This window comes from Labeo rohita, chromosome 25, assembly GCF_022985175.1.
Source record: "Labeo rohita strain BAU-BD-2019 chromosome 25, IGBB_LRoh.1.0, whole genome shotgun sequence".
Taxonomy (NCBI): Eukaryota; Metazoa; Chordata; class Actinopteri; order Cypriniformes; family Cyprinidae; genus Labeo; species Labeo rohita.
Genome location: NC_066893.1, coordinates 7,229,226 through 7,301,314, shown reverse-complemented (window position 1 = coordinate 7,301,314; position 72,089 = coordinate 7,229,226). Strand labels below are relative to the sequence as shown.

Below are 72,089 nucleotides of genomic sequence, written 5' to 3'. Positions count from 1 at the left end.
GTTGTTTTGTTGTGTGCTTTTTTGTTTTAGGGCCTTTTTGGTTTTAGTTTTGTGCTTTTTTGTTTTAGTTTTAGTGCCTTTTTGTTTTGTGCTTTTGTTTTAGTGCATTTTTGTTTAGTGGTTTTTAAATTTCTTTATTGCCTTTTTGTTTTGTTGTGCTTTTGTTTTACTGCCTTTTCTGTTTTATGCTTTTTGATTTATTTTTTAAACTAAATAACTATTTTGTTTTGTGTTTAGTTTTTTTTTAGTGGCTTTTTGTTTTGTTTTGTGCTTTTTTGTTTTAGTTTTAGTGCCTTTTTGATTTTTTTTTTTTTTTTGCTTTTCTAGTTTTAGTACCTTTGTTTTGTGATTTTTTTTTGCTTTAGTGCCTTTTGTTTTGTTTTGTGCTTTTTTGTTTGCTTTAGTGCCTTTTGTGTTGTGCTTTCTTGTTTTAGTGCCTTTTTGTTTTTGTGCATTTTTGTTTAGTGCTTTTTTGTTTTTCTTTTTTTGTGCTTTTGTCTTGTCTTTTGTGCTTTTGTGCATTTTTGGGGTGGAGGGGGTGCTCTTTTTTGTTTTTGATGCCTTTTCGTTTTGTGCTTTTTGTGGTTTCTATTATAGTGCCTTTTCATTTTGTTTTGTGTTTTAGTTTTAGGGACTTTTTGTTTTGTTTTGTGCGTTTTTCTTTTAGTGAGTTTCGTTTTGTTGTGTGCTTTGGTGTTTTAGTTCGGTGCCTTTTTGTTTTGTGCTTTTGATTTAGTGCATTTTTGTTTAGTGCTTTTTGTTTTACTCCCTTTTCTGTTTTATGCTTTTTTTAATTTAGTTTTAGGGCTATTTTGTTTTATGCTTTGTTTATTTTAGTACCTTTTTTTTTGTTTTGTGCTTTTTGTTTTACTGCCTTTTTGTTTTATTCCTTTTGTTTTATTTTAGTGCCTTTTTGTTTTGTTTTATGCTTTTGTTATTTTAGTGCCTTTTGTTTTGTTTTTTTTTCGTTTGTTTTAGTGCCCATTCGTTTTGTTTTGTGCTTTTTGTTTTAATTTTAGTGCCAGTGCTTTTTATGTTTTTTTGTTTGTTTTTGTTTTAGTGCTTTTTTGTTTTCTTTTGAGTTTTTATGTTTTAGTGCCTTTTTGTTTTCTTTTGTGCTTTTTTTTAGTGCCTTTTTGCTTCGTTTTGTTTTGTGCTTTTTTGTTTTAGTTTTAAAGGCATTTTATCTTCCAAACAGAATTTTTGATTGGTATCAGTGTTTTGCCAGATATTTGCTAGGGTGGTTGCCAGGGTGCTATTGTATGGTTGCTTGATGGTTGTTTATTAGCCCAAGTCAAAAGAGTTCACACTATGCTCACTCCTTTTTTTTTTTTTTTTTTTTTTTTTTTTTTTTTTTGCCTATTTTGTTGTTCACCCGTCAAACATCATAGCCTTAATCTCTTAGAAAGCCAAATATGTCTGACAATCTGGATTCTCTAAATACAATGAGCCATGGTATTCATATAGGAAATATAGGTTCAAATCCATCTCTTATCTTTCTTGTTAAATAAGTGATAAAAGCCCAGTATATATGTGCATGGCAGTCAACTTGCCTTTATTTATTTTCTTTATACACTAGAAATTGTTTCAAAGCAGCTTCACAGTATTAAACAGTGAAGTATCACAATCAGTGATACCAAATGGGAGCAGTAGCACATATGTGTTTTGGTCCTTATATTGACTCTTTCTGTTTGCTGTACGATTGAGCTAGACTGAACACATACTGCCACACTCTCTCTCCATCTATAGGCGACAACTCTCACTCTAACCCCACTTTCATATAGTGGTCTTTTCTTTGACATGCCTCACTGCACTGTCAAGGTCATGAATAACAGCCTCTGCAATCCGCCACCCCTGGATTTCAACAGCTTATTCCAACCTGTAGACCTCCACAGCAGGCATGTACACCGATCCGCCGGCCTTGACAGACAAAGGCAGAGTCGGGATTGGATGGCGTATCGTTTATGTAGGCGGCGTGTGGGTAGATACTTGAGATAGGCAATCACCGCAACGATGTTCTGCGAATTCAGCCGCCCAAGGCCGTTTTCCCTGACAACAGGTGCTTTCAAGCATTCAAGGCTGCGTTTTTTTGTTAATTCATAGCATTTGAATAGAATGCTAATGTGAAGTCAACACGATTGTTGTCTCTTGAGCATTAGTTGCATGTAAAAACATTTGTGTCCCTCACAAGGTCATGTTTTTGGCTCGTCATGCTTGTATTTGGACCTGCATACAGAATATGAACTGTGACGGTCTCAATTTCTGCAGACCGAGACAGCTTCATTAGCACCTGGGCTATCAGCGGTTATTTACTGAGCTCTACGGACTCAACCACGCTCCTGCTGAGCTCTGATAAGAGACTCCAGTGGCTCGCTGAGGAGAAGAGAAGGACGGAAAGGAGGGAGGCGTTTTGTGTAAACAGGCTCTGCCGGGCCACTTTGAACACTGGAGACGGAGCTGTATCTGTTTACAGCAGTTCAGTGCATGAGAGAGAGCGATACGGCAGACAGGGAGAGGAAAGAGTGAAAAAGAAGTTTGGTTCCTCATTGAACCAATGTGAATCCTTCAAAGATTTTCAGAAATGATAGAGAAATAATAAATTCTCTTTTGTTCTGGATTCTTTTATTCTCTTGTTGTTTTGTGAGTTGTCGCATGCCGTTCCAAACTCGCTTTTTTCATTTTAGTGACTTTTTCTTTTGTTTTGTGCTTTTTAACTTTTGTTTTAGTGCCTTTTCCTTCTTGCTTTGTTTTGTGCTGTTTTGTTTTAGTGCCTTTTTGTTTCATTTTGTTTTAGTGCCTTTTTGTTTAGTGCTTTTTTGTTTTAGTATTAGTGCCTTTTTGTTTCGCTTTTGTGGTGTTTTTTTATTGCCTTTTGTTTTGTTTTGTGCCTATTTGTTTCGCTTTGTTTTGTGATGTTTTGTTTTAGTGATGTTTTGTTTTAGTGCCTTTTTTGTTTTGTTTTGTGCTGTTTTGTTTTAGTGCCTCTTTGTTTTGTTTTGTGCCTTTTTGTTTCTTTGTTTTTTATTTTAGTTTTTTGTTTTAGTGCTTTTTTTTTTTTTTGTGCCTTTTTTGCCTTTTGTTTTGTTTTGTGCTTTTTTGTTTTAGTGCCTTTTTTGTTTTGTTTTGTGCCTTTTTGTTTTAGTGCCTTTTTTGTTTTGTTTTGTGATGTTTTGTTTTAGTGCCTTTTTTGTTTTGTTTTGTGCTTTTTTGTTTTAGTGCCTTTTTTGTTTAGTTTTGTGCCTTTTTTGTTTTAGTGCCTTTTTTGTTTTGTTTTAGTGATTTTTTGTTTTAGTGCATTTTTGTTTCGCTTTGTTTTGTGATGTTTTGTTTTAGTGATTTTTTGTTTTAGTGCATTTTTTGTTTTGTGCTTTTTGTCCTTTTGTCCATTTTGTTTTGTGTTTTTGTTGTATTGCCTTGTTGTTTTGTGTGGGGTTTTTTTGTGCCTTTTAGTTTTGTTTAGTGCTTTTTTTGTGTTAGTATTAGTGCCTTTTTGTTTCGCTTTGTTTTGTGGTGTTTAGTTTTATTGCCTTTTTGTTTTGGTGGGGTTTTTTTTTGTTTGTTTGTTTCTGTTTTAGTGCCTTTTTGTTTTGTTTTCCTTTGTGTTGTGCTTTTTTGTTTCATTTTGTTTTGTGCTTTTTTTGGTTTTGTTTTATTGCCTTTTGTTTTGTGTCTCTTTTTTGTTTCTGTTTTAGTTCCCTTTGGTTTCTTTTGTGCTTTTTATGTTTTTATTTTAGTGCCTTTGTGTTTTGTTTTGTCTTTAGAACACAAATTAAGATATTTTTGATGAAATACAAGAGCTTTCTGACCCAATGAAGCTGACATGTTCAAGATGAAGAAATTGCTGAATAGTCATTATTTTTCTTTTCTTTGTGCACAAAAAGTATTCTTGTCGCTTTCTAACATTACGACTGAACTACTGATGTCACATGGACTATTTTATTGATGTTCTTACTACTTTTCTGAGGCTTAAAGCTGTCAGTTGCGTTGCTGTCTATGCAGGGAAAGCTTTTGGATTTCATCAGAAATATCTCAATTTGTGTTCAGAAGATGAACAAAGGTCTTGCGGGTTTGGAACAACATTAAAGTGAGTAATTAATGACAGAATTTACATTTTTGTGTGAACTGTCCCTTTACATTCTTCTGTGATGACTCTGTTTTTTCATTGTCTCTGTGTGCTCACTAATGGCCCTGTCTATCTCCCCCAACCTTAAAGACCTTACATTGAGCTGTCATTATATAAATCACGGGGTTGAACACGGGCTGAATAATAGCGGGGTGAGAGGTCACCCGCTTCCCTCCTACAATGATCTTTTTTTAATCTGCATTCTGCTCCATCCGTTTTATGCTACCAGGGGTGCATTTTGTCACTTTCAACCCCGAAAATTCAATTTCTGTTCATGGACTCCATGTCTGCTGTCTCAGATAGAGATGCTGGCAGCAGTTTGATTGTAATCACTTACTCAACTGAATGTATACACCGTTCTGTGTAGAATTTAGATGCATATCTGTATGTAAACGGCTGAGGAAGCACTACAGCACAATGCAGCATTGATTCAGACATGTTGGACAGTGTGGTATAGAGTCAGTAAAAAGAAGCAATCAGGGTAATGAACTCCTGCACAGTAATTCATTTTAAACCAATTCTAGTAAGTGTGAGCGTGCTGGTAGGTTTCGCTAACCTCACATGACCACTAAAGAGACAGGCAGATTGGACTACAAATATGCAAAATAATTTCAGACTCTGCAGCAGGATGTCATATTCCAGGGCTGTTTATGCAATGTAAATAATTGAATAAAACCTCTGGAAAAAATAGCAATTAGTAAAGTTGTGTGATATATGATGATTCAGTGAATCTTGTTTTTGAACAAATTGATTGAGTGAACAATACCATGGCTTGTTCATAAAAAGTCACTTGTTTCATTCCTGAAACAATTAATGTTTCTGAGCAAACCTGTTAATTAAACGATTCAGTGATTCTGATATATATACAGTTGTTTCAATCCTGAATCAATCAATATTTTTGAAAAATTAGTTAAGTGTGTTTGATGAGTCTGTCATAAATACATTTGTTTGTTTTATTAAATGAATGAATCTGTTTTTATTAATGAATCAGTTGAATGATTCATTTTAATGATTCATTTATGAAGAGTTGTTTTGTTTCTGAATTAGTTTTTTTTAATGATTTGGATTGATTAAATTATTTAATAACTCTCTAATAAAGACAATGATTTGTTTAATTCTGTTGTTTAGGAATGAATCAGTTGAGTGAAATATTTAATTACTCACTCATTAAGATAATAACAGTTTTGTTCCTGAATGAATTAGTGGTTTAAATGAATTGGTTAAGTGAATGATATCATGACACATTTATATAATAATAATAATAATAATAATACAAATAATAAAGAGTCACCTGTTTCATTCCTTAATGAATCAATGTTTTTGAACAAATCTGTTAAGTGGATGATTCAGTGAATCAATGATATATCAGATGAGTAAAAAATTTAGTGACTCACTCATAAAGACTATTACTGCTTTGCTCCAGAATGAATCAGTGTTTTAAATGAATCAGAAGAACAGTCCCTTATTTTGTTTCTTAGTGTTTATGAATGAATCAGATGAGGCAATAATTCAGTGACTCACTCATAAAGATAATCACTTGTTTTCTTACTGAATAAATCTGTTTATGAATGAGTTAGTTGACTGAATAATTCAATAACCCACTTTTTAAGACATTCCTTTGTTTTGTTCCTTATTTAGTGTTTTTGAATGAATCAGTTGAGTCAATGATTCAGTGACTCACTCATAACAACAATCACTTGTTTACTTACTGAAAAAAAAGACATCGTTCATGAATGAATTGGTTGAATTAATGATTCAGTGGCTCACTCAGAAAAACAGTCGCTTATTTTGTTTCTTAATTAGTGTTTATTAATGAATCAGATGATTCAGCGATTCAGTGACTCACTTATAAAGACAATCACTTGTTTCATACTGAATAAATCAGTGTTTATATATGAATTGGTTGAATGAATAATTCAGTAACCCACTTTTTAAGACATTCCTTTGTTTGGTTTCTTATTTAGTGTTTATGAACGAATCAGTTGAATGAATGATTCAGTGACTCACTCATAACAACAATCACTTGTTTTCTTACTGAAAAACACAGCATTCATGAATAAATTGGTTGAATGAATGATTCAGTGACTCACTCAGAAAAACAGTCCCTTATTTTGTTTCTTAATTAGTGTTTATAAATGAATCAGATGAGTCAGCGATTCAGTGACTCACTCATAAAGACAATCACTTGTTTCATACTGAATAAATCAGTGTTTATGAATGAATTGGTTGAATGACAATTCAATAAAAACAGTCTCTAATTTTGTTCCTTAATTAGTGTTAATGAACGAATCTGTTGTGGCAATGATTCAATGAGTCACTCATAAAGAGAGTCTTTTTTTTGTTTCATTCCTGAATGAATCTGCTTATGAACAAATAATTTAATCAGAAATTGATATTAGAGGACCAACTGTTGTATAATCAATAACAATGAATTAAATATTGTAAAATTCAATATTATATGCATTTTCTATTCACATCCTAATAAATAGAAATGAAATCTCACAAACAATTGCACTAATGCATGACTTCATTCAGCCATAGTACATTGAAATTATGACATCTGATTTGATTTTTGCACGACTCTGACATGACCGTCTATCCAGTCAGCATCAGTTATCTTCAGACAGCATTGATAGTGAATGATGGGATATCTGCTGCTTTAATGGAGATGCCCGCTAATGCATTTTCTAATAAAGACGTGTATCATTACAGCCACAGGCTTTGAGAGAGCTCTGATCTGAATCCGATACCCGGCCGCAGACCTGCCAAACTATCAAACATGAATCACATCAGACTTTCACCTTCCCATCAATCTCCCAGACTCCCGGGCGCCTCCTTTTTGGCTTCACCCCAGGTGTCAATCTTACTTTATGTGCTAGACTACACTGACTTACTGATCTAGATATATGTCTCGATCAGTTTTTCATCTCAAATGTACAAAAAATATAGGCTCACAACCAGTTTGGGGTTGGTTCAACAAGATTGATATCTAGATTTATGCATTTACTGAAATGAAAAGTTTACTCTAAAAAGCACCATTTCAAAGCAGTTCTCTGATCGAAAACCTTTGCCCATTGGGCATCAAAACCATTAGCTTTTCTCAGCAGTCAGACGTGTGTAAATGTCAGATTTGCTGTACGGCATTAAGTGCTGCATGTTTTGCGCTGTGGAAAGGTCACTGGAGCCGTGTGGGAAATGCAGACTGCAACAGTTGCCTTTAAACATGGCAAAGTGTGGCTTGTTGGGGATTTTGAGAGATTTCCATTGGATTCTAGGTAGTTAGTGTTTTGAATGTGTACAAAAGTGTGTATTACAGTCCTTGACACACACACACACACACATTTCACTCTCTGCATTCTCTCTTTGCTGACGAGGCATTACTGAGATCATGCCCAGCCCGTCCAGCCCACTTGGGAATGAATTGATTTAATTCATGTAGTGCTGTATGCCGTATCCCGGGCAAACAATGGAATGTAGATGATTTAAGCAGTGATAATGACATTTTAGAGTATTAGATATGAATTAGGATCAGTCAGTGAAGCTCATATGTGGACGATCACGTGTAATAAACGTGATTTCACCAAACAAACAGGATTATCAGCACTTCAATATTAAATTATTGGAGACAGGTCTTGGCTTATAGCTAAAATTACTTTTATATTTTGTGTAGTATTTATTTATATATTAAAATGTACATACATAGATTATAGAATGAAATATCAAACCAAGAGGCATTTATATTCTGTTTGTCAAACGCAACTATACTATTATATATATATAATTGTATATATTTATATATAATCAGATATTTTATATGAAAGTCGTAAATCCTTGGCTCAGGCCGGACAAAATGCATGCCTCAGATTTGGTCGTGAGTTTGGCGTAAAATTTTCAGGTATTTCGCATTTTTTCAGTTGCGAACGAGTCGTAGGTTTTTCACCCAATTGGAACCAAATTAGCGCCTAAACTTTTTTTTAGGGCCACTTTTAGTTAAAAGCCTATAACTCCTAAACAGAATGAGATATTGTCACCAAACTTAGAACACTTATGTAAGAGCTCAATCTGAGGCCACAGGACAAAATCGTGGAGCTTGGCCACTTGGTGGCGCTATAAGAGTAAAAAATATACAAATGGCTATAACTGCGCAACCATTTGTCCTATGAACATCAAAATCGGTGTGCACGGTCTTGGTCCAAAGTGCCACAAGTGTCTACAAGGACATTTGCATATCTTGTATGTGTATTTGATTGTACGTCACACGGTTTTTCGCACATATACATGATATTCATATCATCAACTCCTCATTCCGGACAATTTTGCTTCTAGAACCACTGCTGTCAATCAAATTGTTTGTTAAATGTTTGAGAAAATGTAAAAACCTACTTTTGCGAACTAGTCCTAGGTTTTTCACCTGATTGGAACCAAAGTGGTGCCAAAATGTTCGAAAGGGACAGGGCCACTTTTAGTAAAAGGCCTATAACTCCTGAACATAATGAGATATCTTCAGCAAATTCAGAACATGTATGTAAGAGCTCAATCTGAGGTCACAGGGAAAAAAATTACAGAGCTTGGCAACTTGGTGGTGTTATAAGAGGGAAAGAAACATAAAAATATAACTGTGCATCCATTTGTCCTAACAACATGAAAATCAGTGTGCACAGTCTTGGTACAAAGTGCCACAAGTGTCTACAAGGACATTTGCACATCTCAAAAAACATGGCCGCCATTGGCTGATGAATTTTGAGCACCTGTTAGACAAGGTAAACAGAGGCCAATCAGAACGAAACTCGGTGGGCCTTTTTGACTCACAGCCTCAAAGGTCTGAGAGAAATTTAAAAGAAATCCTCCACTGGGGGCGATATCACATTTTTCAAGGGCGTAAACGATAGCACATTGCATGTTTTTTCGCAAATATGCGTGATATTCATATCATATGACAACTCCTCATTCCAGACAACTTTGCTCTAGAACCACTGCTGTCAATCAAATCGTTCGTTAAATGTTTGAGAAGATGTACGAAACCTACTTTTGCAAACCAGTCCTAGGTTTTTTGCCCGATTGGAACCAAACTGGCGCCAAATAATTCGAAAGGGACAGGGCCACTTTTAGTAAAAGGCCTATAACTCCTGAACAGAATGAGATATCTTTGCCAATTTCAGAACATGTATGTAAGAGCTTAAATCAAGGTCACAGGAAAAAAATTGCAGAGCTTGCACTCTATGGTGCTATAAGGGGAAAAAAAACATTAAAATGGCTATGACTGCACAACCATTTGTCCTAACAACATGAAAATTAGTGTGCATGGTCTTGGTCCAAAGTGCCACAAGTGTCTACAAGGACATTTGCGTATCTCAAAAAATATTACCGCCATTGACCGGTGAATTTTGAGCACCTGTTAGACAAGGTTAACAGAGGCCAATCGGAACGATAATCGGTGGGCCTTTGTGAATCACAGCCCCAAAGGTCTGAGAGAAATATGAAAGAAATAGGGGGGCGTAAACAACTGTACGTTGCATGGTTTTTTCACTCATATGCACAATATTTGTATCATATGATAGAACTCCTCATTCCAGACAACTTTGCTTCTAAAACCGCTGCTGTCAATCAAATCGTTTGTTAAATTTTTGAGAGGATGTAAAAAAAAAAACTACTTTTGTGAACTAGTTCTAGGTTTTTTGCCTGATATGGCACCAAATTGGTACCAAAATGTTTGAAAGCGGCAGGGCCACTTTTAGTAAAATGTCTATGAGATATCTTTGCCAAACTCAGAACACGTATGTAAGAGCTCGATCTGAGGTCACAAGAGAAAATCACAGAGCTTGGCCACTTGGTGGCACTATAAGAGGAAAAAAACATATAAATGGGTATAACTGTGCAACCATTTGTCCTAAAAACGTGAAAATTGGTGTGCACGGTCTTGGTCCAAAGTGCCACAAGTGTCTACAAGGACATTTGCGTATCTGAAAAAACATGGCCGCCACTGGCCGACGAACTTTGAGAACCTGTTAGACAAGGTAAACAGAAGCTGATTAGAATGAAACTCGGATGGGCCTGTTTGACTCACGGCCCCAAAGGCCTGACCAAATTTACCCAAAATCCTATAAAGCCTAAAGGAAAACTCAAAACTTCATGAAACCTGGTGAGCACATGTGACAGGTGATTCTATACAAGCACGCAACGTTTTAAAGGGATCGGACCACAGCTAGCACTATAATAATCATAAGCATTAAAAAACAATATTTCTATGGTAAATTACCTGGATTTGCCAAAAATGCCTTTTTAATTGATTTAGATGGTTACAGGCATGCTAAACAATGTCTTTTTTCCCGGTAATCGCTGCTTGCGGCTATATCCATAATATAAATTATAAATTGTAATTGTCAATTATATAATAAATTGTTGTAAAAATTAAGATGCTCTCTCTCTCTCTCTACACACACACACATTTTACCATTTCTAAATAAGCAAGGAGATGAACTTTACAAGCAGTATAAATGAAAGAAGTTGATCTCTGCTTCCTGTTGAAGGAAGAGGATGTGGATCTGACCGATGCATTAAAAATTCATCTGGCTTTCAGACTGTACACACAGAGAGAGAGAGAGAGAGAGAGAGAGAAAGAGAGAGAGAGAGAGAGAGAAGAAAAACACGCTAGCGTTCGGCTGTTTTAGACCCTCATCTGAATCTCCTGGCAGGGGGTGTGATTCCTTATATTGAACATTAATATGAATGAGACACTTTGGAACAGATTGCTTTTTCACTGAGTCTCATTTCCGTGTGCTCGCATGGACATTGATGGGACTTTTATTTATGCATGCAAATAAATGTGTTTATTTGTTGTTTCGTTTCAGCATAACACCCTCCCCTAGTTGACTTGAGCGTAATGATAGTTCCCTGTATGTCGTCAAGTTTTGTGAGGTGGAACAATGAAATTTCAGTCTGTTCCTCGCACAAAGCTATCATATGTCTGCAGAAGGATATATTTTTTATGATACTTTTCCTTTAAGAAACTCACAGACAGCAGGTGTATGAATCCATCCTTTCATTTCTCTTCACACACACTTGCCTTTGTGTCATACGCACACACACGCACTCACCCGTACCTCCATTAACACATCCAGCCGTCTGTCACTAGGAGGGCGAGAGTCGACAGGAAAAGTGTGAGAGAGAAAAAACTGCAGGGCTTTTTAAAATCAAAAGGTCGTCCAGTCCAGACTGAAAGAGAGAGAATGGATGGGTGAAAGAAACCTAATTCAACTGAATCAGATTTGTAGAATTTTATATTATTTATAGAGATAAATGCATATGATATATACATATATGATTTCCGCAATAAGAAAAAGCTGGGGGATCTAGTCATAAAAAGACAAGTTACTGTATAATACAGAATTTCACAGAATTTGGATGAATAATGCAAAAACAGGGCTGTAGACTTAAAGGGATAGTTCACCCAAAATCACATTTACCCCACGATTTACTCATCCTCAAGCCATCTTAGGTGGAGTTATGTTAAAAAAAAAAATATCCTGGTTCTTCCAAGCTATAATGGCAATAAATGGTTGCTGAGGTTTTGAAGCCCAAAAAGTGCATCCATCCATCATAAAAAGTGCTCCACACAGCTCCAGGGAGTTAATAAAGCTAGCATGTTTCTAGCATGTTCTAATATGTTGTTAACATGATTAGCATGTTACTAGCATGTTGTTAGCATGATTTGCATGTTTCTAGCATGATTAGCATGTTGTTAGCATGATTAGCAAGTTACTAGCATATTGTTAGCAAGTTACTAGCAGGTTGCTAGCATGATTAGGAATAACAAAATATTACATGCAGATGTTTTAATTAAAACTGTAAACCTCTGTTGTGCAGCATTATTTTTGCCAAAAAACAATGAAAGGAAATTGTTCAAATTTTGTTTGATTACAAAATTATTAAACATTTCATAAATAAGTGTTATTGCCACATTTTTTTTACGATGTCAAAAAAAAAAAGAAAAAAAAAAACTGGAAATAAAATAAAATAAAATTAAAATTAAATAAACAAAAATTAATTAAATAAAAAATAAATAAATAAAGTTACATATGGAACTATTATTAATAAAACTTTGATAAATTATTAAATAGTTAAAGTTTTATGAATTCAGCTGATTACACATCCTTTCTGATTTTAATTAAACCAATATTTTTTTACATAAATGTTATCCAGAATATTTCAAATGAATTTATACAACTAATTAAAAGTGAATAAGAGAAACAGAATTTGGGGAAAAATAAAATGAATTTGGGAAAGGTAAACATAAGGACAACTAAGAATGAAAAACACTTCTTAGGGCCCTATATTTATTACTTTACAGGATTTTGAATATGTATTTGCATTTGCAATTTGAAGAAATTCTGACAGAAATATATACTATTGTACAATAATATTAATAATAATACAGTTTGTTAGATTTATTAATACAGTTTATTAGGAATAACAAAAAATATATCACATTTTTTTGCCCATGCTTTAAATTAAACTAAATTTCTGTTGGGGGGCACTATTTTTGCCAAAAAAAAAAAAAAAAAAAAAAAAAGGAAGAAAGGAATTTGTTACTTTACAGGATTTTGAACATGTATTTGCATTTGGTTTAATTTGAAGAAATTATGACAAATATATACTATTGTACAATAATAATAATACAGTTTATTGGATTTATTATTATGGTTTATTTTTTGTCCATGTTTTAATTTAAACTGTAAACCTCTGTTGTGCAGCACTATTTTTGCCAAAAAAAAAAGAAAAGAAAAGAAAAGAAAAGAAATTGTTCAAATTTTGTTTGTTGACAAGATTATTTAAAATTTTATGAATTATAAATTTAATTTTATTACCACATTTATTTTATATATAAAAAAGAAAATAAAAAGACAACAGAATCCAGAACAGACAAAATAGAATTTCATAAAATAAAATAAAATAAAATAAAATAAAATAAAATAAAATAAAATAAAATAAAATAAAAGGGCACAATTATTGTTAAAACATTAATAAATTATTAAAGTTTTATAAATTTAGCTGATTACACATCCTTTCTGATTTTAATTTAATAATTTTTACATAATTAAATGTAATTAAAACCAAATTAATTAATACAATTTATTTAAAATAAATAAGTTCATTTACATTTACATTTACATTAATACATTTTTACACACAAAACACATTTCTTAGTGCCCCTTAGGGTTACTTGGTTACTTGAAGACATTAGCCAGTCATAAAAGAGATTATTTTCAGATGTAACTCTTAAAGGTACAGCATCAAAATCTGGTTTAAATCTGAAGAACAGTACTGTAAAGTAAAATTAGCATGAGAAACACTGACGACAATATTCAAATTCAAACAAAATAAGCATTTTAAAATCTTAAAAAGTCTAGTATGTCATTTTCTGGCTCGACCAATGAACATGAGTTTAGGGCGGGACTATATTTTTGTTCAACCAGTGATATACAGGTAAACCTGTTTGGAAACAACAGTTATTTTTTCCAGTTAGATTTAATATCATATTTTAGCATAATTTAGATTGTACTGTGTTATGTTCTCACTATACATGTTTTAAAGGTATTATTATTAATTATTAATTCAAAGAATGAGACATATTTTAAAAATAGGAAAAGTGCACCAAAAGGGATACAGGAAAGGACAAATGAAGCGAAGGAGACAGAGAGAGCGTGTCGGTGAAGAAGACTCCAGAGACGTCGCCCCGTTCTGAGGGTAATTGAGCTCCGTGTGGCAGCAGACTCAGTCCTGTCAGTCTTCTGAAGCCCCATTTGCTGTGTTTAGTAGGTTGTGTGCTGAATACTGATGCCGGGATAAAAAAGACAGTGCAAAGCGTACGGCACACCGCAATCAGCGGCCAATCTGGAGTCACAGCCCTCTCACCCCGTCTGTCAGTCTCTCACTCCCCTCACATCTCTGTCCCGATCCGCCCCGGACTGATGGAAAGGGATCAGATCTGGGCTGAGCCTCAGGTAGAGACACTTCTGCTGGTCTGAATGTGAAATGAAGGTTTCTGAACTGCCGGATGCAGTCGTCGTCTCTCAGAGCTCATAGCTGCAAGGACAGAGTGAATAATTCATTAGGAATTAAAGCAGTCGCTTTGGAGGAGTAATATTTACTTTATTAGATCTTGCTTATGATGTTTAATATTTTAAGCCTCAGGAAAAAGTCTGAGGTCTAAAATACATCCAAATATGTTCCACAAATTGAAAATATACCAGACGTGTCATTAGTTGTATTAATTAAAAAGAAATAAGGCTTATCTTTGGATTAGTTTTGTTGCATATGGTCTGTTTTTTTTTTTCCGTCTGACTGGCAGCAGTTTTCACACGGTTGAGTGTTTGTGTGGTTAAGGAATTATTCTCCACAGCGCTCTTGATGCGCTTTGGCCTGCCGTGTTGCCATAGCAATACAAGTTAGAGACCAATCATTTTGATGAATTCGTTTTTTTTTAATGGAAAGTAATTTAAAAATATGATAAATCTGAACAATAGAAATCATTGCCTTGAAAATGGTCTTTTTTCCAAACAAAGCTGTTTTGGTGGTAAACTAATTGCTTATTGTTATTGGACTCAGCACGTCTGGTTGCTGCAGTATTGCGTTTTGTCTCGTGAGAGTGATGTGTCTCTAGCGCTGATAAACACACTCATTTAGACGTGATTGACAGACACACATGCTCACACAGCCTTGAGGTAAAATCATTGATTGTATTTATTTAATGTCAGTATTTGACTTTTTTTGATAAATGTTATATTTTTTATATTTTATATACACTGACCAAAATTATAAATGCAACACTTTTGTTTTTGCCCTCATTTTTCATGAGCTGAACTCAAAGATCTAAGACTTTTTCTATGTAACCAAAAGGCCTGTTTCTCTCAAATATTTTTCACAAATCTGTCTAAATCTGTGTTAGTGAGCACTTCTTTGCTGAGATAATACATCCACCTCACAGGTGTGGCCTATGAAGATGCTGATTAGACAGCATGATTATTGCACAGGTGTGACTTAGGCTGGCCACAATAAAAGGCCACTCTAAAATGTGCGGTTTTATCACAGAGCACAGCGCCACAGTTTTGAGAGAGCGTGCAATTGGCATGCTGACTGCAGGAATGTCCACCAGAGCTGTTGCCCGTGAACTGAATGTTCATTTCTCTATCATAAGCCATTCTCCAAAGGCGTTTCAGAGAATTTGACAGTATATCCAACCGGCCTCACAACCGCAGACCACGTGTAACCACACCAGCCCAGGACCTTCACATCCAGCATCTTCACCGTTCGTCTTAGAAGATCGTCTTAGACCAGCCACCCAGACAGCTGCTGCAACAACTGGTTTGCATCAGGGAAACTCATCTGCATGCTCGTATATATATATATATATATATATATATGTATATATGTATATATGAAAAATAATGTTAATATATAAAATAATATTTAAAATGAATCATACCAGTAGTTCAACTTTTAAAATTAATTTTCCAAAATATGCAAACATAACACAGCTTTTTTCACAGGAATAAATTGTATTATTATTATTATTATTATTATTATTATTATTATTATTATTATTATTATATATACTACAAATAGATATTAATTGATTAATTAAAAAAAATCTTTAATAATTAATAATTTATTTTTTTTATTAAAAATTGTAACTAAATGGTAAATGGAATTTTACATGACTAAACATTTAAAAGAAATAATAATATTCCAGAATATGAAGACATAACTGCTTTGTATCACAGGAATAAAATTACATTTTATATTTTATATTTATATATCATTTATTTATATAACACTATAAATAGATAATAATTGTAATGTGTTTAATTAATTAAAATATTTTATTTATTTATTTTTACATAGTAACCCAGAATTTTTTAATTATTACTTTTCCCTCTCTTTATTTTACCTTTTTAAGAAATTACTTTTTTTCAGTGATGATTTACTGCATTGATCAAAAGTGACAGTAAACACACTTATAATGTAAAAATATTTCTACTTCAAATAAATGCTGTCTATTTAAACTTAAAAGAATTCTATTGTCCCCAAAAATATTGAGCAGCACAACTGTTTTCAATATTGGTAATAATAAAAAAATTTGGTAATGTGGTCTTTTTTTTTTTTTCTCGTCTGAAAATGAAAAATAAGTGTTTTATGTCATAATTAATTTCTATAACAAATAAATAAATATAAAAGTGACAGTAATAAAAAAGTGAAAAATATAATAATTAATTTATATAATAAAAATAAAATTTATAAACATAACATATAACATATATACTGTATATACATACACACACTGTCTTTATTTATTTATTAAAAATGGTAACTCAATTTCAAAGTCACTCTAATTTTTACACGACTAATTAAACATTTAAAATAAATAGTATTTTTCCAAAATATGAAAACATAGTAGTTTTGTATCACAGGACTAAAATTACATTTTAAAATATTTTCACCTATTTTTCTTCTTTTTTTTTTTTTGTTTTATGGTAACCCAGAATTTTAACGTGACCTTTTTAAGAAATAATTATTTTTTCGCCCCAGCAAGGATGCATTGCATTGATCAAAAGTAACAGTAAACACCTTTTTAATGTTACAAATATTTCTATTTCAAATAAATGCTGTTCATTTAAACTTCAAAGAATTCTGGTTTCCCCAAAAATATTGAGCAGCACAACTGTTTTGTTTTTTTTTCAGTATTGGTAATAATAAAAAATGTAGTAATAAGAAATTGTTGTTGTTTTTTTCCTCATACATAAAAATGGTTTTATGTAATAATTAATTTATGTAATGAAAATAATATAAAATAAAAAATGAAATAAATGTGTGTGTGTATGTATATATATATATATGACACACAACAAAACATAAAAACAAAATATTTTTATTTATATAATACTATAAATAGATAACAATTGTGTTTACAAAAATGTTTACAAAAAAATATATTTCCCCGTCCCATTTTCACTACCTTTAGGAACCTTTAAAACCTCTATATGTATATAAAAAAAAAAAAAAAAAATAAAAAATACTATGTTATGTTTGGCTAACCATGCAGTATGTTAATTTCCTCATGGTTCTGACATCATATCCAGATTTCCTTATTTCCATTATGCCCTTTTAAGCAAAACAATATTCTGAGTTCAGTGGTGTCAGATGATTGCCTAATGATTCATGGTGCTGCTTAATGAATATTAATATGCAGTAACCTTTGGCATGGGGAGAGGAACACATTGTATTTGGAGGCGTACAGGTGTCATGCTGAGCCAACAGCCACTCGCAGAATAAGGAACAAGCTCCTCACAGCATGAGCACAAACCATTAGCACTCGCTGCTCATCAATCTCCAGACTAGACCAGAGCCAGTGCATCGATTTTCCATGGCCTTTCAGGAAACAGGATGGTGCTCATTGAGGACAAAACATCAAGAAAGAAAATTTAAATTCAAACATATACACATGCATTACATAACTTTATTTACTACTATAGAGTGTATCTGTAAGAACTTGATTAACCTCTCTATTGTGCTCTCTGTTTAGCAGCTATAAAGTTGCCAGGCAGGATTTGTGTTGTGGAAACCCAAGGTTGGGTTGCTAACATAGTCAGAGCTGTCAGTTCATCCAGCCATTCATTCAGCTGTTTAATATTCCTGTCAAGAGCTCTGAACTGTCTAGCCTCATGCAGAACCCAGAGAAACCTCCGAATGAACCTGCTGGTGCACAGGTAACCTGCAAACTACTGACCAATTGCTGTTATTACTGACCATGCTAGCAACCATATTGTTAAATTGGTCTGATATACAGTTGTTGCTACTGCTTTTCTCAGGATCCGTTATTAAGCACAGTTTGTTTGTCTGTCAGATGGAAAGCGATTCTTATGATTTGCCGTCACATGATGCTGTCTCTAAGATCCTGTCGGAGTATCTTCACCTCCTCAAAAAGCCTAAAACTCAGAGCAGGACAGAATTTGTACCACAGAAGAAGTCAAAGTCTCAGCTCAACCAAACGTTTGATGTTTATTCACCACTCAAAAGGTATATGTGTATCACCTAATGTTTACTAGAGTTAAAGGGGTCCTATTATGCTCTTTTACAAAGTCTTGATTTTGTTTTGGGGATGTACTAGGACATGCTCTCATGCTTGGTGGATCGAAAAATGCATTATTTTTCATATAATTTACATTATTACAATACATTTCTCCCAGCCTGGCACAAATGGCTCAATTAGTTCCACGTTTAATGAAGACCCGCCTTCTAAAAAACAAACTGTGTTGTGATTGGTTAGCTGTTCTAGTGTTTAGTGATTGGCGAACAGCTTAGACTGTTTTAGTACTGCCACGCCCCTAGCCAAAGCAGCTCTGTGCAACTGTTAGCGTAAGCTAGATTAAAGTTTTAAAATATGGATATTTTTCTTACAAAAACGCATCGATTCGCTACAGGAGGCCTTTATTGACCCATGGATGGATGCACATTATTGGACTTATTTTGGACTGATGAGGAGAAACACCCGTCTATGTTGTTCTAAGGCTTGGGAGTGCCAGGATAAATTTTAATATACCTCCGATTGCATTTGTCTGAAAGAAAGAAGTTATATAAACCTAGGATGCATGGAGGGTGAGTAAATAATACCCTACAGTAATGTTGGGTCCTATCCTAGCCTGATCACGATGCATGATATTATCGTGCTAATTTATTTAATTATTTACATAGTTAGTTTCATTGCCCGAAACCAGCTCCAGCGTAAGGCTAAAAGCAGCCTAATATGACTTAATTTGTATTTAACATGACAACAAAATGGTTATATTTCCGTAGTTATTCAAAAAGAAGCTACAGAAAATGAGCAAAGAATCACTGATTAGCCTAGCCTAGTCTAGTGCAAGTTTATGCATTTTAAAAAACACTCGCGTTATAAATGAAGCTATCTACACTGTATGATGAACAAAACTTTTACCACACACTGCACCAGCTACAGCGTGGCTCCGACACTACCACCGGAGATGAACATGGTCACTCCAGTCAATGCTTGTGTTTATATCCCAGAAGTGGCTCTCCACACTGTATCGCTAAAGTTAGGCCAATCCCCCACCTCGTCCCACCCACCCTCCAACCATTTGAATTTCAGTAGGCGGGATTTATTTGAATGATATTCTAATGGACCGCGTTGTGACATCATAACATCGGGAAAACAAACGTTGTAGTCCAAAGGAGCCATTCTTGTAGTTCTTGAAAAGGGATTTTTTAAAAACTAAATATCTCCTTTTGGAGTGGACTTTGAGATTTGTAACTTGTAGATATTTTCTATGCCCTCTATGCCAAAAACTGAAAAAGCATAATAGGACCCCTATTAAAGGAGAAGTCCACTTCCAAAACAAAAATTTACAGATAATGTACTCACCCCCTTGTCATCCAAAATGTTCATGTCTTTCTTTCTTCAGTTGTAAAGAAATTATGCTTTTTGAATAAAACATTGCAATCTCCATATAGTGGACTTCTATGGTGCTCCCAAGTTTGAACTTCCAAAGTGCAGTTTAAAAGCAGCTTTAAGTAAAAATCGTCCTACATCACTGCGGTGTTTACAAAGTAAACATGCAAAGAAAAAAGGTAAAACAGCGAAGTAAGAAGATTTTGAAGTTGAAGAAGAAAAGAAGATGGGAGTTTTTTGACATACCCTAACTGTATTAACACAGAGTACACATGCACATCGCAGAGCTAGACAAGATGAGCATTTGGAGTTAAAAAGTATATAAATAATAACCAATCGTTTCGCAAGACCCTTCTTCCTCAGCTGGGATCATTTAGAGCCCTTTGAAGCTGCATTTAAACTACGTTTTGGAGAGAAATCCTGAAATGTTTTCCTCAAGAAACATAATTTCTTTACGACTGAAGAAAGAAAGACATGAACATCTTGGATGACAAGGGGGTGAGTACATTATCTGTACATTTTTGTTATGGAAGTGAACTTCTCCAACAGTTTTTGGATTTGGTTTGAACCTATAGTTACGTTTATTTGTTGCTGTAAATATTTTCTTTTCAGTCCACCAGTGCCTGAATTTGAAGATGACCCTCATGCAGGTGAAGTCACTGAACATCAGGTTAAAGTGAGTTACAAAACAGTAGATTTCTATTACAATATGTGTGTTACTGCTATAGAAGTTTCCCAGAAGTTCTTCAAAAAGACTTTCCAGACTTTTAACTACTGACATAAATTCTGGTCCACTTTTTTTACGTCACTTGCTCACCAATGGAACCTCTGCAGTGAATGTGAGTCCAAACGGCTGATAAAAACATCACAGTAATCCACAAGTAATCCACACCACTCCAGTCCATCAGTTAACATCTTGTGAAGTGAAAAGCTGAGTGTTTGTTAGAAACAAATCCATTATCAAGATGTTTTAACTTAAAAGTCCATAATCCAAAATAAAGCTTCCTCCAGTGAAAAACTCCATATCCTGTTGTCATCTAACACCAAAATCCACCAACAAAAATGTTTATAACCGTTTCGGAATGTTATTGTTGGTAAACGGTGCTTGATCTGTGCAAATTTTTTTCCTGGTTCAGACAAGACTTTTTCAGTGGAGAAAGCAAGATTATGGATAGAGAACTCATATTTTAGCCAGTTAAAAATATATTAATTATGCATTTGTCTCTAACAAACACTCTTTTAACAAACACGCTTTTTGCTTTACAAGATGTTTACTGATGCACTGGATTCATGTGAATTACTTGTGGATTACTGTTTTTATCAGCTGTTTAAACTCTCATTCTGACGGCACCCATTCACTGCAGAGGATCCATTGGTAAGCAAGTGATGCAATGCTTCATTTCTTCAAATCTGTTTCAGTGAAGAAACAAACTCATTAGCTGCGTTTCCATTACCCTTCAAATTGCACAAACTAAAATTTCCATTTTATGTTTTTCCCAAATTCTGTTTTTTTTTTTTTCCAAATTCTGTTCCAATTTTTTCTAGACTTTTTTTGTAGAAATAGTTAAATTAGAGAATATTAATCACAAACCATGTCTAATTACTGTAGCTGAAGTCATTAAACCTACACAATTTAACAGCAATTTATTTGAAGGCCCTATATGTTTTATTTTTTTCTCAAATGCAGTTTTATTTCTTCCAAATTTAGTTTTTCTTTTTTTTAATTTTTTTGGATTACGTTTATCTTTTTTTTTTTACATTTTAATTTTTCTAAACTCTGTTTAGATATATATAAAAAATTATATATAAAATATATAAATTAGAAAGCATGTCTAATTAATTGAAATCATGAAATGTACACAACTGTTTTTTAATAAAAGTTTAACAACAATTCTATTTTTAAGGCCCTATGAAATACATTTTATTTTTTCTCAAATGCAGTTTTATTTTTTTTTTGCCAAGATCTGTTTGTTCTGTTTTCATTTTCTTTTTTTCTTTCAATTTCAATTTCTAGATTCTGTTTTAACAGTTAAATTTAAAAAGTATAAATTAGAAACCATGTCTAATTAATTGAAATCATGAAATGTACATAATTTAACAGCAGTTTTTTAAAGGTTTAACAAAAATTAAATTTTAAGGCCCTATATGAAATACGTTGTCTTTTTCTCAAATGCAGTTTTTTTTAACCAAATTCTGTGTTTTCCATTAAGTTTCAGGATTACATTTTAATGGTTTCATTAAATTTTAATAATCAAAAGCATCAATAATTATCATATTTTTGTTTTTAAAAAATAATAATTTATTCTTCTTCTTCTTCTTTTTTTTTCAGAAATACTGTGTTGTGTATTTACATATTTTTTAAATAATTTCTTAATAATAATTGTAGTAGTAGTTTCATTACATTAAATAATATATTTCTGTCACAGTTTGTTCAAGTTAAACCGAACTTTTGTTTTGACAAATTCCTTGACAATCAGCGTCATACAGTAAATTCCATTTTTACGACTGGATTCTGTGATTCCGTCCACGTTTTCTGCAATGCAGAAATCGTAGGTCCCTAGGTCTTTTGACTGCAAAACAGTGGGCCACAAGTGCTAATGACGATATTTATGTCATATCCCAGCGTACACATAAAAACAAAGCATATTTTGTTATTCTTTATGAATATTCACACCACAGAAATTCAAATAAAATCCTTCGAGACCATCTCAAGGTGACCTTTATATGTCTGCAGTGTTTATGGAAGGTTTGATGAAATGGAAAGACTGTATTGGCTTTTCTTTTCTCATCATGACTGAATCATTGCAAAGCATCCCGCAGAGAAACAAAGAGAGAGGCTGGCCGGCCCTTTTATAATGTGATTGTTTGGAGCAACAGTACAGACTACAGAGGGTCTGCGGGGACCAATCTCTCTCTCCATTCACTCGTTCATTGGGTCAAGATGATTCCCTCCGTCTCGTCCCCTCCGCGGGCCCCATCTCATCACCGATCATCATTCTCACCTTGCATGTGTGCCCTTTCAATTAAGCGCTCAATTTCTTTCAGACGACTCCAGGGAGCCACAAGCACACTGGCCCAGATTGGAATCGTCTAATCGGTCCTTCTCCCGCCCCTCCCATTTATGCGCAGTCGACCCCCTGTGTGACTCTCCAGAGGACCCCTTTCATGCACACAGTGACCCCGAGTGAAAAGCAGATGACTCGTGGCATGTTACATGACGTGCGACATACGACTAACACAATGGCACAAAAGGATGCCTGGAAATACGGCACATCCCACAATGCCCCTGGTCGGCTGTGTGTTTAGTACAATGCTAATGTCTGAATGCTATTGTTCAATGCTATAGAATGAGCTATTCAAAATAAAGACAGGTTGACAAATGCTCTGAGTGAAATATGGATAAACTCAGCGATTGGGTTATTTAAATGTTTAACCCAGTCTTCCTGGTAGTTTTATTTAATTTAATTATTGCTTAAAAATGATCCAAAATAGGTTGGAAATTATATATTTTTTTAATATGTTCAATAAATAAACTTTTATTAAATAGTTGAATAAATAATAATTAAATTATTAGATGAGTAAAGCTTGTAGACGAACTTAGTTTCTGAAAGTTTGAAATAACTTTGAATAGCTTAAAGTTTGAATTTAATTGTTGAAATTGAAGGAACACACCTTTCTAGCATGAATCAGCATGATTTAGGATGGCTTAGCCATCCTGCTAGCATTATTTAGCATTTTGCTAACATGATTTAACATAAATTAACATGTCGCATGATTTAACATGAATTAGCATGTCGCTAGTATGATTTAGCATGTCGTTAGCATGTTGTTAGCATGATTCTAGCATAATTAACAAGTTACTAGCATGTTTTTAACATGATTAGCATGTTACTAGTATCTTGCTAGCATGTTACTAGCATGTTGTTAACATTATTAGCAAGTTACTAGGATGTTACTAACATGATTCTAGCATGATTAGCATGTTACTAACATGTTGTTAACATTATTAACAAGTTAGTAGTATGATTTTTGATAAGAAAGAGTTACTACAATGCTGCTAACATGTTTCTAGCATGATTACCATATTGTTAGCATAATTAGAAAGCAGTTACTAGCATGATTCTAACATGATTAGCAAGTTACAATCATGTTGTTAGTGTTTCTAGCACGATTAGCATGATTCTAACATGGTTAACAAGTTACAGTAATGTTGTTACTGTTTTTAGCATGATTAGCCTGTTGTTAGCATGTTGTTAACATGATTAAAAAGTTACTACCATGTTGTTAGCATGTTTCTAGCATGATTAGAATGTTACTAGCATATTGTTACCATGATAAGCAAGTTACCAGCATGTTTCAAGCATGATTAGCATGTTATTAGCATGTTGCTAACATGACTAAAAAGTTACTACCATGTTGTTAGCATGTTTCTAGCATGATTAGAATGTTACTAGCATATTGTTACCATGATAAGCAAGTTACCAGCATGTTTCAAGCATGATTAGCATGTTATTAGCATGTTGCTAACATGACTAAAAAGTTACTACCATGTTGTTAGCATGTTTCTAACATGATTAGAATGTTACTAGCATACTGTTACCATGATAAGCAAGTTACTAGCATGTAGTTAGCATTTCTATAATCCAATTAAAAACCAGCTAAAACCAGTTGATTCAGTAAAAAAAAAAAACTTGCCTATTATTTCATTGAAAATATTATATTATCCAACTTATTCTTCTTAAAACCAGCTTGCTAGCATGATTAGCATGTTATTAGCATGATTAGCAAGTTACTAGCATGATTTTAGCATGATTAGCAAATGACTAACATGTTGTTAGCACGTTTCTAGCATGATTAGCAAATGACTAACATGTTGTTAGCACGTTTCTAGCATGATTAGCAAGTTACTAGCATCATTTTGGCATGATTAGAAAGTTACTACCATGTTGTTAACATGTTTCCAGCATGATTAGCATGTTACTATGATGTTGTTAACAGGATTAGCAAGTTACTATCATGTTGTTAGTATGATTAGAAAGTTACTAGCATGATTCTAACATAATTAGCAAGTTACTAGCATGTTGTTAGTGTTTCTAGCATGATTAGCATGTAGCTAACATGATTAGAAAGTTACTAGCATGATTTTAGCATGATTAGCAAATTACTAACGTGTTTCTAGCATTATTAGCATGTTATCAGCATGTTGTTAACATGATTAGAAAGCTGCTACCAGGTTGTTAGCGTGTGATTAGCATTATCATGTTACTAGCACGTTGTTAGCATGATTAGCAAGTTACTAGCCTGTTGTTAGTATGTTTCTATGCTAATTCAGTTAAAACCAGCTAAAACCAGTTGATTCAGTAAAAAAAATAAAAATAAAAAACTTGCCTAATATAATATTATCCACCTTATTCTTCAAAGTCTATGGGCGAGACTTCCGGTTCATTAGCTGCTATAGGGAAATAACGGGAAGAATGACAACATGCAGTAAACTGTAAAACTGTTTGCACTACAAACCAGTGTGTTTATAAATAAAGTAACACATTAAAATAATATGCTAAGACACTAATGCAATATCAAGCCGCAAAACGAGCTGTTTTGTACAGCTAAAAATATCTGGACACAGATGAAACCGGAAGCCACACCCATAAAATGTACAAATGGCCACACCCACTCCTAGCCCGTTGTTAGCATGTTGTTAACGTGATTAAAAAGTTACTACCATGTTGTTAGCATGTTTCTAGCATGATTAGAATGTTACTAGCATATTGTTACTATAATATTAATATAATATTATCCATCTTATTCTTCAAAGTCTATGGGTGAGACTTCTGGTTCATTAGCCGCTATAGGGAAATAACGGGAAGAATAACAACATGCAGTAAACTGTAAAACTGTTTGCACCACAAACCAGTGCGTTTATAAGTAAAGTAACACATTAAAATAACATGCTAAGACACTAATGCAATATCAAGCCGCAAAACGAGCTGTTTTGTACAGCTAAAAATATCTGGACATAGATGAAACCGGAAGCCACACCCATAAAATGTACAAATGGCCACACCCACTCCTAGCAGGGAAAATAAGGTGGATATGCAAGTACAATTTTTTAAAAATATACTTTTACAATACATTTACAAATTTTTCACAAGGGTACATTACTGTGACGATCTAGCTCTGTCTAGCTTTATATTAGGTGATACTGTCTGTTTGCACGGTTTGATCAATGTCCAGCAGTTTCAGAAAAGGGACTGTACGAAAAATTACCTTTCACTTGGTGGATTTCATCCTAATCCCTGTTTATATCTTCTGTGTGCCCAGTTCTCACTCGGGTTTCAGTGTCTGCCAGAAACTACAGCCCGAGGATTGATTGCTTACTTACTAGCGCTATACTGAAGCCTTTTCTGACTGACTGATTGTATGTACAACGGCTGTTTTAACCCAAACACACTTTAAAAGTGACGGTTTATCTTTCCCGCCTTTTAAATTGATTAAATGTTTTAAGCAAAGCATTAAAATCAGTGTTGATTAGGCAGGTAGTCGAGTTCAGACAAATGTCGCATACAAACAGACTGATGTTAATCCTGCTGTGGCGCGGTGAACCGACTGAACATGTGACTTTGATTCCACCTAGTGGCGGGAAACTGCAACCGTCACTCGTTGCACAGACCTGAGTCAGGGTAGTGACGTATTTATTTTTTATTTAATTTTCGACAGGAATGAAAACGAGGCTGTGAGGGACTAAAGTACAGTGTTTTAAATGGATTGCAGTGTTGTTTAACAACATACCGATTGTTCAGCTGAAGAAATCGGTCTTATAAAAAAATAAAAATAAGTGGACAAGACAGTTAAAAGTTGTAAATTGTGAAAATCACTTGATCTAGGACCTGTTAGTCTATCCCTAAAAGACTCATCCGCGATAAATATGGCGTATAACCCGACTGACGAAAACCATGGTTTTATTAGAGTAAAAGTGGCGTTTTGATTACCATTTGTATAACCACAGTTTTACTACAAATACCATGGATAAACTATGGTTAGTGTAGCAAAACTATGGTTAATTTGTGTTGACCATAGTTTAACTATAACTATGTTTTTCTCTTTTTTTCACTTTTTATTTATTTATTTTTATTTTTTGGTATTTGTACCCCGAACACCATTTGTGGCCCTTCATTAATAAATCTTGAGTATAAAAGCTTTCAAACATTGTCAATATGAATTAATAATTGATGCTAAAAAATCTATTGTTCTAATCTCTTTAAAATCAATGTTAAGCCTGTACAATGTTACATGATAGTATTCTTTGATCCATCTTGGAATACAAAACGAAAAAAACACAAACAAACAAACAAACAAAAAACTGTGTATATACCAAAATACCATGGTATCTCCATCTGATACCATCATATGTGGCCATGGACCACAAAACCAGTCATAAGGGTCAATTTTTTTAAACTGAAAGCTGAATACAGCTTTCCATTGATGTATGGTTTGTTAGAATAGGACAATATTTGGCTGAGATACAACTATTTGAAAATCAGGAATCTGAGGGTGCAAAAAAATCTAAATACTGAGAAAATCACCTTTAAAGTCCAAATGAAGATCTTACTAATCAAACATTAAGTTTTGATATATTTACAGTAGGAAATGTACAAAATATTTTCATGGAACATGATCTTTAATTAATTTCCTAATGATTTTTTCCATAAAAGAAAAATCGATGTGACTGAAAGTGATTGAAACTTTGTGCAGGTTGTATTGTATGTACAAATCCATTTTTATTTCTGCTGCAGGAGTTGGAAAACTATCGTGCGGCGATGCATAAGATGGCGGATGACATCCTGGCCTTGCGCTCTCAGGTGAGCGTGCTAGAGTCTGAGAACAGTCAGCTGCGACAGGACCTCTCTCTGCATCAAGACCTGGGCCGCACCCTGCTGGACGACACCGACATTGACGTCATGACCAAGGCTGAGATTGCTGACCGGATCGGTATAATTCCTCCCACTATAATCCCAATTAAGCATACAAAGATAAGTCAAGGCATTGTTCTAATGCGTCTACACCTCAGCAGTTAACCTTAGCTGATTACCAGCTACAGTTAATGCTGCTATCTCTTCAGCCCTTCTAGTAAACAGTTACCACCACCAATATTAACTAGCTGGTAACCAGTCAAAAATTTTGGCATAATCATTCCCGTTTTCTTACATGATATTCTCATTCTGACAAAATGTGATTTTTAAAATTTCAGAACTTGCTGCCACAATGCCAATATGAAAATTGTTTTTTACTAGAAATAAAACCAAAAAACCATGGTTACTATAGTTAAACCACAGTAACTATGAATTATAGCTTACCATACCGTAGTTTAAACATGATATTTGTAGTAAAACTGTGGTTATACAAATGGTAAAAGAAAAAAAAAAGCATGGTTTAATGTTTTCATGCTTGCACTATAATAAAGCCATGGTTAATTTTCGTAAGGGTGGTAGCAAGTGGCACAAAAATATAAACCAAAAAAAAATTATACTTAATAAATGTGAGTACTAGTTAGCCTGCTTAGCAAACACTGCTAAGGTGCTGATTTGCAGTATTTACACTCTGAATACTCAACGGTAAGTAGCAATAACTAGCTTGGTTAGCAAACACTGCTAGGTGCTAAGTAATTTTTAGCAAGTAATTTTAGGTATCATTCATGTCTGTAACACAACTAACAAATTACGCTCTGAAGATTAGTACTTAGATTTATTGGTAAGTATTAGCAATAGCTGCTTAGGAAGCAAATTATTCTTAGTGGTTTTAGAGCATGATTTGAGGTATCATGTAGCCTAGCACAAACAAAAAATCATGCTCTGAAGATTAATGCAAATGATAAATATTAACAATAGTTAGCAAACTTAGCTAAGGTGTTAATGATTTCTAGTGTGTGAGTTAAGGTATTCATTAAAGATTAATACTCACCCTGGTGAAAAAAACAGCATATGCTGGTAGGTATGTTTTGATGCTGGTTCAAGCTGGTTCTTTGCTGGTTTATGCTGGTCCTTGACCAGCAACATGACCAGCATAAACCAGCAAAGGACCAGCATAAACCAGCATCAAAACATACCTAACCAGCATCCCAGCATCAAAACATACCTAACCAGCATCCCAGCATCAAAACATGCCTAACCAGCATATGCACATCCTGTGTACTAATTAGCAGTGGTTAGCAAACACTGCTAAGGAGCCAAGTGATTTTTAACAAATCATTTTAGCTATCATTCATGTCTGTAACACAACTAACAAATTACCCTGGTGAAAGAAACAGCATATGCTGGTAGGTATGTTTTGATGCTGGGATGCTGGTTTGGTATGTTTTGATGCTGGTTTAAGCTGGTCCTTTGCTGGTTTACGCTGGTCCTTAGCTGGTCATGTTGCTGGTCAAGGACCAGCATAAACCAGCAAAGGACCATCTTAAACCAGCATCAAAACATACCTAACCATCATCCCAGCATCAAACCCTATTACCAGCATATGTTGGCTTCTTCAACAGGTTATGCTCTGAAGATAAGTAAAAAAGTGGTTTTAGTCTAATGGTAAGTATTAGTAATAGTTATTGCTCAACATTAGTTGTTCTTAGTGGTTTTTAGCACTAAATCTGAGGTATCATGTAGCACATATAAACAAATTATGCTCTTAAGATTAATGTTAATGTTACATATTAACAATAGTTAGCTTACTTAGCAAACTTAGCTAAGATGTTAATAATATTTAATCCGTGAGTTTAATACTTAACCGTGAATATCAGCAATAGTTAGCTTACTTAGCAAACACTGCTAGGGTGCTAATGATTTGCAGTATTATTCATGTCTGTCTCACAAACTAACAAATTACACCCTGAGTACTAAGTATTAGTGTTTTAGCACGTGATTTGGTATGATTCACGTCCATAGCACAAACTAACAAATTACGCTCTAAAGATGAATACTTAATGGTATTAGCAAAAGAATTTGCAAAAGTTTACTTAGCAGAGGTGTTGTTCTGAGTGGGTTTTAGCGCATAATTTGAAGTGCCATTAATTTCCTTAGCACAAACTAACAAATTACACTCTGATTAGTTTTTAATAGCACATAAGCACATGACTTTGTGTGTTATTCATGTCGGTATTACAAACTAATATGTGCTAAGGATTACTATGTAAAAGCACTTATTATCAATATTTTGCTTGCTTGGCTTACACCATGGTTTGTCATACTGATATTATAGAGGGTTGATGTACATTTGTACATGCAGAAAGAATTAAAGGCCATCAGACAAAAGTTTTGCTCACTTTGGGAAGTAACTATTGGTGTATCACATTCCAGATGTTAAAAGTTGTGAGTATAAAGTGATTTGCACAGGTGTCGTGTCCTCACTGAGCAGTGCTGAGGATTGATAAGACTTCTCATTTAGCTACGGGAATCTGATAAGCACTTGCAGCCTTATCTGCTGAAGGACAGTTTGCGTCCCTCACACATTCATACACACAAACACAAGGCTCCGCTTAAAGGACACGTCAAAAACCTTTGAGGCCTTCAAAGCAAATGCAGGCCTTAATTTTCTCTCTATGGCAAATGCATTGCTTGGCTTTCAGGGCTTTAGATAATGTCGGGAGTGTTTTCTCCAAAAATATCTCTGCAGTGTCATGGTCAGACTATTGGTTGGTGTTTTTGCAGTCCTCAGAAAGCTTTTAAAACAGATTTTGACTTTAAGCTGAGTTTAGAATCAATCATCTTTTATAGGTTAATGTGTTTTATTATTACATTTATTAATATATTTCAATAGTTAGATTTGAGTATAATATAACAAATAATGAATATGATAATATAATAGTAACTGTTATTAACATCAATATTAATTAACATTATACATTATAATATATTATATATATGGGTCATTGACGTATAAAGGTTTTCAACAGGCCAATTTCAAAATACAAAAAATAATAATATCTGGTGTGATTGTTCAAGCATTAGGAATGTTGTGTACACATAAATTCCTATTAAAATTTTAAATTTAGTGATTTTGGTGTTTTTTCATCTTGATAAATTGGCCATAGCCTTAAAAAATGTCATGTGGTGCGACCATGATTTATATTAAAATTAATTCATTTCCTTAATGTGCTTAACATTTTTAGATGTTCTCAGTAATTAAAGTGTTTAGAAACAGAATACCTGCATTTATTTTGTTTTTGTAATGATCTCATATTTTTGTTTTAGAATTTCAGTTGCTTTCTCAAATGTAAAGTGCATGAAACTGATAAAAATGTATCCAATGAAATTGGATTTTTTATTTTTATACAGTTATTTCTATTATTGGTGACATCACCACATGATTAGTGGTCGCTCCAAATGACACAAAGGCTTTATATTATCAAAAATCTATTAGAGACGTGTGAAAAGTGCAGTACACGGCTTTAACTGCAGGCATTTTTTTAGCCCCTGTTACTTCTGAACTTTGCTCAATCTTGGCTGCTCAATTGACCCTTCGCCGGGAGTTTGATTAACAGGCGATCTGACCAAGTCATTTACTCTGTTTTGTCCGACAAACAAACCAGACAGGAGAGTAGATTAAAGTCAGTGGACTTGAACTTGAAAAATGGTATGTATTGACATCTTTTCACGGGTGAAACAAGATACTTTCTGATGTTCATTCATGTTTATTTTGTGCTATAACTAGTAAAGATGAAGAGATCGGTTCATGTGCCGCTTGAACTGAGGCGCTACAGTGACATTAAGGAGCCACAAAACAGTACTTGTTGTTTGAATTTCTTTAAAAATTTGAACACTTAGGCTTTGTTTCATACCAGAAGTAACCAGCTCTGGCTTGTATGTTGGCACGTTGTCAGTGTCCTCTTTGGTCCATGATGAATTTTTCACTGCATGAGGACATAACATGTGGCATAAAAGTGCCATGGTTTGTCGGACATAGCAACAGTAACTAAAGGGTGTGGGGGTCAATTTAGAGTAGCAGAAGGTTCTGAGATCACAGCATGATCATCTTTCTTACAGTAGAAAATGAAATCTGGAGTTTGTGCTTGACTGCAGGGCCAGAATTAATATGCTGCCTATGGTGAGCATTTATTTTACTGTGCATGGCAGTGGAATCTGGTAAAAATAAATTAATATAGTTATTAATAAATTAATAATAAATGCATAATTACCAAACTAAAATTATATGCTCTAATTTTTTTTCTCATATTGTACAAATATTTAACATGAACTGTCAGAAACTGTCTGAAAACCCAAATTGCACAAAAATCTGTTCCAAATTATACTAAAATAAAGTATTTTATGTATATAAACCATCAGTTAAATATAAAATCACAAAAACTGCCAATCTGGGACAAATATCTATAATGGAAAACACTCTGCAGTGGTCGCACCACATGATATTTGGTTGCACCACATGATATTTCAAATTAAGTCAAAAATCACAAGCATAGAATTAGCCACCTAAACAAAATAAGCTAGCTTCCCACAAAAGGTCATTTATAATAAAAATAAATGCTTGTAGAAATAACTTAATATTCATTGGGTTTTTTTTGAGGTCATACCACATGATATCCAAATGTGGATACATACCAGCTGTTTTTTCCAAATTTGAAAGAGTGGCAAATTGCAAATTATGCAAAGTTGTATCTTTGAATGGATTTCAACATAAAAGTCCCATAGTTTATTGGTAGTTTTTTTATGGTCGCACCACATGATATTTCATAAAATGGAAATCACTGGATAAAGTTTGTTTGTATATTATAATGGAAATATAAATACAAATGCTTTGCAATTTTATACAAGATTACAACACTTTGGAAATCATGCCAAATAATTTAGAAAATTAATCAGAATAAATTTAGAGTAATTTCAAAGATGTTTCCAAAACAGGAGTTATGGCTGGACAGTGGCACCACATGACATTTTGACACTTTAAATAACAGAAAAATTTCAAATAACTTTAGGAGAGGTACTTCATGAATATGGCATCTTTTTAATGCATTTAAACCCATTTTTAACTAAGAAAATGCAATCGGACAGAAAACTTAGGCGTCACGTCATTGACCCATATGTATATTTATTTATTTATTTTTTATAATAAATGTGTTTTTATTGATTGCTAGATCAATAAGCACTAATAATTTTCTATGGTATTTTTCCAGCCTCTCTGAAGTTCAAGCTGTCTAGTGAGAGCAGTAAAGCAGCTGCCCAGAAGGACAGAATCCAACAGCTTCAAAACGAGCTCATCAGGGTGGGTCAATCAAGGCCATTTCCCTCAGATCATTTCAAGTTTTTAATAACAGCAGCAGCAGACCGTGTGTTTCCTTTTTGAAGCTCATGGGGTCCATTGACGAGCATGCATTTGTGATGTTTGCTGGCAGTAAGGAAGTGCTGTATCAAATGCATTAATGGTTTCCTCCCAAGATCATTGATTGGATCAGGTCATTGAATTTGTCTCCAGACCGCATGGCATCTTGCTTGTTGCATTCAAAGCTGAAAAAATACACAAGGCAAGCATGAGACTCAATAGACCCCCTGGCAATTGAGTTAACCTTCTGCATGAACTCATTAGGCCTGTGTGCAGAGTTTTTAGGTCTTTATTTTAATTATTGCAGAAGAACGACATTGAGAAAGAGTTTGTGCAGCTGCAAAGAGCACATCAACAGCAGCACGCTGTGCTAAAGAAATATCAGGCCCGTAGTGGTAAAATATCTGCACTGGAGGATACAGTTCGCCAACAGGAAAAGGTATTTAGCCTTTTTTTTGTTGTTGTTGTTTTGTTTTTGTTTTTTTGACTACCAAACAATCAAGCAATGAATACACTTCTCGGTTTGTTTGAATATCCCAATCAGAGCAACAAATTTCATAAGTTTGGGATGAAAGAATATTTAATTGAGCAAGAAATAATATTCTAAATAATATTCTGTGATAATTTTTATACTAGTATAATATTTTAGATTCACTTTAGTTTTTTTTACTTATTTAGTTAGTTGAGTTGCCAGGGAAACATTTCTTATTTATTTTTGTATATTATTATTTTTTAAATATAATTTTAGTTTACAAAACTGCATTTCAAAACCTTATGACATTCTAAAAAAATAATAAATAAATGTATAATTTTATGAAAAAGAATAATTCACCAAAATATAGAATTCTGTCAAAATTTATATACTACTATAATATCTATTAATATTTTGAGTTCACTTTTTATATGTTCAGTTTTAATCTTAGTTATAGTAGTTTTGTTGTCAAATTTATTAGTTATTATTTTTTATTCCATTAATTTACAATTATTTTAGTTTTAGTAATTTAAGAACTTCAACTTATTTAGTTAATTGCCAAGGAAAATTTCTTATTTATTTCTGTATATATATTTTTTTTAACATAATGTTAGTTTACAAAACTGCATTTCAAAACCTTAATGACATTCTTTAAAAAAAGAGAAATGTATAGTTTTATAACAATAATAATTCACCTAAAAATAGAATTCTGTCATAATTTATTAACTACTATAATATCTATTAATATTTTGAGTTCACTTTTTTTATGTTTAGTTTATATATATATATACATATATATATATATATATATATATATATATTTCTGTTTTCATAATTTAAGTACTTTAACTAATTAAGTTAGTTGTCAAGGACAAAAAATGTTCTTATTTATTTCTGCATATTATTAAAAAAAAATTTCCAAAACATTTATGACATTTTAACAAAAATTTATAAGTTTTTATAAAACATTTGAAGAATTTCTCAGCTGCTTTTCTTCATAGAATGAAGGCCAAAAAGGTCCAAAACTTTCAGACTTTAAAGAAATAAATAAACAAGTTAGTAAGAGTAGTGTGAAATTAAAAAATGAATCCACGCAACTCAAGTGGTTTAATCCATGTCCTCTGAAGCTATATGACAGCTTTCAGTGGGGGGGGAAATACCAAATTCAATATTGTTCACTGAACATATTTACTTCACTTATGTGGTTAATGAAATAATGTACTTTGTTGCTTTAAAGGAATGGTTGTTTGAACTATTCCTTTACATATCTAGCAAGTGTCTAATGTATAATGTGTTGTATTTGTTTTAATTCACTGGGAAGGTCATTGAGAAGATGGAGAAAATACTGGATGCAAAACTGAAAGAAAGAAATAAAGAGAATTCAGAGAAGAAGAGAACAGCTGTGAAACATAAAGGTTTCTTTCATTACACCTACTTTTGGTGGAACCACTCAAATCTTATTATATTAAATTTGTTAGTCAGAGTCATGGCTTAGTGGTTGTGGTGCTCTCCCTGGAAGTTTGGGTTGGATTCTGGCCTGCGTCATGCCCTAATTACATTTCTACTCTCTCTTTCCATAATTTTTTGCCCTCTTTATCAATACAAAGTGTTAAAAGCCCACAAAACCTGACTGACAAGTAAGCTGTGTTTGTATATAGATGAAGAGGAGCTCAAGAGGAGAGAGATCGAGTCTGTGCTGGCGGCAGAAAACTCTCGACTCAGAGAAGAGCTGCACAGACTGCGAAATTTACCACCACCTGTCATCATTCAACAGCCTGTGCAGGTAAACCCCAGACCACAGCTAGTTACACCTCAAAAATGCTGCTTGAATGGCACTCTTACTTTTATTAATGCTTCTCATCTCAGTCCCATCAGCCTTTCTCAGACAGTGAGAAGCTGGAGTTATTGACACAGCTGGCGAGAGCTGATGGTCGAATCCAGACACTGGAACAACAGGTTTGATCTTTAATGCTGTCAGAAGACATTTCACTCTCATACATACTGTAAATTATGGGTTGGGGCTGTGGCGCAGTGGTTGGTGCAAGCGCTCTTGATACATTGAGCTGTGGTGCTCATGTCAGTGATCATGCTTGTGTTTTCTTTCACTAATAATTTCAGTATTACTGCTGCAACCAGCGATTATCGGGGTTCAAGCACTTTAAGCCATTTAAGCACATATGAGAAAATACATTACATATTATTTAGCAAGCCTGTAACCACCAAAATCAATTAAAGCACATCCTAGTAATTTGCCATAGAAATATTATGGTTTATAACATTTATGACTGTTTTGGTACCACCTGTGGTTGGATTTTCATGAAACTTTGTATACTTGTTTAATCATCTGCAGCATGGGCTCACATAGTTTCATGAAGTTTGAGTTTTTGTTTAGGATTTATAGGCTTTTGGGTAACATTGGCCATGTTCCTCAAAAATGACCCAGTTATAGCTAACCAAAGTGTAAAGTTAAAAAATCTTTGCCAATTATTAATTTAGATAGTCAGAGAACTGAACTGTACTGTTGTTATTGAGTCTGAGTGAAAAATCTAGGACTAGTTTGCTTAATTTTAACTTAACTGAGAATATCTAATGAAGGATTTGATTGACAGTAGTGGTTCTTGAGGCGAAGCTGCTCAGTATGAAGAGTTCTATCAAATGATATGCATATTGTGTGGATGTGTGAAATACCATGTGATTACAGAGGCATAAAAATCAATAGCGCTGACATCTAGTGGCCAATTGCTTTCAAAATTACTACATATCTCTAGGGGCATGAGTCGAACGTGCCAACCAAGTTTCGTTCCGATCGGCCTCTGGTAACCTCGTCTAATAGGTCCTCAGAATTCAATGGCCAACGATGACCATGTTTTTTGTAAATACGAGAATGTCATTTGTGGCACTTTCGACAAAGGCACAACATACCAATTTTCAAGTCAACCAGACTGGCTGGTGCATAGTTAAAGATGTTTTTAAGGGTTTTTTTTTGCCCTGTTATAGAACCACTAAGTGACCAAACTCCACGGATTGAGCGCTTACGTGTTCTGAGTTTGGACAGTGCCTTGTGAAAGTATTCAAACCCCATTTTTTCACGTTTTATGTAGCAGCCTTATGATAAACTGCTTTAAATAATATTTTTCCCCACACTATGCTCCATACATGATAATGAAAAAGCAAAAAACAGATTTCTGACAACTTTACAAATTATTAAAATAAAAAAAAAACTAGAATGTTAAAAAAAACTGCAAAAGTATTCATACCCTTAACTTAGCAAAAGTCTTTTTGGGTATGAAAGACCAGATTGGTGATGTTTGTCCTTCTGTAAGTTTCTCCCATGTGAAAATATGATCATGGAGCTCAACTAGAGTGACCATCATCTTCTTGGTCACGACTCTAGACAAGGTCCTTCTCCATCACTTGCTCAGTTTGGCCAAGATGCCAGCTCTAGGAAGAGTCTTAGTTGTTCCAAACTTCTGCCATTATGGATAATGAAGGCCAGTAGCGTGTTTACCCACCACTCAGCAAATGACAGCAAAATGTAAAAAAAATGGATAATGAATACTTTCGCAAGGCACTGAATCTCTTTCCATCAGTACCATTTCTAGGCATAGGCGAGCTAGGCGGAGGCCTAGGGCGCCACCAGCTGGAGGGAGCGCCAGTGAGTGCACACACTGGCTGTACATTTTAGCAGGGTTGGTAAAGAGTGGCACAGTCCCCCTGAAATATGACTGGCACCCCCACTGGACCCCCCCTAATATCATTGGGCTAGACTACTGTCAATCTGCCAATGCTTGTATGCCATTAGATCAGAGCGCTGTCAATTGCTGCCTAATTGTTGCATGCAAAATTTGCATTTGTAGAGCTCAGAAACATTAGATCAACGGGCACTTTCAGTGCTTTGGCAAGGTAATGCTTTTTTCCTCCATGCAATAAAGCTAAGTTCAAAGGATAATTTAAAATTTTGGTACAGTAAATAAAGTGCACAAAATATTTAGTATTTTGTTTAAGCAGTGTTTGTGGCAGTCACAAAATTATGTTTAAAGAAATCATGAAATTGGCCCAAAAGGTGTACGTTTTTGCGCCAATGCATTGTTAAAGGATCAGCGTGTTGTGTATTCCCATATGAAACTTTAACAGCCAGTTAAAAAATATTGGTATAGTAAAATTCACTAATTCACAAGATCAATACATCCTTTAGTAAACCACTTTGTCGAATTTAAAGCATCCTTTTGGAAGTTTTGAAATGCTGAATCAATTAATTCACTTCTAACAATGCTTAAAGTGAGCATCGTCATATACATAGAGGGCAGAGCATTGCGCTATTTAAAGGGGAAGTTCACACATCAATGGGTAACATAGCTGCATTACTTTTATGCCACTGATCATGTTTTTATATGTAGTTTGGGGTAATAAAGTGTTTTATAGGTTTGTCTGAAATAATGCAATAACTGACACTTTAAGTCAATGTTTCAAACAACAACAAAAAAATTGAACAAAAAACAGATAAAGACAAAAGTAGGCATTTATAATATCTAAACATGTATCCGCTATTAGGAATTTCACCTAGGGCTTCAAACTGGATAGAAACCGCCCTGCTTTCCATTTCCGATCGGGTGAAAAACCTAAGACTAGTTCCAAAAGTAAGAAGAAAAAAAAGGATTCCAAGGATATAAGCATTTTTATTAGCTGGAAAATGCTGATCCTTGGCCATTCTAACAATTACAATAGGGTTTCAGTGCTACGCTACTGTTTTTGTTCACACAAATATTGGAATTAACTGGAAGAAATTATAATAATGTTGTTGTGCACATCTGATTCAGCTGAAAGAGAACTCCAGACAGTGGGGGAAAGAGAAACAAGAGATGTTGACCAGACTCAGTGAATATGAACATGGATTTGCTCGAACATCAACTATGATTCTTCATGATCTACCCATGGTATGTATGATTGCTATGTGCATTTACATTTAAAACATATTATTTTAATTATCATTATTAAATGTTTTGCCAAATAAATGTATATATCTCAAATATTTCAAATATTATATATTTACATGCAATCTGCTAGCAAACACATCATTTAATAAATGCCACAAGCTGATTGGTCTGATTAGTTGATTCTGCAGCCAATTATCTTTTTGACTTTATATTATGTTGTCTGCTATAAGCTGGTCTTGCAGCGCTCTCAGAATTTCTTTTAGACCCTCCACCTCCCCCAGCACCACCTGTCTAGATCTGCTACTGGACTTATGTATGCCTATTCATGTGTATTCACAGCAGCATATCTTACATGCTCACAGCAGCATGTCTACATATTTATCAGCAGGAGCAAGCAGATTTAGTCAGACAGGACCAAATAAATTAAGATTGTCATTGCCATTACCATGCTGCAACTATTCAGAGAATTGTCATGCTTGAAATATACTATACTAATGGTATCATGTATTGAAGAAGTCATTGTGTGTTTTTTTTTTTTTTTTATTTTCTAACAGAAAAGTGTGACTGATTCTGTTTTGGGACATCCTCGACACAGGCAGCTGGAACCTCTGAAGTGACCACATCTTATCAATGTTAGTATTTTATATATATATATATACACACTGCCCTCCAAAAGTTTGGAAACACCCCTGGCAAAGTGTGGTTTTAGACGATATAAATATAAATCCTTATCATTTTTTGGTGCAAATACATTACAGTAACTTGACATTATCATTGAAGACCAGCAATAATAATTTTCATTTTGATTACATAATAATAGCAATATATACATGTCAAAGTCAGACATGCCCCTTTGCCAGCTGTGATGCCTGGTTACTGGTTTAAACTTGGCCCAGGTTTTTAAAAGATTTTTGGATCAGCACACCTTAATAGCTTAAACAATTGATTGACAGTTAAGTTTAGAATACAATGAATTTAGACCCAGATTATGCAGAGCTGTAATAGCTGCTAATGGTGGATATTTTGATGAATCGAAAATTTAAGTTTTTTCTATGTATAAACTGTTTATGTAATAAAATATGTAGTTTGTGTTGTCCCTTATCAGTGCAAAATTATCACAATAAAAAGGATTTATGCCAATATTGTCCAAACCCCCATTTTTCTAGGGTGTTTCCAACTTTTGGAGGGCAGTGTGTGTGTGTGTATATATATATATATATATATATATTTATTTCTATTAATGTAATTTTAATTTTATTAATTCAAAACATTACAGAATATTTTAGGTCATTTTTTACAATATATATATTAAAAACACTTTAGAATATTTGGATGAATTTATTTTATTTGCTTTTCTGAAATAAATATAACAAAACAGCCTGACATTTAGTGCCAGTCAAAAATGTGGGCACACCTGCTATACCCATTCTTTATTAATAATATTTTAGAATAATAGAAAAGTGAAACAAATGAGTAGAATAGCTAAGAAAAATTAGTTTAAAAATTAGAATGAAAAGACTCTTATTAATGTCATTCCAAAATATTTCTTTCTTCTGTGGAGGATTCTTTAAAAAATGTCTCAGTGTTCCCAACATTCTTTAAAATATCTTCTGCGTTCCAAAGAAGAAAGAAACTTATAAAGATCTGAAACAACATGAGGGTGAGTAAATGATGAAAGAATTGAAATTTTAGGATCATGAGAAACATAAATTGAGTCCAAACATTTGACAGGCATTTCATGTCAGAGTTGATATTTTTCTTTCTTCAAAGCTCAGAGTTCCATCTGGTTCTGTCTTTGACATCATTTCCTGTTTGCAGCTCTGCTATCTGCTGGAGTTCAGCGGTTTGATAGTGAGCATGATGGGCTTCTCAGGCAGCAGGATGAGCTCAAACGTGCTCCTCACCTCCACCTGCCTCTTCTTTTCAAACCTGAAGTTCTCCAACATCTATAAAGATGACAAAACAGCACAATAAACAAAATCCACCCAACATTACTTAGAGGATATGATGCTCCTCACTATATACATCCACATACGTGAATAAGGAAGAGCTGCATCTCGGTCTCGGCGATCCTGCGGCCCAGACACTGGCGCGGGCCAAAGCCGAAGCTCAGGCCCCTGAAGTAGTGGCTCTGGGATCGCACCCAGCGAGAGGGACGGTACTGCTCCGGGTGCGGGAAGATCCGGTGATCACGACCCATCGCGTACAGACCCAGCTGAACTAAGGTCTGATGCAGACAGACAGATGAACCCATGAACACAGGTACATAGACAGTTGTATTTTGTCAGTAATTTCCTCAAATTCACTCACCCCAGCTGGAATGTGGTAGTTTTGAAGGACGATGTCCTCAGTGATATATCTCTGTAGACTCACTGCTACAGGATGTAACCTTCAAAAGGGATTTAATAGTTTTAAACATGATAAAGAAAACTGCTAAACATTTCTGAATGTTTTTTTATTCCACTATGGGTACTTTTTGCCTTGTAAATGTACTATTTACACATTAGTTTATATAATCTGTTTAAATTAACTAGTTTATTGTATAAATTAGTGTTTCATATATCCTAAATACATGCAGTTAAATAATATTTTAACATTTTTGAATAATCCAAAGCATGCTCTCCAGTCTCCACTAACACTGTTTGTGTCATTCATAACTAGTTAGTAAACTAGCTAATATTTGATAAAGTCTAATTAGTTTCAAATTGTTGCTTGTGGTGAAATTTTAACATTAAATGCCGAAATGATTTTTAATGTCGCTTTAAAAGTCTTTTATTTATTTTCTCTAAAAACATATTTTTATGATGTATCTTCGATTGAAAGATTGAAAGTCTGTGACAAATGTAAATCAATACAATCTACAAACGACATTTGAAAAGTTAAATACAGTAAAATTAGTAATATTGTGAAATATTATTACAATTTCAAAAATCTGTTTTCTATTTAAATTATTCCTGTGATCAAAGCTAAATTTTCAGCATCATTACTCCAGTCTTCATTGTCACATGATCCTTTAGAAATAAGTCTAATATGTTTAGTGTTGGAATAACACGTAATGCAATTTACATAGATTACTTTTTTCAAGAAACTATAGGAGTCAGCATTTGAAGTGGATCAAAACCTTTCATCAAAGTTGTGCTAAAACCAAAACAATGCCTGTTTTTGTCTTAGGACAACTTTGATGAACCTTGTTGATCCACTTCAAATGTTAACTACTGTAGTAACACAAAATGCAACTTTTGGGTTTATTGTTCTTAAAAAACAAATGAACAAGCCCAGTCCAGGTGACAAAAAGTAACGCAAAAGTCACATAACGCATTAGTTTCCATAAAACATATCTAAGTAACACAATTTTATGGAGTAATGCACTATTGTAATGCATTACTTTTTAAAGTAACTTTGCCAAACAGTGAATATGCTGATGTATTATCAAACAAACTGTAAAAATGATTTAGTAAATAAAAATGATTGAAGTACATTTTACAAGATTATAATGTTTCACTCTTTCTGTGTCAACATTTGCCTTTTCTGTAGTTATTGGTAAAATGTACTAGATGTTTCTGAGTGGAAACTTTTTTTTTTCAGAGCAGGAAAATTACATTTTTTTATTATTCTTTGATGAACGGAACATTCAAAAGAACAGCATTTATTGAAATATTGATGTAATATTTTAAATGCATTTACACTACCAGTCAAAAGGTTTTTTTATATATTTTTTTAAATAAGTCTCTTCTGCTCACCAAGACTGCATGTAGTTGATTCAAAATACAGTCAAAACAGTAATACTGTGAAATATTTTGTGAACTGCTTTCTATTTGAATATCTTTTAAAATGCAATTTATTCCTGTGATCAAAGCAACATTTTCAGCATCATTACTCCAGTCTTCAGTGTCACATGATCCTTCAGAAATCATTCTAATATGCTGATTTGCACTTTGCAGCTCAAAAAACGTTTATTATTCTTATCTATATATCTGTATCTATATCTATCTATCTATCTATCTATATATATATATATATATATATATATATATATTTTATTTTATTATTTTTTTTTTTTTTTGCTTGGAGTCGGTATAATATTACTTATTTATTTTGGGGTGGGGAATTATAGAAATGAATACTTTTATTTAGCAAGGATGCTTTAAATTGATCAAAAGTAATGATAAAGACATTTATAATGTTACAAAAGATTTCTATTTCAGATAAATGCTGTTCTGAACTATATAATCATCAAAGAAACCTGAAAAAATTCTACTCAGCTGTTTTCAACATAATAATAATAACAATAATAAATGTTTTTTGAGCAGCAAATATTAGAATGATTTCTGAAGGATCATGTGACTGGAATAATGATGCTGAAGATTTAGCTTTGAAATCACAGGAATACATTTTAAAATATATTCAAATTGAAATCAGTTACTTTAAATAGTAAAAATGTTTGACAATATTTGTTTTTGCTGTACTTTGGATCAAATAAATGCAGGCTTGGTGAACAGAAGAGACTTCTTTAAAATAAAATGTTAGAAATCGTACTGTTTAAAAACATTTGACTGGTAATGTGTTTGTATTTAAAAGGTTAGTTCACCCATAAATTAAACTTCTGTCATTAATTACTCACCTTCATGTCGTTCGAAACCCGTAAAACCTTTGTTCATTTGCTGTCATTGCTGTCATTTGCTGTGTCGTTGCTGTCTATGCAGGGACAGAAAGCTCTCGGATTTCATCAAAAATATCTTAATTTGTGTTCTGAAGATGAACGAAGGTCTTACGGGTTTGGAACGACATGAGGATGAGTAATTATAAGGAAATGACTACGTTTGTTTTAATAAAAATCATGTAATCTCTTGTAGAGAAGTGTTTGTGTACCTCAGAGTTTCCTTCAAGGCTCCTTTAAGCAGAGGAACCATCTTGAGCATCTCCACCGTGTCTCCTTGTGAGGCGATACGAGCGGCTGAGATTTCCGCCCGGATCTCCTCCTGCAGGTCCGGATGTCGCGCCAATTCATAGAGCGTCCACAACAGCGTGATAGACGTCTGACGCACAAAAATATTTTGATTTAAAGGAACAGTTCACACAAAAATGAAAAATCTGTCATCATTTACCCACCTGCATGTGTTTCTATCCTCCGCTGAACACAGAAGATATTTTGGAGAACGTTGGTGACCAAACAGTTGATGGTAGCCATTGACTTCTATAGTATGGAAGTCAATGGCTACCATCAACTGTTTGATTCTCATTTTCCTTGCTCAACAGATTTGTAATCACATGCGGGTGAGCAAACAATGACAGTTTTATTTATGGCTGGACTGTTTCTCGTACCGTGTCCACTCCGCCGGCCATCAGCTCCGTGATGCTGGCCTTTATGTCCTCGATGGACAGTTTGTCCAGCATTAGGAGGCTGGCCAGCACTCCAGGATACTTCTCACCGTCCTCTGGGTTTTTCCTCAGCTGTCTGTAGATGCTCTGGATACATCGGTCAGCTTTGGAAACCACATTGAGGAATGAAAAGTCAGTGGAAGGTTTAGGAGGAAGTGTTCAAAAACACCAGTTTGATTCAAGCAGTGTGGTGTTACCCTGGTTAAAAATGCCGTCCCAGGCCTCCACGTGGTCCTTCCAGATTTTGGAGCCAGTGTGGCGGAGTAGGGCCGGTGGGAAGTACAGCATGGGCGAGGTGGTCTTAAACATGAGGGTGATGCAGTCGATGAAGTGCTGGGCGTCTGGATCGATGTAGTCCAACAGCAGACCCAAACGCTCACCGTACAACACGTGACTCACAGCTGACAGAAACACAACAAACACACAACACAATTATTATTATTATCTATTTATTATTTTATTATTTTTGTGGTGGACTGTCTCTGAAAACCTTTTGTCACTATATGATCGAATAAATAAAACAAACAAAACAAACAAAACAAACAAAAAAAAAAAAAAAATATATATATATATATATATATATATATATGTATATAAATAAATGTATGTAAATTATTTTTAAAAAATATCCCCAATCTTCAGCAAGATCATACCATGAAATATATCATATTTGCTGTTGTTGTTTTTTATAGATATTATTATATAATGTAAATGTGACTTATTATTATTAAAACGTAATTTATTATTTATTTAAACAGGATAGGAAGTAATTAATATATTTGACAAAATTTATAGAATAAAATACATAAATTATTTAGTTCTATTATATAATGTATAATGTGAATATTATATAATGTATTTGTAATATTACTGAATAATTATGAAAATGCAGTATTTATTAAATATTAAATAATAATAATTACAATTATTCAATTCAGTTCTATTATGTAATCTATTATAATGCATTTTGTAATATTGAATAATTAGGATTAAAATATAATCATGTAGTTATTATTAAAATATATAGTCATTAATATATTTTACGTAATGTATTGATAAAAGCATGTACATTTTACATACCTTATTAAAATGTTATAATTATTAAACTGTTATATAATAATTAATATATTTTAAAAATTGCCTTATGAATGTCTAAATAATATTTTGTCTTTAAAAAACATTATGTATTTTGTAATAATGAATATTATTGAATGAAATAATGTAATAATTATTTAAATATTAGTCATGAATATATTTTACAAAATGTATTGATAAGAAAGTAAACTATATTATGTAATGTAAATATTATATTACATTTTTTAATATTAAATAATTACAATAAATGTAATAATTATTAAAATATGAATCATTAAAATATTTTATAAAATGTATACAGAAATTATTAAATTCTATTATATTTATTTATTTATTATATGTATTTTGTGATTATGAATAATGATGATTAAAATGTAATAATTATTGAAATATTAGTCAATATAGTTAATAACATATTTTAAGGATGTAAGGATACATCCTTAAAAATATTATAATGTATTTCGTAATAATGAATAATTATTTAAATGTAAAAGTGTAATAATTATTAAAGTATTAGTCATTAATAATTTTACAAACTGTAAGGATAAAAACACAAATGGTTAAATTCTGTTATATAATATAAATATCATAATGCATTTTTTAAATATTTATTAGTAATTATTAAAATATTAGTCATTAATATATTATACAAAATGTATGGATAAAACCACAAATTAATAAATTATATTATGTAATTTAATTATAATTTCTAATTATCTATTATTATAATGATTTTTTTAATATTATTGAAAATGTATTATTCAAATTTAATAATAATGTAATAATTATTAAAATATTAGATAGTAATTAAAATGTTTAAAGAATGTGCACAAGAATACATGATTTAACTTTTATATGATGTTTAATGTAAATATTAAGTAATGCATTTTTTTGTTTTATTGAATAATTATTAGAATTAAAAAAGGTATTAATTAAAATATTATGCATAAAAATAAGAATTTATACATAAAAATACTTAAATTAAAATAATACTGAATAATAATAAATATTTACTAATTATTATTTAAATATACTAATAATATAATAATTATTATGCGTAAAAGTACAGAAATTAATAGTAAAATAAAAGTGTAAAAATAAAAAATTAAATAGTTACTGTTCTGTACAAAAATACTTGTGACATTTCTTATCTTCAAGTCATTTTAGATCAAATGTAAACAAGGTAATTATACAGTATGCTAAATATACATTCAATGTATCAGGATATTGAAATTGTTAATAAAATTGTTCAAATATAAAATGTGACCTTGGACCACAAAACCAGTCTTAAGTAGCTCGGGTGTATTTGTAGCAATAGTAAACAATACATGATACGAGTCAAAATTATTTTCTTTTATCCCAAAATTCATCAGGATATTAAATAAACATCAGGTTTCATAAAGATATTTTGTAAATTTCCTACTGTAAATATATCAAAACTTAATTTTTGATTAGTAATATGCATTGCTAAGAACTTAATTTGGACTTTAAAGGTGATTTTCTCAATATTTAGATTTTTTTGCACCCTCAGATTCCAGATTTTCCAAACATCAGTAGAAAGCTTATTTAATCAGCTGATGTATAATTCTTAATTTCAAAAACTGACCCTTATGACTGGTTTTGTTGTCCAGGGTCACAAATCGTACATTTGTGTGAAAGCTTACATTCGAGTGCATACTTGAAGAGCTCATGGGACAGATCTGTGGTCCATTCATTCTGTCCACTCCTCTCGATCTTCTTATAGACACGAGCCACAAAGTCGTGACCGACCTCATCTAGCAGAGGTACAAAGTTCCCCTGCACCTTTGGAGAAATCACCTCCTTGTTCAGAACGATCCTGTTGGATTTCCAGTCTTCTCCGTCTCTGCAGGAACAAATCAATACGCGTTACTGTTCTAGTAAATGTGCTTCTAGCAGATACAGTACGGATAGATGGTGCTTACTTGAGCAGGACGCCATATTTGCGGTTCCTGTAGTCCCTGTAGGAGGTCCACGCCTCCACCCTGAGTCTTTTGGGATAATGACCCTCAGCTTTGAACAGGACAGCAGCGTCTTCAGGTTTGATGATGTTCACACTCTCATAGTATCCAACTTTTTCCCTGTCCAGATTGATTACACACATAATATGTTTTCTGTATCAGGGTCAGTGGCCTCAAACTGTTTCCGTTGTTATTATGATGATTATTATTATTATTTTTTGTAAAATGTTAATAGAAAATAAAATCAATTAAATAATTATATACTAATTTAAAATCAAATATATAAATATATTAATTCTTAAGTTATTTTAATATACTATTTAATTAAATCTCTAAATTAAAAGTCTTTTTTTCAGTGTTTCTGTGGTGGTATAAAAATATTCAGGTAAAATAAAAAAATTGCAATTTGTTATTAATCAGCAAGCAAATAAACATTTTTTATGTGACAAAATAAAACAAAAGCAGATCCTCACTCCTGTTTTTTATAATAATTATTTGTATAATTATATAAATATTTGTAGATGAACATAATTATTTTTAATACTACTGCTACTAATTATTATTATTATTATTATTATTATTGAATTTCACTGTTATTATTTTAATTCCAATTATTATTTTATAATTATATAAATATTTGTACATAATTAAAAATAAAATTATTTTTATAATAAAATAATTTATTATTATTATTAGTGTTTTATTAAAATATATGATATATATATATATATATATATATATATATATATATATATACTACTAATAATTATTATTATTATTAATTATTATTATTAAATTTTACTATTATTATTTTAATTTTAATAATATTTGTTATAATTACATACATATTTGTACATAATTAAAACTATAATTCTTTGTAAAATACAACTAATAATAACAAAACGAATTAGTCTTTTATTATAAGTTCGCTATATATATATATATATATATATATATAATAAATAATATTAATAATATAACAAAATAATATAAAATATTAATAATAATTATATTTTGTTCAATAACATTTAGTACTTTTTATGCCATTAAACCCATTTAACATAATAATAATAATAATAATAATGATAATCATAATAATAATAATAATAATAATAATAATGTTAAATACAGAGATTTTCATTACGCTACTGTATTTTTACTTTTCCACTTGTCAGTGTTTAATGGGAAACAAATATATAAAATATTAATAAGATAAAAACATATTTAAAATGAAAATTTTCACTATAGAAATGTGTGTCTATGTGTAGTTGCTTTTTTACTTCTATTAATTTTATTAATTTCTATACATTTTTAAGGCCTGGAAATCACATACACAATTAAATAAATAAATAAATAAATAAACGACAATAATAATAATGTTTTTTTATCAATACAATTGTATTACTTTTATTTTTTTTCACAATAGAAATGTGTTAGTATTTACTTCTATCAATTGTATTAATTTCTATACATTTTTAGGCTTGGAAATCACAAAATAATATAAAATAAACACATTACATATTTTTATCAATAACATATTATTATACATTTTTATTGTATTACTTTTCCAGCTGTCAGTGTTTAATGGGGAAAATGTTATAAAATAGTTCAGATAAAAACATCTCAAACTAATTTTTTCACAATAGAAATGTATTTACTTTTCTACAGCAACTAATTTTATTAATTTCTATACATTTTTAGGCCTATAAGTCACACACAGACACGCACACATATAAAATAAAACATATGTTGTGTATAATGTTATATAATTATATTGTACGTATAATTATATTGTAATAATATTGTATTTGTAGTAAAAAAAAAAATGCATAATTGGTTTTGTTTGAATCTGCGTGTTGAATGAATGAATGAGGCATTTGTATGTCTGTCTGATATTTTTAGTTGCACTAAAAATATTATGAAAAGTGTGCAGTATAATCTTGTTTTGTATATGCCACAGACTATCATGTATCCAGTCTTAATAAATGTGTCTATTTACCTGTAAATGGGACCGTACATATTGAAATTGTGCACCATAATCCGGTGGATATTCCTGAGCCCGTCCATTTTCCAGAACGTGTACAGATTGGCCACACTGTTCTTCCATTGTCCGGGAATCTCATTGAAGGGCCGTACGGCAGAGTTGTCCTTCCTGACAGTAGGTACCTGTCCCGTGTGAGTAGCTCTGACCTGTCCGGACAGACACTGAGCCAGACGGGCCCTCAGACTGCAGCGGGACATCGCCTCTCACTGTCCCGCTCCAACGCTCCTCTCCAGCACACTCACCAAGCCTTGTGCTTTTATATGACTTCCCTCTCCACACGACAAGGATGATGAAGAAGTGAGCCGAGGACAGGAAAGAGACCACTCCTTACTATATACAGTCATGTGAAAACGTTAGGACACCCTATAGAATTTCATGGTTTTCTGTATCAGGACATAATAAAAAAATATCTGGTCCTTGGCAGGTCTTAAAATTTGGAAAATAAATCCTCAGATAACACACACAGTGTCATTATTTATTTAAGAAAAATACAGCCAAGAGGGAAAGGCCATGTGTGAAAAACTTAGGACACGCTATGAGTCCATTGCTTGTAGATCCACTTTTAGTAGCAATAACTTGAAGCATTCATTTTCTGTGTTCTGTGACTTTATTAGTCTCTCACGTCGTTCTGGGGGAATTTGGACCACTCTTCTTTTCAATGTTGCTCCAGTTTATTGAGGTTTGTGGGCATTTGTTTATGCACAGCTCTCACCACAGCATTTGAGTCAGGATGAGCTCTGGACTTGGACTGGGCTATTGCAACACCTTGATTATTTTCTTTTCATCCATTCTGTTGTAGATTTGCTGGTGTGCTTGGGATCATCGTCCTGTTGCATGACCCAATTTTGGCCCAACTTTAGATGTCGGACAGATGCCCTCACATTGACTCTAGAGTACTTTGATATACAGAGGAGTTCATGGCCAATGACTGTGAGGTGCTGCAGGTCCTGTGGCTACAAAACAAGCCCAAAATGATCCGCTCTCCTTCAGCATGTTTGTCTTTTGGTGTTTGTGCTGATATGCTCTTTAGGTTTTCACCAATCTTCGCGCTGTGCATTATGGCCAAACATCTCCACTTTGGTCTCGTCTGTTCAAAGGACATTATTCTAGAAAACTTGTGTTTTGTTCAGATGCAACTTTGCAGACCTAAACTGTGCTGTAATGTTTTTTTTAGATAGAAGAGGCTTTCTTCTGCCAAGCCTTCCAAACATGCCATTTGTGTCCCGTATTTTTCTAATGGTATTGTCATGAACTTTATAATTTAGCATGTTAACTGAGGCCTGTAGAGTCTGAGGTGTAGTTCTTGGGTTGTCTGCCATTTCTCTGAGCTTTACACAGTCTGATCTTGGGGTGAATTTTCTGGGACGTCCACTCCTGGAAGTAGAGGTGTCTGTTTTAAATGTCTCCCACTTGTGAATAAACGTCAGATTGTTTGGAAATGGCAGTATTACTCTTCTCGGATGATGGCAGCAACAATTGCTTCTCTAAGATGATTGCTGATGTCTTACCTCCTTGGCATTGTGTTAACACACACCTGAAGGCTCCAGACCAGCAAACTGCCAAAGCTTATACTTTTATAGAGGCGCTCAGACTTGCTGATGATCAGTTAATCAAAGGTATTTGATTAGCAGTGCTTGACTGTGATTTACCCTTTTAATTCCAATGTCAACAGTAAGGGCGTCCTAACTTTGTCACACATGGCTTTTCCATTTTGGCTTTATTTTTGTCCAGTAAGTAATGACACGGTCAGTTTGTCATGTCTTGTTGTTCATCTGAGGTTTTATTTTCAAAATTTTAAGACCAGCCAAAGACCTTTTTTTTTTTAATGATGTCCTGATACGGAAAACCATGGAATTCAAAAGGGTGTCCTAACTTTTTCACACGACTGTATATAGTTTCTGTCATGCAAAGCTGAATTTTCGGCATCATTACTCCAGTCTTCAGTGTCACATGATCCTTCAGAAATCATTCTAATGCATTAAATTGATGGAAAGCAACAAAAAAGATATTTATAATGTTATGAAACATTTTGTTTCAAATAAATGCTGTTCTTTTGAACTTTCTATTCAACAAATAATCCTGAAGAAAAAGTATCATATGTTCCATAAAAATATAAATAAAAAAGAACCAATAAAAATTGATAATGGAGTATAATTTCTGAAGGATCATGTGACACTAAAGACTGGAGTAATGAAGCTGAAAATTCAGCATTGCAAGAATCAGCTAGAAAAAGCCTAGTCTGAAAGTTTGAAGCTGTTTTGAATGTTGTTAGCATGTTTTAGCACGATTAGCTTGTTGCTTGCTTTTTAAAGGGTGATTACAATGTTGTTAGCATGATTAGCACGTTGTTATCATTTTTCTACCATGATTAGCAAGTAACTAGAATGTTATTAACATGTTTCTAACATGATCAGCATGTTACTAGCTTGTTGCTAACACTTTGTTAGCATGATTAGCATGTTGCTTGCATCATTAGAAAGTTACTAGCAAGTTACTAGCATGATTAGCATGTTATTAATATGATTAGCAAGTTACTAGAATGTTTCTAACTTGATTAGCATGTTATTAGCATGTTGTTAGCATGGTTAGTAAGTTACCAGCATGCTGCTAGTATGATTAGAAAGTTACTAGCATGTTGCTAGCATGATTAACAAGTAACTAAGATGTTATTAGCATGTTTCTGGTCGTTTGCTGGTTTATGCTGGTCTTAGCTGGTCATGTTGCTGGTCAAGAACCAGCAAAGGACCAGCTTAAACCAGCATCAAAACATACCTATGTTTCTACCATGGTTAGCATGTTACTAGCATGTTGTCAGCATGATTAGCAAGTTACTAGCATGTTGCTAGCATGATTAGCAAGTAACTAGCATGTTATTAGCATGTTTCTAACATGATTAACATGTTACTAGAATGTTTCCAACATGATCAGTATATTACTAGCTTGTTGCTAACATTTTGTTAGCATGATTAGCATGTAGCTTGCATCATTAGAAAGTTGCTAGCAAATTACTAGCATGATTAACATGTTATTAATATGATTAGCAAGTTACTAGAATGTTTCTAACATGATTAGCATGTTCCTATCATGTTTCTACTAGCATGTTGTTAGCATGGTTACCAAGTTACCAGCATACTGCTAGTATGATTAGAAAGTTACTAGCATGTTGCTAGCATGATTAACAAGTAACTAAAATGTTATTAGCATGTTTCTAACATAATTACCATGTTATTAGCATGTTGCTAGCATGTTTCTAACTTAATTAGCATGTTATTAACATGTTTTACTATAATTATCAAAGTTACTAACAGTTGTTAGCATGATTAGCAATTAGCTTTCTAGCTGAAGCCAACTTAATTACATTTTAAAATACGTTCTAATAGGAAACAGTTATTTTAAATAGTAATAATATTTCACAATATTCCTGTTTTACTGTATTTTTAAACAGTCTTGGTGAGCATAAGAGATTTCTATAAAACATGAAAATCATATATATATATGATTGCGTAAGAGTACTATACATGTAGACGCTTAAGTAAAATAACCTTGTGTTGTTTTCTGTACAAACAGTCGTCCAAGGGCAACAAATTTGAGCGGGTCAAAGGTCCAGAGACAGTCAACCTTGAACAAGACAACGAATCAGCCCACGAACACAAACCTCTCAAGGATGTTTCTAAGTGTGTGTGTGCAGTAATGCAAGCCTCATTGGACTTTAATAAAATATACGTTTAATAGACAATATATTTCTGTAATGTCAAGACAAGTCAGTCATAAACAGATTTTGAATAAACAATCTATTGTGTACATGAAGAAATTGAAAGGCTTGGGTCACGTGACACTCCACACTATTATAAACAAACAACACTGACACAGCAGGAAATGAAATTCTATGCATTCACAAATAATCAAAAATATAATTCAAGTTTTTACACATTTACAGTGTGAACCTCAAATACTTTACAAAAGGCCTTTGATTAAATTAAAACAAAACCACAGCAAACTGTAACATTATAAATGACATCATGTGGTCTTGAGGAGTTTGATGAGTGTTTCTAGCTTCATGGCTGTGTTCAGATCTCCCTGAACTCTCAGTCTGCCGCTGCTGTAGGCCACAAATGGTCGCAGGCCGCCCTCAAACATGGCCAAGAGATCCTGCTCGCTCATGCACAGAGAAACATCCGGCTCTCGCGGCGGGACGCCCGCACCACACGCTCCAGCACCTCAACACAAACACAGAGCAATGCTGAGACAGCATTCAGAGGATTTCACTCCAGTGCACAAAACTATCTCCAAATGGGCAAACCAACCAAAATCTTAATTTGTTTGCACTCATTCTCTTGGCATGCAATCATTTATGATTAGTAGGGTATGAGGGATTATGGATTATGTTAGTCTTTATTTTTATGCCGTGTTGGGACTTTTTTTTCACTGTAGATTAAAGCTCTGTAAAAATCCATTTGTTGTCGCCTTTTTTGTAGACAATCAGATGTTCTGCATTCATTAAAGAGACAGTTCACCCAAAAATGAAAATTACCCCATGATTTACTCATCCTCAAGCCATTCTATGTGTATATGACTTTCTTCTTTCAGATGAATACATTAGGAGTAATATTAAAAAATGTCCTGGTTCTTTCAAGCTTTATAATGGCAGTAAATGGGTGTTGAGATTTTGAAGTCCAATAAAGTGCACCCATCCATCATAAAAAGTGCTCCACACAGCTCCGGGGGGTTAATAAAGACCTCCTGAAGTGAATCAATGTGTTTGTGTAAGGAAAATATTCATATTTAAAACTTTTAAAACCGCAATCTCTAGCTTCCACTAACTGTCGTACGCATGTTAATGAGAGAGTGGCGTTCCAGCAAATGACATAGGCAAAACACTGGCCATGAATTAGAAGTACAAACAAGGATTTGTAAAGAAAAATGTTCAATATAAGCCAAGAGGAGACTGGTTTTACGACGGTTAGTTATAAATATGGATATTTTTCCTTACACAAATGCATCGATTCACTTCAGAAAGACTTTATTAACCCCCGGAGCTGTGTGGAGCACTTTTCATGATGAATGGACTTCAAAATCTCAACACCCATTCACTGCTATTATAAAGCTTGGAAGAGCCAGGACATTTAATATAACTCCAACTGAATTCATCTGAAAGATGAAAGTCATATACGCCTAGGACAGCTTGAGGGTGAATAAATCTATCCCTTTAATCTCACCCATTACTTACCCATTATTATTTTATTCATTAATTGTCTCTGACTTATTTGTGGCTTTTTTTAATCACTTTTAATTACTAATAGTACAGAAACATCAGGATATTACAGTGGAAAGGGTTTCAGTGAGGTTGCAAGCCTGACTCGAACCCAAATCACCCAAATGAGCACCATCACTAAGCCACTGTTCTTCTGTGATATTGTTCTTATATAGGTTCAGAATACAGCACAACAGTTGGTTTGGGAAGTAAAAATGGTGTATGCTGATGATGGTATAGGCTTTTGTTGAAGTAATCAGTTTGCATTATTTCAACTTAAGTTTTAAATAATCATGTTTAACAGTAGAAACCCTGGTGAAAAAAACTACATTACCCATGATGCTATACAGAAAATTCTACCAAACAGAAAGCTGCAGTGAGCAAATTGCACCAAAGGAACACTGAACTCCACCCATTCCCATAAAAGACCACAAATTATGCAATCAAGCTCTCAAAACACTTAAATATTTACACATAAATGCATATTTTATATATAAACTATATTCGATCAACAACTTTAAAATGGAAAGTTTTATATTTCTCCATTGTTTTTAATTTGATTGTCATTTGCAATGCTTCATGGGATTGTAGCACATATTCTTGTACCTTTTTCTTTTTTTTTGCTTCAAATCAAGGCTTGTATAGTTGTGATCCTCCTCGTAGCTGAATGGTTTGGTTCATGGCTAACAGCACTTTAACAAAGACTTTTTAAAAATCCCTATAGGAAAAATGAAAGCAAAACATACTTCCGGAACCAGTACCACTGAAAAAGTGGGTGGCACTAATGCAATAGTATTATAGTTAATTAATTTTAGCTATATTTATATATATTATATTTTTGTTTATTTTTTATATGTCTATATAACTTTTATTCATTCATTCAGTCGTAGTTATTTTAGTACATTTAGTACAAGTTAAACTAAATGAAAATGAGAAATGTTGCCCTGAAATGTTTTGTATACTGCATTTTGTTATAGTTACGGTTTATTTTATTTTTATGGTTGTAGCTTTAGTATAACTACAATAATAACTCAGCTGCAGCAGAGCTGCTGTGGTCAGTGAAATGGCATTGGTTAACAGTGTTTTTGTTCTCTCAGTCTTACCTTGTCTCAGGTCCACATAGTAGCTGCTGGTCTGTCCAGAGTCAGTGGTGATCTGAAAGCAGTAACAGGCTTGTACCTGTTGAACCAGCTGCTCTGACAGCACTGACTGAACCGCAGCCATCAGTCCATCAACTGAACTAACACTCACAGCTGGAGTTGAATACAGCTCATCTGTGAAACTCACTGAATCTAGAGAAACCACAAAACGAGATTGTTTATTATGCTGGCTTCGATCACCAGGGTTCAAGCACTTTTAGGTATTTAAGCACATATGAAAAAAGGCATTATGTAGCAAGCCTTTTTTTGCAAATACATATAATGTACCATAGAAATATTATGTTTTGTAACATTTATGACTGTTATAGCACCAGCTGTGGTCCGATCTCCTTAAAACTTTGCATGCCCATTTAGAATCACCTGTCGCATGTGCTCACCAGATTTCGTGAAGTTTTCCTTTAGACTTTATAGGGTTTTAGGTAAATTCGGACAGGCTTTTCTGAACGACCTTGTTATAGCTTCCCAAAGGGTAAACTTCAACAGTTTTTTGAAAATTACTGACCTAGAGAAACCAGTGGATTTTTTCCAAATTGAGGGAAAAACTTAGGAACAGTTCACAAAAGTAGGTTTTTTAAATCTTCTCAACCATTTAACAAACAATTTGATTGACAGCAGTGGTTCTGGAGGCAAAGTTGTCTAGAATTAGGAGTTCTGTCATGTGATACGGATATCACGTGTATGTGTGAAAAACTGTGCAATGCACAATCATTTACACCCTTGAAAACCGCAAAATTGCCCCCAGTGGCTGATTTCTTTCAAACTTCTCACAGACCTTTGGGGCCGTGAGTCAAATAGGCCCACCGAGTTACATTCCAATCATCCTCCGTTAACCTTGTCTAAGGGGTGCTCAAAATTAATTGGTCAATGGCAACCATGTTATTTTGAGATACGCTAAAGTGCTTATAGACAGTTGTGGCACTTTGGACCAAGACCATGCACAGCGATTTTCAAGTTGATAAGATAAATGGTTGCGTAGGTATAGCCATTTTTATGTTTTTCCCCTCTTAGTACGCCACCAAGTGGCCAAGCGTTTGGTGAGGATATCTCATTCTGTTCAGGACTTATAGCAATTTTACTAAAAGTGGCCCGCCCCTTTTGAACGTTTTGGAGTGCTTCATATCTTTTAGGAATTGTTTTTATGTTCTAGAAAGTATGGAGGCGTCTAAAATCACCTTGAGTAGATTGAGGCGCAGCCGCCTGGCTCAGGAAGTGCATCGCAAGCTGCTGTATGGGTCCAGTGAGTCCTTCCAGCCCAGGGACAGATGGGGGCATAATGACAGGCCCCGAGTGACCCCCGTCTGGTTCCCGGAGCACCCCCTCCAAAATCAGCTCCACACGGTCCACCTCCAGACCCCACGGCTTTGTCATCTCATTCATGTCCATCTGCAGCACACAAGCACTTCAAAGCTTGAAGGGACGGTTCACATTAAAATGTGCAGATAATTACTCACACTCAAAGAATTAAAAAAGCATAAAATTTAGAATTTGTTTCTCACCCCGAGATGTTCTCCTAGTTTGATCCTCTCGGTCTGTATCTCTCTCAAGGTCTTTTTGCTCAGGGCCTGCATCATGGCGTTCTGCGAGGTGAGACGGGTGGAGGCGTTCAGATCCTGCACCGCCACCACGGACATCACCGGACTCCAGATCCGGAACTGGATATCCGCTCCAACCGACACCAGACCACCGTCTTTTGTGGTGACCTTTTGTAAGGGAAAGTTGTGGGAACGGCAAAATACTTGGTATGCAGAAAGATGAGTTAAAGAGTTAAAACGTTAACTTGTTGTACCTTGCATGGTGGGACGCTGAAGGCTCTGGTCCGCAGGTCAACTTTCTGCCACTGATCAATCAAGGGCAGAACCAGAACCACTCCAGGACCTTTAGGAGGACGGATCCGGCCCAGACGAAAAACAACGATCCTCTCATAGTTTGGTACAACCTGAAAAAGATACTGTAAATTTAATAAGCACTTAAAAAGGCGAAACTCTAATAAAAATTTGCTTCGAACTGACCTTTAGAACAAACCATCCAGATATGGGAAAAGTTATGAAGGTAACTAGGAAAACCAGGAACGTTACGATCAAGTTGCAAATCCAGGACAACAATCCTTGAGATTTATCTGACACGAAAACAGTATAATTATTAAAAAGCATCATGTGATATATAAAGTATCATATATAAAACGTACAGTATTTATATATATATATATACACTACCACTTAAGTTTGTGAACAGTAAGACTTTTACCCCCGGTTTCACAGACAAGGCTTAAGCCTAGTCCTAGACCAAAATGTAAGTCTGAAATGTTTCAACTAAAAGAAACTTGCACTAACTGATCTTAAAATACATCAGTGCCTTTGTTTTGTCTTAAGATTCACACCAGCAATGTTTTTCCTAAGACACATTTATAAAAATGACTTAAATGTCCTAATTTAACTATGACCTAATCCTGATTTAGGCTAAGCCCTGTCTGCGAAACCGCGCCTTAATGTTTTTTTTTTTCACTAAGCCTGCATTTATTTGATCCAAAGTACAGCAAAAACAGTACAATTTTGAAATAGTTCTACTATTTAAATGAACTGTTTTCTATTTAAATATATTTTAAAATGTAATTTATTCCTGTGAACGAAGCTAAATTTTCAGCATCATTACTCCAGTCTTCAGTGTCACATAATCCTTTAGAAATCATTCTAATATGTTGATTTGCTGTTCAATAATCATTTATTATTTTTATCAATATTTAAAACAGTTGAGTAAATTTTTTTCAGAATTCTTTGATGAATAGAAAGACCCAAATATCAGCATTTATCTGAAATAAAAAGCTTTTGTAACATTATACACAATACCATTCAAAAGCTTGGAGTATTAGTATTATAGAAATCACTTTTAATCAAAAGTGATGATAAAGAAATTTATAATATTACAAAAGATTTATATTTCAGATCAATGCTGTTTCTCTGAACTTTCTATTCATTAAAGAGACCTGAAAAAAAAATCTACTCAGCTGTTTTCAAAATAATAATAATTATAATAAATGTTTTTGAGCAGCAAATCAGAATATTAGAATGATTTCTGAAGGATCATGTGACTGGAGTAATGATGCTAAAAATTCAGCTTTGAAATCACAAATAAATTACATATTAAAATATACTGAAATAGACAACAGTTATTTTAAATAATAAAAATATTTCACATTTTTTGGATCAAATAAATGTAGGCTTGGTGAGCAGAAGAGACTTAAAAAAAAAAAAAAACGTAAGAAATCTTAGTGTTCAAAAACTTTTGACTGGTAGTGTATTTACTGAATAATATATATATATATATATATATAATATATAATATATATATAATACTTGATATTAATACTTAATACTATAATAATAATATTTTATATAATATTGATAAACACAAACACACACACACACACACACACACACACACACACACACACACATACTGTACTAAACTATAATCATATTTACATATTTAATATGTGCACCGTAATGTGTGTCACCGTGAAGTGAATACCTGTGAAGTCGTTCTGAGAGACTTTAGGCACATAATCAAACGAATGTCCTCTCTGGTCATAATTATTGTGAGTGAATGCAGCATGAGATGAAAACAGTCCAGGAGTGTCATTATACACTGAATCTCTCTGCGACAGACTCTGATACTCATAACCCGAAGACTTCCCGAACATTGTCATGCTGTTTCAGAAAAGATCGCGCTCCCTCTTGATGACTATAACCGTATATTATAGTGCAAAAAGCAATTTTTGAGCTCAATCCATGGCGAGACAGTCAAAACAAGAAGAACTTCCGCGTTTTGCGACGTATAGTGTGACGTCATGTGCTGAGGACCAATGCAACGGCGCCCTCTAGAGTAACGGAAGTGACATACGGTACATCACATTTGGAAAGGTAATATTATCATTATTATTATTAAAATGATTGTTTCTGCAAATAAAATAAAATTCAGAATGATTCATAATATATTTTATTCATACGTCCTACAAATATGAGGCATATCTTTCAACTTTTACAAAAGTGGCCCCTTCAAAAGGGGTATTTGTTTACAATTTCTTTAATTTCAAACTGATACTTAAACATATTCTAAATAATCTTGCATTATAATGCCATTGATAGGCATTTTGCATTCTCAACATGATATACATAAACAGGCTGTGCCAAATATCTGAGATTCCACATAATGGAGATGCATAGCAATATCATAGGTATAAAAACTACAGTAACACAAATGAAGAGACATAAAAAATAACATAATGAGACAAAATAAGCAACCTATGCAAAAGAATAATGTGGCTTACATACATTTGCGCTTTTAGGCAGATTCATTGGCATCGTAACTAGCGTGGCAGTGAAGCAAAGCACCTAAAATCTAGAGGATTTCACTCCTCTAAAAACAGTCTTTCAGAAAATCCCCTCAGTTTTTGAACATGTCACACAGGAGTTTCTCCATGGGTGTGTTCCCGATGGTTCTCTGGAAGAAAAGTTGCTCAATTCTTTCTGAGCTCACAAAGTGAAGGGATGGAAGGAGAAGCAATAGTCTGCCAAACCTGAGGAAAGACATTCATAAGAATAATATGCATTAGTCATGTCCTCTCTTTCAGAAATACTGTTTTATGCCAATGCACACTTGTATATTTACTCACCTGGCGACTTGACTGGGGTAAAGAGTGTGCATATGTTGAGCTAGCAGCACTTGGGACTGATCTTGGAGGTTCTCCACCTGTTCTGGATCTTTAAGTCCTCGTGTTTCTATAACAGAATGCAAAGATTACTCACCCCGAACACCAATTCAGTTCATGCAATGTATTATTTATGCCCCCTTGTGGCAAGAAGAGGCAAACACCTACCTGGTTTAAACAAAACAATGGCTTTCAAGCATGCAAACTCAGTTGGATCCACTTGCAGGGGCTTGAAGCGACTAAACGTTTCTTGCAGGACCCTCACGTCCGAGGCAAAAGGGTTTCCCTTGCCCTGTCCTGGGGGTGAGAGGTCCGGCAGGGACAGCAGAGGGCAGTTGTCCAGAGGTAGCGACCACTGAATTGCACAGAGAAGAAACAGCTCGCTCCATGCTTCCTCAAGTAGAATCACCTAAATTCACAAAGAGTTGGATCAGTAAGTTGAAGCTAGGTAGATTAATCAGGAATATTTGCTATTTTGAGTGGCGATTATTGTACCTATCGATTATACAGTACAGTATATCTAAGACAACAACATAACTATGGTTTCTTTGGCTTGAAATCAAAAAATACTCTCACCTGGTCTCTGAATGGTAGGTGGGAAAACACCGGCAGGTTCTTGGCCCATTTAACAGACATGAAGAGTAGGCGGGCTGAGGTTTCATATACACTCTCTGGTCCACGTGAGGGGTAGAGAGCACTGCCGTACTCCGGAGAACTCCTTTCAGGTTCATTACTGGTCACATCAATGTTTTCATCCACTGTAAACACAGTTACAAATATTGAACTGATAAAATATGGATAACGAGTTATTAGCCTGTTGAAAAGACCAGCATAAACTTCCCTGCTGCTCGTTTATGCTACGGTAGTAGCCATGGATTCTGTACAAAACCTAAGGCACTACAGCGTCGCTATCTAGTCAGTCAATGACTTATCAGGTAGCATTCTGTGTAGAAAGGTACTTCATACATTCTTAGAATAGAACTGTACTTTTAGAAGTAAATCAACTTTCACTAGGCAAGTACCCTTTAAGGGTCACTCTCAGAAAAAAAGGTACGAAAGGTGTAACTGAGATGGTACCGTTTTAAAACACATTTGTACCTTCTTTGCCCATATAAGGTGCATTTTAGTACCTTAAAGGTACATATTTGTACCTGAAGTGTACATACTAGTACCTTTGAAAAAGGTACCGTCCCTTTTTTCTGACAGTGACCCTTTAGGGGTAATGTACAAAGATTTCCTTTAAGACTACTTGCCGTGAAAGTTGTTGTACTCCTAAAGGTACAGTAATATTCTGTGTATAAGGTACACAATACTTTAGATAGACACTCGGTCCTGGAGCGCCGGTGTCCTGTAGAGTTGAACTCCAACTTGCCTCAACACACTTGCCGGGAAGTTTCTAGTATGCCTAGTTAGAGCTTGATTAGCTGGTTCAGGTGTGTGTATTTGGGGTTGGAGCTAAACTCTGCAGGACACCGGCCCTCCAGGACTGAGTTTGGGCACCCCTGCTTTAGAGCAATGATATGTACTCTTAAGGTACTACAACTTCGGGGGGCAAGTAAGGTACAAAGTTGTCACTAGGACAGTACGCTTTCAAAAGGTACTAAATTGCACCTTTTAAATACTTACAATTTAAGTATTAATATGCATCTTTTAGGGATAAATAAGGTACAAATGTGTACCTTTCGAAAAGGTACTGCCTAAGTGACAGGCTGTTGTACCACTAAAAGTACAATTTCTGCACATTTTATTTCTGAGAGTGCGACGAGGTTTGAGGTTGCCTTCCAAGGCTCCATAACATCATAAAAAGATCTATACTAAATTCAGTTTAAAGTACGTTTTAGGCGAACATTTGATGTACCTTGCTGCCATTGTATCTCCAGGATTTTAAAACTTTTTTAGGTTAATCAAGGTGGTCTCATTCCTTACCGTCCTCTGGTTCCAGCTTGGCGCAGGTCTCGGCCGTCATCAGGCTGGCCATGAAGCGATGTCCGTTCTTGGGGCTGTTGGAGCGTTGACTAGTATCTGTGGAGCTGATGCTGGAGCTGATGGAGGAGCCCAGCAGTGGGCGGTTGATCACAGAGCAGGTGGACGAGGAGGTGGGTTCCAGAGTGGTGGCGAGGTGCTCCTTGTCCTTGTCCACATCCAGTGCGTCTAACCTGACTTGAGCGGTGCTGCGGGGCTGACGCTCATTCTGAACAGCTGAGAGGAGATGGACGGAAAGATTTAGCAATTGAAGACAATGAAGAAGAAGAGGTTGCATCTAACGAGCTGACTCACCATCCTTGTTCATGCCAGCTTGAAGGCATTTCTTTAAGCGACAGGCCTGGCACTGATTCCGATGGGCTTTATCCACGGGACACATGCCTGTACCAGCTTGACATCTGTAAATTTCAATATCAGGAAGGTTATGACCAGAAAGCTTCTCTGCTCCCAACTTTAAACACTTGCAGAACAAAGGCACAGAGACTATCACTGGGGAAAAGCTACACCTTTTTAAAAGTTACTAGTATGTACACCTTAAGTACAAATATGTTCCTTTAAGCTACTAGGGGTAAAGAAGGTACAAAGGTTTAGCTTCGAAAGAGAATATGCAAGGTGTTTTCTCACCTGTAGATGAGTCTGCGCCTCACACTGCGCTTGAAAAAGCCACTGCAACCATTGCAAGCATATATCCCGTAGTGTTTCCCACTACTGGTGTCAGAACACACTTTGCAGAGAAGTCCCGAGTTCAGGACCTTACCAGGAGCGGGGCTTTTACCTGGGACAGCATAGGAAACAACTTTTAGTTATTCCAGGTCACAATCGCTTATTGCCAATCCAGTCGGTAGGAGTTGATAATCACTAGACAGCATTTACTCGGCATGCCATACTTGCCGAGGTAAACCTTGCTTAAGAATATTGCATTTTAGGACTTTCTGTCAATATTTAAACTGAATACCAAAAGTTCAAAAGGTCTTTGAGTGCAGGAGTCTACTACTTGTTGCACTACATGCTAAATCGAAGAAGCAGTTACTCACCCTCTTGGCTGTCATCCGTAGAGTTGCTCCTGGACGACTCTGTTGGTGATGCAAATGGTAACATGGACATTTCTGACATTGGATCCTCCATTCGATGTAATGTATAAGTGTCCCCTTAGAAGAATCTGGCTTTTGGAGCGACAATATCTGTCTCAGGTAGGTTGATTTGAATCCTAGAGGGTCTTCCAAGAGATCCGTCCACTTCTGAGAATTGCACCAATGCTAGATGTTTCTTCAAGGCCCTTTAGTCTTTATCCTGATGGTCCGCTCTTGACTCTGGGTGTCTCTGTCCTCTAGAACTTCTTCCCTGTTACTTTTGTAAAGTGCAGTGAGGTCTGTCACCTCCTCCTGGTGCTGGGCAATGAGTGACTCTGAGGCTACTGTGGGCTCCCTAAAGGAAGACAAAGGGATTAGCAGCAAGCGCTGTGTAAGCAAGTGCCTATTTGTCATCCTCTTAATCTTTACTGTCCATCTAGGGGTGGATCAATCAGTCACACTCGGTATTAGCTCCATCCACGACAAGTGTGGAGAGAAACGAATAAACAAAAGGATTGGGGTTGAGTCATAACTCTCCATCACTCCACAACTCCAAAATTGACAGCGGCTTGTCATCGATTTATTTTTTTTCCCCCCTTTCTTTTTCTTTTTTGATCTGTTGACTTGGCTACAAGTAGTTTCTAAGTTTTAGAAATCAATATTGATTTCATGGGTCAACACTTGTTTTTGTTTTGATCAGTGATCCATAAGCACATAGTTACTTTTGACCACACATAACACCAGATATGAAGGAATGCTTGCGTCAATCTATATCTACAATTTTTAGTGTCTAATTATGTCTCTTAATATGAAAATTAATCATATTTATTTTGTATAGTACGCAAGCTAAATTGAACATCTGCTAGGGCTTTCTTTCCTATAGTTTTATGGTATTTCATCATTGTTTAATCCTCAACTGTCCACCAGTAACGATGAGGCAATGCTAATCTCTACTGGCTCCAGTTAGCCAAATCTGCTGGATTTAAATCTTGTCGTTACTCAAAAAATGATGTCCAGTTATGTGTCCAGCAATGATTGACTGTGGCATGTTTACCTATAAAGACACTGAAAATCAAATAACATGTTTATGATGTCATGATGTTTGTTCGACATCAATGTTTTAGGTCAAAATTTATATGAACTTGTAAGGGGAAGTATGTTTTTGGTGCTGTTATTGGTCACTGCTTCTTCTTTTTAAAGTTTCTAAGGTTTGTTTAGAAATAAACTTTCAAGTTTCAAAGGTTTAGATAGATAGATAGATAGATAGATAGATAGATAGACCTGGTGTAACAAAATATTTTTAAAACATAGAAATATTACATTTGATAATTCCTCAGTTAACATAAGGTATAAAGGTGTGAATTATAATTATAAAAAAATAAACATGATAAAATAATATTAGTGTAACATAGTATATGTTTGTCAACTTTTTCATATTTGTTGTGTTAATGTGTTTCTTTTGTTCTTGATTTATTTATAGTTTTTGTGTACTGTTGACCTTTTTCTGTACAGCATCATTTTCCTTTTAATTTCAGTTTACTTATGATCTACTCAAGTAATATCAACTGTTATATAAACCTGAATAATGTGCCTAAATAATAAATTTATATATTTTATATGTTAAATTAAAATTAATCTAATATTATAAAACATTATAATTGTATTATAATTAATAATGTTACATTCATTGTGCTTTGTATATTTTTTCTTTTACTTTGTATACACTTTGTATACACTTATATATGAAATGTTGATATAAATGTGGTATTTTAAAACACTATACTATATATACATTATATATGCATTTACATATGCATTATATGTTATATACATACATTTTACTAAGCTTTATATTACTTGTATTCATATATTTTTATAAATAAAAAAATATATATACATTATATACATTATACAATTTAATATTTTATAATACTTTTATAATACTAACAGATATATAACAATACTTTTTATATTTTTGTGCTAAAATATAGAAAAAAACAATGTAAAAAACAAACTGCAGCTACTCAGAAAAGTCAGTATTGTGAAGAATTTCAGGTGTGCTTGATCAGAGATGGACCTGCAATCCACAGGCAGGGGACCATAAGGTGTAGGACTGTGTACCCTTCTATGAAGGAGGCCCTTACAGCGGCGAATTTCAAGGCATCAGCTTGTGGCAAAGAAAGTTAGTGGAAAGCAGCAGACAGATATTATCATATGGGGTAGCGTGGCCGAGCGGTCTAAGGCGCTGGATTAAGGCTCCAGTCTCTTCGGGGGCGTGGGTTCGAATCCCACCGCTGCCAAGGCAGGATTTTTGGAAGGCTCTTGTACCTGAGCAAAAAAACTTGGACACACTCGGCGGGCTTTGCGAAGAAGGCCTGTGGCTGCTGTTCTCTCTGTCTTTGGGGGGGGAGAGGGCAGAAAAGGGCCCACGAAGGCATGTTTGCTAGGGTAGTGTGGCCAAGGTCTAAGGCACTGGATTTAAGTTGCAGTCTCTTCAGGCGTGTGAGTTTGAATCCCACTGCTGCCAGAGCAGTCTTTTGGAAGGCTCTTGAGGCTGCTATGCCTGAGCAAAGTGACTGGAGAAGTGACGCTGCATGCTCATCCAAACTCAGCTGTTTTCGCTTTATTTGCTCTTTAGGAAAGTCAGTACTGGAAGCCTGTCCCAGCCTCTGCTCCACCCTAATAGAGGAACCCTTTCGGGGTAGTGTGGCCGAGTGGTCTAAGGCGCTGGATTTAGGCTCCAGTCTCTTCGGGAGCGTGGGTTTGAATCCCACTGCTGCCAGAGCAGTCTTTTGGAAGGTCTCTTGAGGCTGCTATGCCTGAGCAAAGCGACTGGAGAAGTGACGCTGCGTGCTTCTCCAAACTTTGATTTTTAGCAAAGTCAGTACTGGAAGCCTGTCCTAGCCTCTGCTCCACCCTAACAGAGGAATCCTTTTGGGGTAGTCATTTTACAATCATTTACAGTCACAGAAAAGGGCAGAAAAGGGCCCACGAAGGCACACCTGCCAGGGTAGCGTTTATTTCAGTAATTCTCTCAAAACTCAAATTGTGAAACTTGTGTATTAAATAAATTCAGTGCACACAGACTGAAGTAGTTTAAGTCTTTGGTTCTTTTAACTGTGATGATTTTGGCTCACATTTTGGCTCACCAACACCATGGTCATTTAACCAACTTTTGGTGCTTTTGGCAGTGTGGGCAGGTGCCAAATCCTGCTGGAAAATGAAATCAGCATCTTAACAAAGCTGGTAAGCAGCAGGAAGCAGCAGATGACATTGCACCCCAAATCATCACAGACTGTGGAAACTTGGACTTCAAGCAACTTGGGCTATGAGCTTCTTCACCCTTCCTCCAGACTCTAGGACCTTGGTTTCCAAATGACATACAAAACTTGCTCTCATCTGAAAAGAGAACTTTGGACCACTGGGCAACAGTCCATTTCGTCTTCTCCTTAGCCCAGGTAAGACGTTTCTGACGTTGTCTGTGGTTCAGGAGTGGCTTAACAAGAGGAATATGACAACTGTAGCCAAATTCCTTGACACGTCTGTGTGTAGTGGCTCTTGATGCCTTGACCCCAGCCTCAGTCCATTCCTTGTGAAGTTCACCCAAATTCTTGAATTGATTTTGCTTGACAAGCCTCTCAAGGCTGCGGTTCTCTCGGTTCGTTGTGCATCTTTTTCTTCCACACTTTTTTTTCCACTCAACTTTCTGTTAACATGCTTGGATGCAGCACTCTGTGAACAGCCAGCTTCTTTGGCAGTGAATGTTTGTGGCTTACCCTCCTTGTGAAGGGTGTCAATGATTATCTTCTGGACAACTGTCAGATCAGCAGTCTTCCCCATGATTGTGTAGCCTAGTGAACCAAACTGAGAGACCATTTTGAAGGCTCAGGAAACCTTTGCAGATGTTTTGAGTTGATTGGCATGTCACCATATTCTAATTTGTTGAGATAGTGAATTGGTGTGTTTTTGTTAAATGTGAGCCAAAATCATCTCAATTAAAAGAACCAAAGACTTAAACTACTTCAGTCTGTGTGCACTGAATTTATTTAATACACGAGTTTCACAATTTCAGTTGAATTACTGAATAAATGAACTAAATAAACATTGTACTATTTCTATATCTATCTATCTATCTATCTATCTATATATATATATATGATATATACATATTATATCCATTATATGTATATATATATATATATATATGCCATATGTCACAATGCATAAATCTGCCGTTTTCTCTTCATGAGTCATACTACAGCATATAAATTATTCACCAGATTGTATTTTTATGCACCGCAGACCAAACATCTACGCTCAGATCAACAAATGTGAACTCTCTCTGACTTTCAGAGCACAAATGCACATCTCCTTCCTCACCAGGAGTCCCGTCCACTCCCGTACCCCACGAGCGTCCACCAGCACCCATTTCAAATCAGCTAATCGGCTTAGCCTACCATAAAACGTGTCCTCTCAAGATAACAAAGACCTCGGACGAAAAGAGGGGGAGCAGGGAAAGAAAACAATTAGCCGCTAGTGAGGCTGTGGGAGCCGCGCGGGGCCCGACAATGACTCGCACCGGTGCCATATGGTGGCTGCTCTCTGGATCCAGCTCTACCTAATTAGTGACCCCTGTGTGATTTACTGGTAATTAGAGGGCTGAAGTCAGTGATTTGCTTTTTTCTTTTGATTTGTGTATCTATCTTATTAAAGTCTTAAGTAGTACAAGGTCACACACAAAAGCCAGACAGCAACACATGCCATCTTAAACCTATCTTTCTCCCCACCGGCGGAGGGTCTTTCATTGATCGCTCATGAACCATAATCAAGTGACCTTTTAATTGCCAAAAGCTTTGTTTTGATTGAACTCAAAACAAGGCTTATCTTGATGCGAACTCTTCTCTAATTGGTTTGCCTAAACTCAAACGATGAATAACCAGCAGACAGCATGTAGTCTGATGAGGAGATGATCTCTGTGAACCAAGAATCCTCCTTAATGCTCGGTTGGCATTAAACTGGTGTCTTAGTTCCCCTGACAGAGCCTTCTCTGTTGACCTAAACGAGTGTGTAAAAAGATTATAGCCCCTCGAGTAGGTTTTGGGTCTTCTTGAGGAGCAGACGGAGCCATTTGAACTCTGAACTGGAGACTTGAATTTATTTCTGCCACACAAAGATCTTAAAAATCAGACCTGTGTGAACAAGAATCCCAGGCTTTTTTGGACACCTGTGTATTTGTAATTTACATATTGTCATATTTCACTCTTAAAAATAAAGTTGCTTCACAAAGTCATAGAAGAAACTTTTTTTGATTAAATGGTTCCATAAAGAACCTTTAACATCTGAAGAACCTTTCTGTTTCACAAAAGGTTCTTTGTGGCGAAAGAAGGTTCTTTAGATTATGAAAAGGTAAGAAAGTCTTTAAAGAACCTTTGACTGAATGGTTCTTTGTGGAACCTAAAATGGTTCTTCTATGGCATTGCTATGAAGAACCTTTTAAAGCACCTTTATTTTTAAGAGTGTTGGTGTGAATTAGGTGTGTGGTTAAGTGTGTTTGGCAGGTGTGGGTTGTTTTTGATTTTAGTAAGTAGAACTGTCTTTCAGCTGGATGCATTGACAGGGTTGCCAAATCCCACGTTTACTAGACAGTGCTGTTTTGCATGTGAATGAAGAATATTTGACTATGCAATAGATTGTAATACAATTTTTACTTGGTCCTCTCAGAGCTTTTTATTTCTTAAAGAAGAGACTTTATTTACGTTACTGATGGTAATATTAACAGTTCAGTGTTCAGTGGCAATATAACACTTGAGGCAGTGAATATAATGTATTTTGAATGTAATGAATGTAGTCACAACAGAAATGCTTTTGTTAGAGTGACTGTATTCAAAATACAGCATTGACAGCATAAAATGTAAAACAATATATAATAACAGATAATAACAGACAGATAATAACATATATAATAGCAAAAATTTAGAAAATAAAGTTTGGAAAATAATAAATAAATATAGGAGACCCTAGGACAAGCTATTTAGAAAACAAATAAACAAATAAATAAATAAAATATAGGAAAAGTGATTAAGTGAAAACAAAACAAAGCCAAAAATAATCCTCAAAAACAACTTTGTAAACTAAATTAAAACAAACAAACAAACAAATAAATAAATAAATAAAAAACCTACTACCCTACAAAGGAAAAGGAAACAAAACAAACACATTTGCAGCCCAACAAAAGACATCTGATACCCTACTTAGAAAAAATGGTTTGAAAACATACAAAACAGACACACAAAAACAAATAAATAAAAAATGGTGATTTAGAAAAACAATTAAAAAAAAAACTAATTTGCAACCCTACAAAAAACAAATGATTTTTAAACTAAACTAAAACAAACTAATAAATAAATAAATAAAATCTGCCACCCTCCATATGAAAATTTATCTGAAAAAAAAAAAACAAGCAAACAAACAAATTTGCTTCAGCAAAAAGCAACTGATTTGTAAACTAAACTAAAAAAAACAAACAAACAAATAAACAAAATCGGCCACCCTACATAGAAAAACTGATTCGGAAAACAAAACTAAACAAATAAATTTGCGACCCAGCAAAAGACAACTGATTTGTAAACAAAAATAAAAAATAAAGTAAACAAAACTAAAACAACCACATTTGCTACCTTACATAGAAAACAAAAAAAGTGATTAAAAAAAATGAAACAAAAGAAAGCAAACAAACAAATTTGTGACCCAACAAAAGACAACAGATTTGTAAACAAAAATAAAAAATACAGTAAACGAAAATGAAACAACCAACCAAATAAATAAATCGTCTACCTTACATAGAAAAAAATGTTTTGAAAACAAAACTAAAAAACAAAACAAATAAATGTGCAACCCTACAAAAGAGACTGATTTGCAAACTAAAACAAAGAAACAAACAAATAAACAAAGAATATCTGCTACTCTACATAGGAAAAGTGATTTGGAAAACAAAAAACAAAACAAACAAATTTGCGAACCAACAAAAGGCAAATTATTTGTAAACTAAAACAAACAAACAAACAAACAGGCTAACCTACATAGAAAAATGTTTTAAATCATAACAAAAAACTAAACAAACAAACAAATTTGCACTCAACAAAAGACGACTGATTTGTAAACTAAAACAAACAAACAAACAAATAAATAAATAAAATATGCTACCCAACATAATAAAAGTGATTTGGAAAACAAAACAAAAACAAATTTGTGACCCAACAAGGACAACTGATTTTTAAACCAAATAAATAAATAAATAAAATAAAGTAAATGAAATTAAAACAACCAACCAAACAAATAAATAAATCTGCTACATTACATAGAAAAAATGTTTTGAAAACAAAACTAAGAAAATAAAACAAACAAATTTGCAGTAGTTTGCACTAACTAATTTGCGACTAACAACTTGAGTTTACAACAGCTTGATTTTACAACAGCTTTGTTTGCAAACTAAAACAAAGAAAGAAGCAAACAAATGAATAAACAAATGAATAAATAAAACAACCAAACAAGCAAATAAATAAACCTGCTACCTTACATTAAAATAAAAAAAAAAAATTAAACCAAAACTAAAAAATAAAAACAAATTTGCAACCCTACAAAAGACAACTGATTTGTAAACTAAACTAAAACAAACAAATAAATGAACAAACAAATAAACAAAATCTGCCACCCTACATAGGAAAAGTGATTCGGAAAACAAAACAAAACAAACAAACGTGCAACTCAGCAAAAGACAACTAATTTGTAAAAAAATAAAAAATAAAAAAATAAAATAAAGTAAATAAAACTAAAACAACCAAACAACCAAATTTGCTACCTTACATAGAAAAAATGTTTTGAAAACAAAACTACAAAAAAACAAAACAAAACAAAAAACCCCAACAAATTTGCAACCCAACAAAAGACAAATGATTTGTAAACCAAAACAAATAAACAAACAAATAAATAAAATCTGCTACCCTACATAGAAAAAGTGATTTGAAAAACAAAACAAAACAAACAAAAACTTGTGACCCAACAAAAGACAACTGATTTGTAAACAAAAATAAAAAACAAACATAAACTAAAACAAACAAACAAACAAATATATCTGTTAACTTTGTTTGTAAACTAAAACAAATAAAGAAGCAAACAAATTAATAAATAAATTCTGCTATAGGAAAAGTGCTTTGGAAGACAAAACAACTTTTCAACCCAACAAAAGGAAACTGATTTGTTCAACAAACAAACTAAATATATATATATATATATATATATGTGAGAGCCTACACAAGTGGTTTGGACAATGGGTGTAAAATAAAATTAAATAAAATACACAAACAGTAAGTAAATAAAATCTGAAACAAATGTTTCTAATTACAATACAGCTGAAAAAAACAACAATGGCAGGGACACTTTTTCTTTTTGTCTTTGACCTGCTGATCTCAAATGGCAGTGTTTACCTGACCTAAGCACTCGCTTCATTGTGTCTTGTCAGTTTGCTTTTATTTGTTTTCAGACGGCATGTTGCATGAGAGAACGAGAGCTGAAAACAGGAGTGTCACAACATGTGACTGCGAGTTTCCAGAACAAAAGCTCGGCGCATGACACATTCCCGTGGTTGTCATGTGTGAGTGACACACCTGAGCCTGTGTGCGCGCCTCACAGCCGGCATTAGCTGCGTTTATGTAACTAGCAGGTGGCAATAACGTATAATGTTCCTAGTGGCTTTTTAGGACAAGACTTGCTTAGATGAGCAGAGCAGAGATTACCATAAAACAAAGAGATTACACCGGCTAAAAATAGCAGCAATATTATACACTATGACTGATAAGGTTTATCGCTAACCCTTTACGTTCAACTTCGGATCATTTTAGGTCAAGGCTATTTAGTAGGATGCTAGTTAAGCGTGTTTGCAGTGCAAATGGTATTTCATAAGCATCTTTAGCGCTCAAGTTCTGTCCATATGGGTTTGTGTTTAAATAATGAAATATTAATATAAAATAATATAAACATGATACAGAAAATTACTACTGATAAAATAATATTAAATTGTATAACTAAAAGCTAAAGCTATATCTTTAAATGGGATATCAG

The 72,089-nt window shown here is 34.1% G+C and overlaps 4 protein-coding genes and 2 non-coding genes across 6 annotated transcripts; 3 read left to right on the top strand and 3 right to left on the bottom strand.

Moving 5' to 3' along the window:
* The first annotated feature begins 17,679 nt into the window (after positions 1 to 17,679).
* Positions 17,680 to 40,273, top strand: ccdc33 (coiled-coil domain containing 33). Its single transcript, XM_051099939.1, has 12 exons — positions 17,680 to 17,886; positions 18,024 to 18,196; positions 20,196 to 20,259; positions 27,377 to 27,572; positions 32,755 to 32,843; positions 33,208 to 33,339; positions 34,694 to 34,787; positions 35,031 to 35,155; positions 35,239 to 35,328; positions 38,190 to 38,306; positions 38,861 to 38,938; positions 40,125 to 40,273. Exons 1-11 carry the CDS (start codon positions 17,842 to 17,844, stop codon positions 38,921 to 38,923), a joined length of 1,188 nt encoding a protein of 395 aa, XP_050955896.1. The 5' UTR covers positions 17,680 to 17,841; the 3' UTR covers positions 38,924 to 38,938; positions 40,125 to 40,273.
* Positions 39,653 to 49,139, bottom strand: LOC127156839 (cholesterol side-chain cleavage enzyme, mitochondrial). Its single transcript, XM_051099937.1, has 9 exons — positions 48,759 to 49,139; positions 46,724 to 46,879; positions 46,445 to 46,644; positions 43,883 to 44,086; positions 43,629 to 43,789; positions 43,176 to 43,342; positions 40,617 to 40,695; positions 40,342 to 40,533; positions 39,653 to 40,252 (listed from the first exon to the last, which is right to left on the bottom strand). Exons 1-9 carry the CDS (start codon positions 48,998 to 49,000, stop codon positions 40,130 to 40,132), a joined length of 1,524 nt encoding a protein of 507 aa, XP_050955894.1. The 5' UTR covers positions 49,001 to 49,139; the 3' UTR covers positions 39,653 to 40,129.
* A 3,366-nt stretch (positions 49,140 to 52,505) lies between these two features.
* On the bottom strand, positions 52,506 to 59,035 carry stoml1 (stomatin (EPB72)-like 1). The gene is made up of 7 exons (XM_051098981.1): positions 58,740 to 59,035; positions 57,224 to 57,330; positions 57,001 to 57,150; positions 56,711 to 56,914; positions 56,387 to 56,597; positions 55,158 to 55,346; positions 52,506 to 53,020 (listed from the first exon to the last, which is right to left on the bottom strand). The coding sequence occupies exons 1-7, from the start codon at positions 58,915 to 58,917 to the stop codon at positions 52,821 to 52,823; spliced, it is 1,239 nt and encodes a 412-aa protein (XP_050954938.1). The 5' UTR covers positions 58,918 to 59,035; the 3' UTR covers positions 52,506 to 52,820.
* Positions 59,036 to 59,223: 188 nt separating this feature from the next.
* On the bottom strand, positions 59,224 to 63,302 carry nr2e3 (nuclear receptor subfamily 2, group E, member 3). Its single transcript, XM_051099977.1, has 8 exons — positions 62,937 to 63,302; positions 62,527 to 62,677; positions 62,197 to 62,300; positions 61,846 to 62,118; positions 60,496 to 60,677; positions 60,088 to 60,328; positions 59,884 to 59,989; positions 59,224 to 59,787 (listed from the first exon to the last, which is right to left on the bottom strand). Exons 1-8 carry the CDS (start codon positions 63,025 to 63,027, stop codon positions 59,655 to 59,657), a joined length of 1,281 nt encoding a protein of 426 aa, XP_050955934.1. The 5' UTR covers positions 63,028 to 63,302; the 3' UTR covers positions 59,224 to 59,654.
* A 1,888-nt stretch (positions 63,303 to 65,190) lies between these two features.
* Positions 65,191 to 65,272, top strand: trnal-aag (transfer RNA leucine (anticodon AAG)). The gene has a single exon. It is a non-coding gene; the product is annotated as a tRNA-Leu (tRNA).
* A 400-nt stretch (positions 65,273 to 65,672) lies between these two features.
* Positions 65,673 to 65,754, top strand: trnal-uag (transfer RNA leucine (anticodon UAG)). The gene has a single exon. It is a non-coding gene; the product is annotated as a tRNA-Leu (tRNA).
* Positions 65,755 to 72,089: the final 6,335 nt, after the last annotated feature.

Coding starts and splice junctions, on each gene's coding strand:
- stoml1 (XM_051098981.1), bottom strand. CDS start 58,917: ATGACAATGTTCGGGAAGTCTTCGGGTTATGAGTATCAGAGTCTGTCG. Junction 56,915..57,000: donor TCAGCGTCCCACCATGCAAG/GTACAACAAGTT, acceptor CCCTTACAAAAG/GTCACCACAAAAGACGGTGG. Junction 55,347..56,386: donor TGCGCCTCAATCTACTCAAG/GTGATTTTAGAC, acceptor TGGTTTCTCTAG/ATTCAGTGAGTTTCACAGAT.
- ccdc33 (XM_051099939.1), top strand. CDS start 17,842: ATGCAGAACCCAGAGAAACCTCCGAATGAACCTGCTGGTGCACAG. Junction 27,573..32,754: donor TGAGATTGCTGACCGGATCG/GTATAATTCCTC, acceptor GTATTTTTCCAG/CCTCTCTGAAGTTCAAGCTG. Junction 32,844..33,207: donor TTCAAAACGAGCTCATCAGG/GTGGGTCAATCA, acceptor TAATTATTGCAG/AAGAACGACATTGAGAAAGA.
- nr2e3 (XM_051099977.1), bottom strand. CDS start 63,027: ATGGAGGATCCAATGTCAGAAATGTCCATGTTACCATTTGCATCACCA. Junction 62,678..62,936: donor TACGGATGACAGCCAAGAGG/GTGAGTAACTGC, acceptor ATGCTGTCCCAG/GTAAAAGCCCCGCTCCTGGT. Junction 62,301..62,526: donor AGGCGCAGACTCATCTACAG/GTGAGAAAACAC, acceptor TGAAATTTACAG/ATGTCAAGCTGGTACAGGCA.
- LOC127156839 (XM_051099937.1), bottom strand. CDS start 49,000: ATGTCCCGCTGCAGTCTGAGGGCCCGTCTGGCTCAGTGTCTGTCCGGA. Junction 46,645..46,723: donor AAATATGGCGTCCTGCTCAA/GTAAGCACCATC, acceptor TTGTTCCTGCAG/AGACGGAGAAGACTGGAAAT. Junction 40,253..40,341: donor TGCAGCTCTTCCTTATTCAC/GTATGTGGATGT, acceptor TCATCTTTATAG/ATGTTGGAGAACTTCAGGTT.